This window comes from Phalangium opilio, unplaced genomic scaffold (genome assembly GCF_054372755.1).
Source record: "Phalangium opilio isolate 3A_F unplaced genomic scaffold, DU_Popi_V2 ptg000054l_1, whole genome shotgun sequence".
Taxonomy (NCBI): Eukaryota; Metazoa; Arthropoda; class Arachnida; order Opiliones; family Phalangiidae; genus Phalangium; species Phalangium opilio.
Window position 1 is genome coordinate 6,191,835 of NW_028324173.1, and position 66,057 is coordinate 6,257,891.

The following is a 66,057-nucleotide window of genomic DNA, read 5'->3' on the forward strand; positions in this document are numbered from 1 at the left end:
CACATGAATATTGAATAAAATACTGGCATTTATATAATACTACCTTAAAAAAAACACCAATTTTATCATGCACAAGTGGCTTATTATAAACTAATACTGAATTTCATACGAATAATACTAGATTACACGTGATTTATATAAAATACATGCAAAGGTTATAGCTGACTATTACTAAAGTACACATGAATATCGACTAAAATACAAACATTGTTATGATGCAAAGTGAAACATACCCTTTTTTATGAAGCAAAAGTTGATTTGTATTAACTATGATGCTTCCAAAATTCTATTTCATCTCAAAAGTCACTGCCGTACCTGATTTAAATCTCTGGTGAATCATCTGTCCATTTGTAACACGGGCACAAGTCCTTAATCCGGTATTTAAACTCACCGCACAGAGTACAAAAGTTTCGCTCGTCAAGAAGATGTCTTCGCTCTTTATGGGTCGACATACGGATAAGGTTTTTAGATTGAACTAAAACACAACGTCTGAAGTGCGCACAGTCACGTGATGTGCAGAAATAATTTAATTGGCCGCAGTCAGGCACGTCTTTTAAAGTCCCAGCACAATGAGGGCAATGTAGATGACCCGTACGTGGCATGGGGGCATACCCTAGTTTTTTGAGGTTTTCATGAACATTTTCGGCCATACCGAAAGAGATGTGGTCAGATGAATGAAATATACCGGAATATTACTTATTATGCTAAAACTTTTACCGATCTTAACATTTCCGAGTAAAGTATACACGAATATGGCTAGACTGTCTCTTATGTTTTCTATTTAGCACACTTTTTAAGGTTCATTTTTACCAAAACCAGAATTACATATTACGTAAGGTGCATCGGAGGAAACACGTGATTTCTTACTAGCCTTGTCACCAACCTTTCTCTCCAGAGTTCGGAAGTGAAATGACTCTCTATAGTTTACAAAATCCCCTTTTGGCCACCCAGGTGTGTGTTATATGACATTAAGGGGGAGAAGGGGGTCGAACATGGTTCATAACAAAAGAATTTATCCCAATCTGTTTTTTTTTACTTATAGGTAAACACGTTCAGACGTGTCGTTATGGCTTTTGGGGGGCGTGGTCGAACCAGTTGTATTGTTATCAATGGAATTTATTTTGTCCTTTCTTTAATTGGAACACCCACCAGGTTTTATGACATTACAAGGGGAGCGAGGGTAAACCTTTATCCCCCTCTGTTTTTTTTATTTATAAGTTAACACGTTCAGACGTATCTTAAGGGCTTTGGGGTGGGGGTCGTACCATTTGTATTGCTATGAATGGAATTTGTATTTAGAGTGATTTATTGCTTTGTTAATTGGTGGCCCATCCTACCACCAAACATTTAATTGATTCCAGGTGGTTGCCCCGAGGGCATTATCCGGACAAGTCTCAACAAGTTATGTTTTTGTAGCGTTAGCAGAGATACAACATATCATTAAACCAAAGCATTAACCTAATACGTACTATATTTATCAAAATTATCAACCTCGTAATCAAAAATTTGTGGAAAACATAAAACGGTATTGAAAGAAGCATCATTCACAACGCATTTCGTGTTAGAAGTAAAAAACAATCGAAACGTTTTTGATCAACTACGTTACATTTTTTCGAAACGAAATTGAGCATTTAAAATTCCTAAAATCCCATAGGAATACATGGGAAAATGAATAGACCACCGAAACGAAATCAGTCGTTTAGCATACATTCTGCCGACACGAAAAGCGTCATTTGAAAAACATTTCAAATTGTTAAAAACGTTTCGATAAATTTTAGCTAAATTTATTAAAATTACTCTATGTTTCACCAAAAAACTTTTAATTTAGCACCGATTAAGAATTTAGGATACATTTCTTAACGGTATATACTCCACCCAGGGGGGGGGTGGGAGGGGGGAAGGAGTTCAACAAAGATGTTAACGGCATGATTGTAAAAATAACTCACTCTGACACGCTGAAGGGTCCGTTACCATTAGGTGCGGGAGGTTGCTACGTTCTCCCCATCCCCATTGTATGTTTTGAGTTGTTATGGAGGCAAGTACACAAAGGTTGACAAGAATACGCCAGATCTTGGAGATCAACCCCCTAAAAACTACTTATTGTACTATTTATTTTATTGATCTTGGGAATGCTGGAATTCCTTAATCTCTGGTTTCAGAGTTTGGACGAGATTGTTTGAAGAATGACGTCATCTTACAAACATGTTGAAACGCGCCCGTAAAGAATAACTTAAACCTTTTGTTAAGAAATACTCTTTGTAATCTCTTTTGTATTTTTAAAAAATAAATGTGTCACCTTTTTAATACTGTTTTCTTTTATTTCATATATTAAGTAATGGAGGGGGGGGGTAAAAGAGAGGGGTAGGAACTGTTGGTGATAAATAAATCGAATATTTCTATCATCATATTCATTCATCATCATGAACTCGGAGCTGCAGAGATATCATACTTTCTGCTGTGCCCGCCCAAAAGGCCATAAATCACTTTGTGGAACTCTCATAGACCAAATTAGAAATAGGAATGGGTTGGGGGGATGGGGAGGGTTGATGATGTCACGTGATGTTGTTGGTGGGAAATTTGAATTGGTGGTGTGTTTCTGTGCGGCATATTTTAGCGTCCTTGGCGGTAAATGGATGCTTTGTCAACGCAAGGTTCCATTCTTAAATTAGGTTTACCTTTGATGTTTCGTCGATAGTGAGTTTCTTCAGCTCTTGCAACCCCTCCCCCTTTTTTTCAATTCGGAACTTATAGAAGATAATGCCTAGTTCTGTGCACCATCTGTGTGTAACAACATATTTTTGGAATCAATTGCTTTGCCACCGACCAAAGCGAAAATAATATTTTACATCTTCTGTAATTCCATAAATATGCATGGGAAACAAGATGCTCGGCCACTGTTAAGGCGTGGACCGGGTTTTACATACTCCCCTCTTTTTTTCTCAACCTGTCAATATTTGATTGATTGTGTAGGCTTATAGTTTTGTAAGCTTATAACAAAGGATGCTTCTGTAGGAATAAATTTATAAAGACTATGATATAAAGTAAAAAGTTATTTATTTTCTTTAAAAGTATAGGTTCTAACAATAAGGATATTTTTTCAATTTTCATTTTAAATTGCATTTGATTTAACCTATAGTAATTTCTTCTATCTTCGTAAGGAAGATGATAAATTTTAATATTATTTGTAAATCTTACGTAAGTCATTAAGTTTTTCTTTGATATACAAAGCGTTTAGTTGTTTTCTAACGTAAAGTTCCAAGACTAATCTTTCGAGATCTGTAGTTTTAACTTTAAAGGTATGATAAATTTCTTCCTTGTTTTCTTTGGGTTTTTCAGGTGTTTTTTCCTCGGTCTTGATTTTGTTATTTATTGACTTGGTGTACGTCTCTGTTTCATCTATGCTAAAGGGTATGTTTTTTGTGTGCCTACCTCTGATAAAGTTGCACTTAGGGAAATGTTTCAAATGTTCTTCGTAAGGATTATCGGTGGGTTTCCAGGCTAATAAAATGCCGTTGCATTCGAAGCACTGTACTAGATCATCGGTATGTAACGAATAAAACCCCGCTCTACTTAAAGCTTTTTTATAGTTTCCATCTTGTGGCCAGGAGTAAAAAGTATGATATCTCTGCAGCTCCGAGTTCATGATGATGAATGAATATGATGATAGAAATATTCGATTTATTTATCACCAACAGTTCCTACCCCTCTCTTTTACCCCCCCCCCTCCATTACTTAATATATGAAATAAAAGAAAACAGTATTAAAAAGGTGACACATTTATTTTTTAAAAATACAAAAGAGATTACAAAGAGTATTTCTTAACAAAAGGTTTAAGTTATTCTTTACGGGCGCGTTTCAACATGTTTGTAAGATGACGTCATTCTTCAAACAATCTCGTCCAAACTCTGAAACCAGAGATTAAGGAATTCCAGCATTCCCAAGATCAATAAAATAAATAGTACAATAAGTAGTTTTTAGGGGGTTGATCTCCAAGATCTGGCGTATTCTTGTCAACCTTTGTGTACTTGCCTCCATAACAACTCAAAACATACAATGGGGATGGGGAGAACGTAGCAACCTCCCGCACCTAATGGTAACGGACCCTTCAGCGTGTCAGAGTGAGTTATTTTTACAATCATGCCGTTAACATCTTTGTTGAACTCCTTCCCCCCTCCCACCCCCCCCTGGGTGGAGTATATACCGTTAAGAAATGTATCCTAAATTCTTAATCGGTGCTAAATTAAAAGTTTTTTGGTGAAACATAGAGTAATTTTAATAAATTTAGCTAAAATTTATCGAAACGTTTTTAACAATTTGAAATGTTTTTCAAATGACGCTTTTCGTGTCGGCAGAATGTATGCTAAACGACTGATTTCGTTTCGGTGGTCTATTCATTTTCCCATGTATTCCTATGGGATTTTAGGAATTTTAAATGCTCAATTTCGTTTCGAAAAAATGTAACGTAGTTGATCAAAAACGTTTCGATTGTTTTTTACTTCTAACACGAAATGCGTTGTGAATGATGCTTCTTTCAATACCGTTTTATGTTTTCCACAAATTTTTGATTACGAGGTTGATAATTTTGATAAATATAGTACGTATTAGGTTAATGCTTTGGTTTAATGATATGTTGTATCTCTGCTAACGCTACAAAAACATAACTTGTTGAGACTTGTCCGGATAATGCCCTCGGGGCAACCACCTGGAATCAATTAAATGTTTGGTGGTAGGATGGGCCACCAATTAACAAAGCAATAAATCACTCTAAATACAAATTCCATTCATAGCAATACAAATGGTACGACCCCCACCCCAAAGCCCTTAAGATACGTCTGAACGTGTTTACTTATAAATAAAAAAAACAGATGGGGATAAAGGTTTACCCTCGCTCCCCTTGTAATGTCATAAAACCTGGTGGGTGTTCCAATTAAAGAAAGGACAAAATAAATTCCATTGATAACAATACAACTGGTTCGACCACGCCCCCCAAAAGCCATAACGACACGTCTGAACGTGTTTACCTATAAGTAAAAAAAAACAGATTGGGATAAATTCTTTTGTTATGAACCATGTTCGACCCCCTTCTCCCCCTTAATGTCATATAACACACACCTGGGTGGCCAAAAGGGGATTTTGTAAACTATAGAGAGTCATTTCACTTCCGAACTCTGGAGAGAAAGGTTGGTGACAAGGCTAGTAAGAAATCACGTGTTTCCTCCGATGCACCTTACGTAATATGTAATTCTGGTTTTGGTAAAAATGAACCTTAAAAAGTGTGCTAAATAGAAAACATAAGAGACAGTCTAGCCATATTCGTGTATACTTTACTCGGAAATGTTAAGATCGGTAAAAGTTTTAGCATAATAAGTAATATTCCGGTATATTTCATTCATCTGACCACATCTCTTTCGGTATGGCCGAAAATGTTCATGAAAACCTCAAAAAACTAGGGTATGCCCCCATGCCACGTACGGGTCATCTACATTGCCCTCATTGTGCTGGGACTTTAAAAGACGTGCCTGACTGCGGCCAATTAAATTATTTCTGCACATCACGTGACTGTGCGCACTTCAGACGTTGTGTTTTAGTTCAATCTAAAAACCTTATCCGTATGTCGACCCATAAAGAGCGAAGACATCTTCTTGACGAGCGAAACTTTTGTACTCTGTGCGGTGAGTTTAAATACCGGATTAAGGACTTGTGCCCGTGTTACAAATGGACAGATGATTCACCAGAGATTTAAATCAGGTACGGCAGTGACTTTTGAGATGAAATAGAATTTTGGAAGCATCATAGTTAATACAAATCAACTTTTGCTTCATAAAAAAGGGTATGTTTCACTTTGCATCATAACAATGTTTGTATTTTAGTCGATATTCATGTGTACTTTAGTAATAGTCAGCTATAACCTTTGCATGTATTTTATATAAATCACGTGTAATCTAGTATTATTCGTATGAAATTCAGTATTAGTTTACAATAAGCCACTTGTGCATGATAAAATTGGTGTTTTTTTTAAGGTAGTATTATATAAATGCCAGTATTTTATTCAATATTCATGTGTATTTTAGTAGTAGTCAGCTATAACGTTTGCATGTATTTTATATAAATCACGTGTAATTTAGTATTATTCGTATGAAATTCAGTATTAGTTTCCAATAAGTCACTCGTGCAGGATAAAATTGGTGATTTTTTAGGTAGTATTATATAAATGCCAGTATTTTAATCAATATTCATGGGTATTTTAGTAGTAGTAGTCAGTTATAACCTTTGCATGTATTTTATATAAATCACGTGTAATTTAGTATTATTCGTATGAAATTCAGTATTAGTTTCTAATAAGCTACTTGTGCATGGTAGAATTGGTGTTTTTTAAGGTAGTATTATATAAATGCCAGTATTTTATTCAATATTAATGGGTATTTTAGTAGTAGTCAGCTATAACCTTTGCATGTATTTTATATAAATCCCATGTAGTTTAGTATTATTATTCGTATAGAAAATCGGTATTAGTGTCTAATAAGCCACTTGTGCATGGTAAAATTGGTGTTTTTTAAGGTAGTATTATATAAATGCCAGTATTTTAATCAATATTCATGTGTATTTTAGTAGTATTCGTATGAAAAAACGGTAGTAATTTTTCTATGAAAAATCAGATTTTCGTGCTCATTAAATGTTCTAAACCTAATACAAACTCTGATTCTTCCGCCTATACAACTAGAATAACCTAACATAAGCCATTGTTTCAGGATCTATCATAGAATAACTTAGCATAAGCCTATGGTTCAAGAACTAGTATAGTATAAACCTACCAGGATCTACAATAGAATAACCTAGCATAAGACTATATTTTTCAGCATTTACCAAGAATAAACCTAGCAAAAGTCCATGTTTCAAGCTCTAATATAGTATAAACCTACTAGGATCTACCATAGAATAACCTAGCATAAGCATATCTTTAATGATCTACCATAGAATAAACCAAGAATAAGCATATCTTTCACGATCTACCATAGAATAAGCCTAGCATAAGCCTATCTTTTCAGGATCTACCATAACATAAGCCTAGCATAAGCCTACCCCTACAGTTATCAGCCACGTGACGTCATCAAAAATTAGTGCTGACGCCATCAAGAAAACCACCACCAGGTTATTCTACCTATAAATAAAAAGCCGACGGGGATAAATTCCATTCGTTACGCTTTAGCCACGCCCCCTTTTAAGGTCCTAAACCATCGGGTGGGTTGCCAAGAAAGGACAATAAAAAAGATAAGAATCAGTCAATATACCCTCAGGTTAAATATCAACCCGTACTCTCGAGAAAACCGCGCAAATGCACTCGTTAGACTATGGGCATGAATGTTATGCCGTTTTCGGGGTGATTGGTTAAGAGTCAAGTCTACTTTTGACAGAAAAGGATAGATTCATTGTTAGCATCTCGGAAGACGTTTTGAAGGAATTTATGGAGGAGTGGACGGAGATCTATTCAGCGACTGGGGTAATTATCGTTACTTAAACTTGAAAATAAAAGTAACCGTTATGGAGGGGAGTATAGTATTCGACGATGATAGCGTATTCACTCTAACAAAGGCCGAAGCAGGGAAACTGAACGATAAATTTAGTTTTATGAAATTTCACTACAACCTTTTGAATGATCAAGTTATAAAATGCATGTACGAAGCTATTTTAAATCGCCTAGGATCTACCATAGAATAACCTAGCATAAGAGTATATTTTTGCAGCATTTACCAAAGAAGATAATACAGCATAAGCCTACCAGGATCTACCATAGAATAAGTCTAAAATACCAAAAGCCTATCTTTTTCAGCATTTACAAAAGAATAAACCTTGCATAAGCCTATCTTTCACGATCCAATATAGCATAAACCTACCAGGATCTGCCATAAAATAAGCCTACAATAGCATAAACCTATCTTTTTCGGCATTTACCATAAAATAAGCCTACAATAGCATAAACCTATCTTTTTCGGCATTTACCATAGACTAAGCCTATCATAAACCTATCTTTCATGATCTAATATAGCATAAACCTACCAGGATCTGCCATAGAATAAGCCTGCAATAGCATAAACCTATCTAATATAGCATAAACCTACCAGGATCTACCATAAAATAAAATAAGCCTACAATAGCATAAACCTATCTTTTCAGGATCTAATATAGCATAAACCAACCAGGATCTACCATAGAAAAAAACCTATCTTTTTGAGGATACACAATAGCATAAGCCTAAGAGGATCTACCATAAATTAAGCCTACAATAGCATAAGCCTATCTTTTCAGGATCTACCATAGCATAAGCCTATTTTTTTCAAGATCTACCATAGAAAAAGCCTAAAATTAGACACATCATAAAATAAAATTAAAAACCCCACCCCCAGGTGGCGCAACAATCGACAACAAGCATCACCAAAGACGCTAAAATATACCCCCAAAACATCCACCAACAAGGAAGATCTACCATACAATAAGCCTAAAATTAGCCACATCATAAAATAAAAAAAAACCCACCACCAGGTGGCGCAACAATCGGCAACAAGCATCACCAAAGACGCTAAAATATACCCCTAAAACATCCACCAACAAGGACGCACCAATTCAAATTTCCCGCCAACAACATCACGTGACGTCGTCAATTCCCCCCCCTCTCCTCCCCCCGCAACACCATCACGTGACGTCATCAATTCCCCCCCCCATCCCCCCTAAAGGGTGAAGGTATAGAACCAAAAATTTTTACCCCCCCCCCTGAAAGGGGGGGAAAGAAGGGGGGTAAAATTTTTGGTTCTATACCGTCACCCCTACTCTCTTTCTTGTGTTTCATTATTATTTCTCCAACAGTTCCATTGGACATTTACCAACTACATATTTACATACATTGCTGGAGAATATCCGAATTCGAGTATAAGCTAACAATTTACGGCATACTGACAAATGTCAAGTTCAAAACTAGGAATAAAGGTACATTTTAGGAGTTCATGGACGTAACTTTTTCGGCCTCCAGTTTTACCGCTCTCCATTGTCGAAGCAGTCTTCTTTCATATATCGCCTTTCAAGATGCTCAACATCTTCTTGATCTCTTCCAACCAACAATCTTCCTTGTTGACATCATTTAACCTATCTGTGATCCCTGATGTTTTATCCAGTTATCTTTCCTCTTCTGTGTGGTGTTTTGACAGTGAATGAAGTTATTAAAGTACATTGTCCCTGTATTGCTATCTTTAATTTGCTAAAATAAACCTGTTAGTAACAGAAGAAAATGAAGAGAAATTCCTACTATAGAGGTCAAAAATAGTTCCTATTCGGGTTCATGTCAAACACGTCATTACCACAAATCTATAATAAAAGAAAAGCATATGAATATTTCTACTTGTTAGACATGTGTGCAACATTATTTACCAGTTGAACATTAATGCAATAGTTGCTTAATAAAAGGTAGAAGTATTTCTTTCGCTGTTGGTGCTTTGATTATAAAATAGGTACAGTTCATGGTGCCAAGTGCCAGGGAAGATGGCTGTGACAGTCATGGAATATATATTATAAGCATATCGAATCAGGCTTTCATGACCCATAAGGATTAGGCAATCATATTTGTATCAAAACACAATTATCTTGGTCATGGCCAATGAATGACGAAATACCTTCGCTATGGGATGGTGCCTCATTTCATGTTCCAATCATTTACTAGCGTGCCTCTGTTGCTTGAAACTTATCTTACAGAACCAAACAATAAGTCAATAACAGAAACAATAAAATCTTTCTTTACTACTTACTACAGTCTACAGAGGACTTTCTTCGTCATAAGCCTCGGTGTAAATCCTTTTCGACTTCGGGCAGAGTTCGACTTCATTTTCCCACAAAACAAAGGCATATTTTTTAAACTACAACAACGCAAACCCTTATATTTTGTAAACTAACATTATTTAAAACAATAATTTAGTTGTCTTTCTTTCTAAAGTCAACAACACCAAGAACAATATAGTCCATTACCTGCCATTACCGCCATTAGCAACGACGAAGTGTAGTCTGCTAAGTTCCGGTGGAAAAAGAAAGCAAAAAAAAAACCGGTCAATTAATCGATTCATGATGCTGAACGGTTTGCCGAGTTCTAAAATTACTACTTTGAATTTGGTGTATATTTTGACACGTGTCAATGTCGTCTGCTCGAAAATTTCAACCTCTCACAAGTCGTAAGTGAGTTTTGCCCCAAAACCGCCACCGCCAATGAAAAGCCTCAAGTTTGATTTGGATTGACCAATGAGCGAGCTTAGGAGAGGTAGGAGGAGATTTCTTTGGCAGCTGAATTCGGCCGCTGAAGGGTTGAGGGAATTCATGGTTCTTTCCCCTTTTCTGGAGGAATGTTACATGTTACGCGGGTCTGCTAAGGATAATTTTACTACTACTACTACTAATACACGCAACGGACGGCTAGGAACAAACTAATATTTTCATCGTAAAAAAGACGTGACTAAAAATGCCCATGTGACTGTTTGGAAACTGCTAAAATTACAAAACTCAAAAGAGTCTGGCATTTGGTCGCTCGCGTTGAAAGTCAACGGTGGTTAAGAGATAGTCTCATTATTTTTTTCTTGGTTACGTTTCAAAGTCGAATTATGTCCTCCCAAGCTTCAATAAAAAGAGTTTTTAAGATACGAAAGCAAATGTTTCGGAAAAATATAACAGGGACACTATCCGATGAATGGACAGAAAACATTAAAGCACACGATCAACACGGAGATGTATCACACACTTGGATGTTTAAAATTGAGATCTCCAGGCATCTTATTGATTTCCGAGTGGAATCCTTCACTTTTACGGGTTCTGTATTGGATGCGAATGTGGCGTACGAAAAATGCGAAGTGGAAGTCCACATTAACGGTTTAGAGAGCTTTCCGACGCTCAGGAAAACCTTCAGTAGTCCAATGTTCGATAAATTCAACTTTTCCTCTATAAAACTACATTCTGGCAGTGGCAAAGAACAACTGGAAATCTTTATCACCTTTGCGTCGTGCGACGGAAAGTTTTTCGAAGGTCAAAAGACATTGTTGGATGAAGGAATTTTAACAGACACGATCATCAAAACCAAGGATCAGGAATTTCCTTGTCACAAGTTCGTTTTGGCGTCGCATTCCGAGTATTTCAAGAAAATGTTCCAAACGGAAATGAAGGAAAGTCAAACTAAGTGCGTCGACTGGACTGAGGTATTTGACGCCTCAGTGGTCAAGGATTTGTTGCATTTCCTGTACACTAGTGAAATGCCCCCCAACATTACCGACAACCATTTTGGATGGCTCGAAGCCGCCCAACTTTGTCTTTTACCCGATTTGAAAGAGATGTGTGTCAGAAGCATACTACAAGCTGTTTGCGTGATTAACGCCGCTGATGTACTTCAGTCGGCGGTAATGTACGAATCAAAAAGTCTGCAAAGAGCAGTCGTGGAATGCGTGGCTACAAATTGGGATAATGTTTTGGCTACAGATTTCTTCGAGAAATTGAAACCAGATATCTACATGACATTGCTCAAAAGGGTTTTCGAAATGTTCAGGGAAAAGATGCTTAACGATGAAAAATGAAATTACTGCATGCATTTTATAACTGGATATATCTACTTTTAAATATGAATAACAAGGTTATGATTTTAAACGTGTTTTTGGTATCGAAGGCGTAATTCTATTACTGTTTAATGAATGATTTAATTTTGTGGTTTTGGTAACAGTATAAAAATATATTTCATTTGTCATTATAGTTTAGAAATAATAATGGCAAATATTTGAAAAGATTATTTTCTGTCGAAGTTTTCAATGTATTTTATAAATTTTGATTTGTGTTTAAATATAAATGATCTGCGGTGTTGGTTTGAAAAGATTTAATAACTACAGTTTTGTTATCTAAAAATTATCTTAAAACATTTGTATACAGATTCTATAATAGTAATAAACATATGTTCCTCAATCTGTATTTGGGTAATTGCGAGTTATAAGTTGTGCAGAACTGATATACATTATATGGCAAATATAATTTAAAATGCAATTTTGAAATGGAATTTACTGGGGTAGGGGCTTTTTTAGCCACATCGTTTGATGTGTACATCTAAACTATGGGGTATCAGTTTCACTTCGTCTGAAGATGTCGCAGTATTCGTTCGTCTTTTCAAAGGGAGAACGAAAAGAGGGACTGGTGATTTTGAAAGGGAGAGAATTATGATTTTTTTATAACAGTGCATTGCGAATGCACTATGCACATATTAGTGAACGCGTTTAGAGTGAAAGGAGAGAATTTGTGGTAAAGTCAAATTTTTCATTCATTAGTTATTTTGAAGGGGATGGAATTGTGTGATTTATCTATAACCAGGGATAGATTTAATTTTAGATTCAGGAATGGAGAACAGTGTAATGTGGGTGCGCATCAAAGTCCCGGACCCCCTTCCACGAGACGGAGGGGGGGGGGTATGAAAGAAGAGGCGCGTCATAGCGACAGAGATAAAAAGGAATTACGTATTTTTCGCCATCCCCGTCAGCAACGTCATCGAAACGTAGTTTTAATGAGCTAATAAGATAATTTAAACTTTTCGTTACGTGTTGGAGGGAAGGGCTCTATACTGGGCTATGAGTCGGACTGAAGTAAATACTAACCGTTCTCCACTCCTGCTTCTAAAATTAAATCTATCCCTGCTATAACAGTAGAATGCGGATCCACTGTGAAAATATTAATGAACAAACACTAGTATCTATACGTCTTTTATAAACAAACAAATCTCTCATAATGTCTTACATAAAATGGGAAATTTCTCACATTTTAGGCCCGAACAACTTTCTATAGGAAAAAAACTTCGGAATTTATGCAGGGTAAGAAATGGGTGTTTTACCGAATTCCTTCTCTTTCAAACGCTTCTGAGCATAAGTTCATGTTAGAAATTTATAAGATGCGATAAGTATGCGTCGTCACAGTCATAAGAAAATTGGACCAAATATCACGTGTCCTAGACGTGAAAATAAATTGTAGAATATATTCAAACTTTAGCACATGTTCATAACAGCTGAAATAACGTTAATATATTGCCACCAATCAAAAATTTCCAATTACTTATTAAGCCTGTATTACGTTCGTAATTATAAAGTCTCGAAATTTAAATTCCGCCTAAATTGAGCGCTGCCATCTTTAAAAAATAAACGATTTATTTTGCCTAGAGATGGCGCTATATCTACATCTGTTTAGGTCCAATAAATTTGGGGAATAAAGAGGGGAATCAAGGAATGGTACCAATACATGGAAAACGCGGTTAGTGAACTTATAATGAACCTTCAACTGGTGTTACTTGTATCAACCATTCAGTTTGTTCAAATTCGGTAAATACTTAAGACCATAAAGGAAAAACAAATAATCCACTTTCTGAAATATATATACAAGATGTTGAATAAGTGACGTCACAAAAACCGTGCCCTCCACCACTTTACGATTCATATCTCCAAAAAACCGTTTGATGTAGTTTTATGAACGGCCCCTTCTTTATATTGTTATCATAGTAACGCTACTGAAATTGCTATGTTGAAATCTGCCAAACAAGATGTTAACATTGGCCCATAATACGGCCACACTTATATCGAGTGAATGCACTTTCCTTCTTGTGGAAGATAAATCGTACTTGAAACTAATGTTGTTTTAAATAACTTTACTTTCATATACTTCACAGTAAATTTTTGAGTTCTTTTTGATGACATAATGTTTTAAATTAGTAAATTCTAATCACAATAAACTTTCAAATTTCCTTTCGATTTTTTTCGACAACAACATGTTGTAACTTCTAAACAAACCCAATTCAATTTTAATGAAAAACAACCACACTTAAAAGGGATTTACATTTTTAAAACAACTATTTCTACGTCAACTGTATTACATCTGGTCAAAACTAAACCTAATTGTTTCATTAAGTTTCTGAATTTTTTCCCATGACCTCAAAAATAAGGGTCAAAAAGACGATACTGCGCCCCCCCCCATTTTGAAATGGTCTATCTATTGAAGCCTCGAAATTAGGCTATTTTCCGCCCTCAGGGTAAGCGACATGACAAAACATTTGCTATCTTAGTACTTCAAACGACTGACGGCTCGGTTGAATCTAATAACCCCAACTTAATATAGGATGGAGCTAAAAGTATTTCAAAAAACCAGTCATGGTAGTCACTTCATTGGCCGAACGAAAGAGGGATCTTAGAATACTTGGGAGTGAGATAGTTAGTTGTCCTGAACTGTTGATAAAATTTAGACGCGTTATTTGTGCACTGAAAAATTGTTTCAAGTTATGCTTTAAGGAGGAATTATGACCGAAAGAATTTTTAAGATTAGAAAGCAAACGTTTGAGCGAAATCTATTACTGGATCATGAGGAATGGACTGTAAATATCGCTGCGCACGATCAACAAGGAGATGATTATCACAAGTGGAAAATGAAGTATACGTATAAGTATGAAAAAAATGGCATTTGTTTCCTGGATTTAACAGTTTCCTCAACGGATAAAAATATACGCTACGAAAGATGCTATTGTGAAGTGGAAACACAAGGCGGGTATATATTTAAAATGGAAGCCCTGCAGTATCACCTAAAATACAATGGCCTCCACTTTCCTAACATAAACCTCGGTGGTCAAACATTATATAATCAAATCACAAAAATATTTGTCACCATTGCTTCATGCGACGAGAACAAGTTTCTCGAAGGTCAAAAGTCATTGTTTGATGAAGGAACCTTAACAGACACGATTATCAAAACCAAGCATCAGGAATTTCCTTGTCACAAGTTCGTCTTGGCATCACGTTCCGAGTATTTCAAAAAAATGTTCCAAACAGATATGAAAGAAAGTCAAACGAATTCCGTCGATTGGAGTGGCGTATTTGACGCCCCAGTGGTCAAGGACTTGTTGCATTACTTCTACACTGGTCAGAAACCACCCAACATTAAAGACAACCATTTTGGATTGCTGGAAGCCGCCCACCTCTGTCTTTTACCAAATTTGAAGGGTATGTGTGTCGAGAGCATAGTGCCAGCTATTTCCGTGGAGAACGCCGCATATGTACTTCAGTCCGCGGTTTTATATGAATCAAACTGTCTGAAAAGTGCAGCTGTGAAATTCGTGGCCTCCAATGAGAATGCTGTTTTACCTACAGATTCATACGAGCAGTTGGAACCAGAAATTTGCAAGAGATTACTCAAAAGTGTTTTCAAAATGTTCAGTAAAAACCTTGTGGACGAAAAATAAAACACGCAAGTTTTGACTTACTCCCAAAAAGTATTGGCACTTTTTTTTATTCTGTTTTGTTTTTCTCGCAATTTCTAATTAACATTGTTAAATATTTGAAATAATATCTCAAGAAGAAGGCTTGGATAAATGTTTAAGTAAAGATAAATGAACGATTTAAATACATTGATTCCGATTATTCGGTACTCAGAAAAGAAATATCCTAACTTGTCGGTGTTGAAAATGTTACTTTTGTCTTGGAACATGTATGCTGTTTTAGAAAACATTAAAGGCATATTTTTGAATAAAGGGTTTAATCAAGAAGAAATTTACTATAAGAAGGCCTAAAAAGGCGTCCGGTGCACGGGTGATAGTCGACAATCCGCCTCATGGGTGGGGGGAGGCTGGAAACCAAGGCGGGACTTAATATTTTATCTTACTCTATGTTTTCCACCATCTATCTCTTTTACCATTTCGTTAAGCCTTGGTTTGGTTTTTGGAACTCACAAAATCATAAGTATAGTACACCTGATTCGGTTTAGAAACAATTATAGAACTAACGATTTCACATAGAGACGCGTATTCAAAATCCATTAAGTTAGGTTCAAAACCTTTAACTAACTTGTTGTTAATGGCAATTAAAAACCATTCCCTAACCGTTTGAGCACCGCTGGCAGCCTCCATTTTCTGTTAATTTGCTCGAGGTTTTTTCTCTATTCGGAAAACGTCAATCGCGTCTGTATGACCTATCCCCACGGGATCCAATAGGAAAGCGCGGAGCAATGGCGGACATGATAGGGGTGGGGCTTACTTGTCCACTAACACCGGCGTAAGAGTAGAAGCGTAAAATCTAGTGGCTTAGGTATTCTTATAGTAAATTAGTTCTTGGTTTAATTATATCCAGTCAGGGATAGATTTAATTTTAGAAGTGGGAATGGAGAACGGTTTGTATTTACTTCAGTATAGAGCCCCTCCCTCCAACACGTAACGAAAATTTTTAGTTATCTTACTGGCTCACTTAAACTACGTTTTGATGACTTTGCTGACGGGAACGGCGAAAAATACGTAATTTTCCATTTTACATCTGTTGCTATGTTCTTTCATACACCCCAGGGGGGGGGACTTTGACGCGCGCCCACATTACTCTGTTCTCCATTCCTACTTCTAAAATTAAATCTATCCCTGGTACTGTTAATCTTGCATTCAGGTTCCAATCCCTTGTGTTACAATAGGGTTAGCGAAAGAGTATGAACAGGCCAATGTTAAATATCACAAATCGGCTGACAAGTGACAACTCCATTCAATGCATAAAGCATTCGTTATCTTTGGTTTTCAAGGACACCAGGGAAATGCAAAGGAAAGAATGCTTATTTCCCCTTCACTTAAACCATGGAGAAAGGGGGGAGGAGTCGAATTCAGTAGCGTTTCTCGGTCACTATGCGTAGTAAGTTTCACCCCCAAGTGGGAGAAAACTGTGGGGGATGGAATGGGGAAAGATTCTTGCACACCGTGGTAAAACCACCATGATGCTTTTTTGGTTACATTTATCACGCCCTCTCTCGACCATGTCTCGACTTAGCAAATTCAAAATATAGCGGCAGTATGGTTCCAGGCTTCCATCGTTTTAGATAATGACTTTGGCCGGTTTAACTACATTATAGTAGGATCATGGAGAATTATGTGATTCAAAAGGACCATAATTATTGTAAGATCACTATTTTAAAAAAACCCACAAAGGCGCAACAAAGAAAGATTGATTCAGGTAAGAATTCTCTTAAGCTTTGGTTAATATGATCTTGGAGAAAGAGGGCTGATGTGTCACTTGTGTTTATACTTTTGCAGGTATTAAGTTTGATAAAAAATTCTTGAAAGAAAACTTAGCAAGTATTCTTTCTAATGCTTCGAACTTAAATAAGGTTACATATATTGGGAGATCAAAATCTGTTATCGTAAGTATTAACAAAAGTAATATAAGAACCTCCCTACGGGAGGTTTCTTATATTACTTCTGGTATTAATGGTAAAGGAAATGGCTGAGGCACCGAGCTACATTAGTTGAGCTACGCGGCTACGCTAAGTGATACCAACTATCAACATAAATATGAGTTGATTCATTTCAATACTTTATAGTATTTAATGTCTAATAGTCATTCAATTGCAGGATGCATTGGAAGAAATACGAAAAACTAAAATTAGAGAGTTATCAGAAGAAGCATTTGATAAGTTGTCCATTTTCGCCGATTGTAAAACTGGGTTGCTCGATAAAAACCGGTTTACAGCCAAAAGGCACGAGCTTTTGACCTCTGATGAGTTTAAAGATGATTTAAGACAGTCGTTTTATCCAATGGAATCATTCAGGAATCTTAGTCACAAAGATAAAGACCTAGTGACAACAATTTTTTCCCAACGCCTATTTAATGAAATACACTCCAGTTCTTTGGAAAAAGAGAAATCTCTGTCCAGTGTGGATCAGCACTGTGTAGTAAAGCAACCACAAAGGAAGATTTTAAAGCTTGATGAAGCAAGAAGTAGAGAAATGAAAACAATTCATCAGATAGCTGGATACGCAGTAAATCAATTAATTGGTTTATACGAGTGCCCGAAGTTTTGGGCAAATTGTTTGTTAAGAAAAGCGAGGCTAAAGAAATATACCACGACTGGACTACCAAGCAGGATAGAGGGGGCCTATTATACCTTTCAGCACCAGCATTTCAGTTTTTTAAGCACGTATGCGGTCTGATTGCCCATACCGTTAAAACTGAGGCGCCTTTAAAGGACAATGAAACAAAAAAATCTAAGATTACTGACTATTTGGAAAATGATAATTACATAATGCAGACTTGGGAACAGTTATAGGCCGATGGAAAAGAATATTCGAAAGCTGCCAGGAAAAAGTGTTTCTCAATTGTCATTAATTGTTATTTGAAAGGCTTGACAAGAATGGTTAAGAACGCAGTCCAGATGTCGAAAAAGGATTGCTTAACCAGCAGTGGCATTCGGAAAGAACTGAAAGTTTTATGTTCCCAGAAAAAAAAACCAATAGTTAAAAATATGTTTATTTCATATTATTTTAATTCTCGAAAAGCATCTCGAGCCATTAACCTTCTATTAATTCTTTCTTTTTTTTTTGGTCGCTGTGCAATTTCCATTTTTGGCTCTTGGAATTAAAGATTTCATTAGTTTAAGCCTTTTCGATCCTTGTCCATATTGACTTATTGTTGGGTTTTCACCAGATCCGCATGACCCTCTCTGCCGGCTAAAGTAATTTTCCACCAATTCTTGGTTTAGTTTCGCCGTTAAAACGTAAGGTGCTCCTTTTTGGAGCAAAAACTTTACAACATCAATAGTTGCGTATACTGAAATGGTCGATTTAAAATTGAAATATATTAATAGTAAAGTTTGTGGTAGTATTAAATATTTTAAACACAAACCAGTTATTCGAATACCCTCCAGAGTTTCCCTGCTAAGGAGCATTTTTGATCGGTCAAAATCTTCATCGACATCTATTTGATTTACCTCGGCTTCCCACTCATCTAAATATCCAAGAAATTCCTCTTGTAGCCACTAAAAATTAATGAACGTCAGAATGAATGGATGTTTAATTTTTCACTGATAATTGCAGCAAAGAGAATGGATAAATAATTCTTAAGTAATGGCGTGTTCAAGGGATTGGGTAGCTTAAAACCTTTTCTCTTGGAATCACCCTTATTCAGGCACACAGGTACCTTTCTCTCATTCTCTTTGATAATAGCATTTAGTACTTTTTACCTTAAAACGCCAATCATCTAATCTCTTGAATGGTTCCAAAGCTGGCTTTTTCTTTCTAAAGTATGTATGAGTGTTCGATACATTTAGGATGTCAAAGAAAGTATCGAACAGTCGTAAAAATTTTACAGTTTCTATTGCCTCTTCACCAATCAGTTCTTCCACGGCGTTGGCAGTGGTGGTGCTCAGAACTTGGGTTGCAAGTTTTACCCTCATGCAACTGTGCGGATTTGGATGAACATGATTATAAGTTAATTTAGGTGCTAATCGTAGTAGAGAATTTGAATCTATTTCGTATGTATCGGCTATGTGCTTCCATAGGAGAAGCCTGCCATTCTTTTTTAAAAGACTAATTGGCTGAAAAGTACCATCCTTGTGTTTTTTCATTTTTCCGCTGTTGTTAAGGGCATTTTTTGCGGTTTTTATATTGTGACATACGTCTGAAACGAAGTAAAGTGGTTCTCCGTTGTTGAATGGATTTTTGGCTTGATACCCTACTCTATGATTCTTCAGTTTTTGAACACCTTCTGTGCAAAGTTTTATTAATTTCATATTGGTTGAAGCTTTATCGCATACCACTGTGAGAATTCTAAATCCAGCTGCCTGTAGGTTTTCAATAGCTTCCCAAAGTATCGAGTACAGATCGTCTGCGTGTAAATTTCCACAAGGAAAACAGGCGTACGGGTATTTAAAATTTGTCGTCAAACCTCGCACCATCAACTGAAGCACGTGATTTGCCAAGGGTATATTTCCATCATCTGTGGTATCTTTTAAGCGATTTTCTAACTCCGATTATTCATTTCTAAATTGGTTGAGCTTGATACCTCCAATTAATTCACCCGTGCTACTGTTGAACACTAAATCTTGTTTGATTTGAATTTCATCCAGCACTAGCGAAAAATACTTTTGGTGTTCCTCTAAATTGACTATATCTATTTTTTCCATCATTTCCAAAAGAACAGCGTCATTAAAGCCACTTTTAGTTGTTAGGTCTACAGTGTAATTGTATAGCGTTCTTTGCGAAGGCAGGGAAAATGCTTGACGAATAGCTTCATAGGCACTAGGTGATTTTGCTTTTATGGAAATGCACCATTGGATGATTGCTGGATGCCATTTTCTTGGTCTGGATTTTTTGTTTCGAATTAATTTTAATTGCTCACGCAATAGCTTTTGAAAAACTGATTTGCTTTCAAATGGATTTTTTGCAATAATTTCTTCGAAATCCCGACTCTCTTCTTCAGACATAAAAAATCCATCCTTTTTGATGCTTTTCTTCACTTTTAAATCCAGCGCTTTAACTTTCTTCTTTAAAGCTTTGTTTCTTGTATTTACAATCAGGAAACGATTTTTGATATTATCTGTGGTCATATAACGTATATTAGTATTTTTCAAACTATGTACCTTTTCTCTGTGCTTTCGATTATGCAAAACAGTCTTTGTAATTCGACATGATGGGCAAATTCTTGTACGTTGGCTAAGAAATAATTTTTGACATTTTTCCGATCTAATCGATTGACTAGTGGAGCAAACATATGCGGGTTTTAAGGATTTCTCCTTGAAACCTGCAAACAATTCACCTTGTATACCTTGACAAGTTTGCCAATTTTCAATTTCATATAATAAGATGTTTAACTCCTTGATACATGAAACAGAGCCACCAAAGTCAACTGAGCTTGACGAAAATAATATATGAGCAGGTGATACTAATGTGTTGCAAAAATACACACTAGGGATTTGAGAATGCGGTATTTCGACCGTAACAAAGCCCTTATTCTCACTTCTTCTAAACTTCAAGCATTTTATACTAAGTATATGGCTCTCTGATTCTTTTAGAATATCCATAGACCAGTCACGAGTATCTAAATTTTCTAGCCGATGACATAAAAACTCCTGTGCAAGTTTCTTCAGAGGATGTAATTCCACCGATGTGTAACACAGCGATGTTGAATTGATAGCTAGGTGTGGTGCCATACCTTTTGGTGTGGTAACCAATGGCATTGTTGATGTATCCAGTGTAGCTGGGGGAGGTTTTAGAGTTTCCAATGTCGTAGCTGGGTAAGGTAATAACGATTCCTGGGTAGAAGCAGAAGATGTTATCATTTCTGACGTGGTAGTCGTGGTAGTCGTTGGCAATATTACAATATCCAAAGTAGATGCAGGAGATGTTTCCATTTCTCGAGTAGCAACCAATGGCGGTATCACAATATCCAAGGTAACTGAGGGAGATGTTATTATATCTGGAGTGGTAACCGGTGGATGTATCACACTATCTAACATAGCTGCGGAAGGATTTACAGTTGCCAAACTGATAGCTAGGGGTGAAATATAAAGGTTTAAAACTTAAAACTGTTGATCAAATATGTGTAAAAAACTCACCTTTGCCCAGTGGTCTTTTACAATAAGTGTGATCCAACGCAACAGGGTTCTGTTTATAATGTGGATAAAGAGTAAAATTAGGATAAAATGATTTTGGGTTGCATTAATATTTAAATTGATCGTGACCTTGTGGGCGGATTTAATCGGGCCATGATATTCCTCAATGGGTTCATCTTCACCTTCGACGTATTAAAAATCCAAACCAACTGAGATCTGTTTATTTTGTAACCTTATGCATGTGATTCAGTCCAAACATTTTGGATTTACGTAGTTGAAAATATTACCTGCTGGGTGTCTTTAGTTGGATCAGGAAATTCTTCCGTTGGTCCGTTCCCACCGATAAAATGTTTGGAACACACATAATGATGTGTTTTAACATCATCATGGGTCTTTATATCCGCACGATTAATTGTATTAACCCATCTTATACACTTATCGAAGTTTCTCATCGGTTTCGGTACAGGATAATATTTTATTCCCTGACTACGCGAATGCTCAGTTGTATTGTAGTTTTTGCAGCTTTTATACACGCAATATATGCCCATATTCAAATAATACTCCGTTCCTCTGTTGAAATGTACGCGCCACGAAATAGCAGAAGGTAGTTAAATTAAACCCGCCACCATGTTGCCACAGACGGCGCCAGCTACCTAGGTCACGTGTTTTTACCACGATATGGATGATGCGACCCCCACTATTTCAACCACCCCATCCTCCCGTTTTTGTGGGAAATTATATCGCGGTACGTATAAGCCTTTTCTTTATGCTCTTTAAGATTTTATGGGGGTAAGGTGGAGTGTTCGATTCTTATTAGAGGGGTTAGAGTATAAGATAAACACCTACCTCTTTTCACTTATGATTCAACCTCGCTAACGCTAGACAAGATGTTAGAATGCAGTCAGTTGTGGAGAGTTAAGGCCTTTTAACGGGAACGAGGGGCTTATAAAATTTCTGAATCAAAAGTGACCGCGTTTGATGGTATGTGTCAATTGAGAGTCAAAATAGATTCTAATTCAAATTTTAATATTCAACATAATATTCAATCTTGTTCATAAATTTCCACACACTTTTTAAGGGTCAAAATACAAAATTAAACAAAATCAAAAGGGGGTTTTTCAATTTATAACGTCTATGGAATGTCTCATTTAAGTTTCAAATTTAAATTTTAGGGGTGGTTTAGGTTCAAATCGTGTAGTTATGCAATAAAAACAATAATGTTCAAAATATAAAAAGTTAAGATTTTAAAAAATGAATCAATCCGTCAACAATAATCTCAGTTCTTTAACCATAGTTTCAAGTCAGTTTATCAAAATAGTTTCAAGTTTTTAATTTCTTACGACAAGTTGCTCCTCTTTTCCATATTCTTCTTAAGGGTTCAGGATTTTTTTTCTTCTACTCGATTTAAGGGTTTTAATTCAGGATCTTTTTTCAGGTTTCACGATTTAAGGGTTAATTATTTTCTTTTTTCTTTTAATATCTCGCGCACTCGCGCTCCTTCTCTTCTTCAACTTAGGGGTTTTAAAAAAATGTTTCCGAGTTTCTCCAAAAAATCAAGGATTCAAATTGACGAAAAATAAAGGTATCAAATTGAATAAAAAATCTCTCCGATTCTCTTCCGAAAACTTGGGGATTCAAATTGATGAAAAATAAAGGTATCAAAATGAATAAAAAATATCTCCGATATAAAATAATACTCCGGATTTCTAAGGGTTTCTTAAGGATGAGCCGACAGGGTTTCATTAAGCAGTTCAGGAATCGACTGAGGGTGGGACAGGAGGGACTTCGTATATATAACTTCTAGTTTCTCGCAAGGATTTCTGGGACAATGACGTTTGTTGATTGACTTCGGTTTGGCGAATAGTGGACCATATTTATGACGTAGCCGGGCGGATTCATGTTATCAGCGAATAGGCAAAACTTTTTGTTTTGGGACCCAATACGGATTGGTCAGTTTAAGGGTTAAAAAAAAATGTTCTAGAAGTTTCTCGGGCCAGGTAGCAGGATAGTGACTCAAGGTCTTGTTGCTTGGGGTCTAAATCAGCGTGACATTTCTCTGGGTTCTTGGAAAAAGTTTTCGTTGCTAGGTATTTCGTTTTACACTATGGATATAGGGGTATAGGATAGTTCTAGAACGTTCTGTGTCAACATTGAGGGGCTAGTTCCTTTTCTTTTGTACGAACGAATTTCTTTTCAGTTTTTTAAAGGGATAGGTTTAAGTTTAAAGGGCTAGTAATATCTTTATAATGTTAATTTAAGGTATTTCATTATTAATTTAAAGATTAATCGAAAATTTAATTTGATTTCTGAGTTAAGATGGTTACATATCCCCACCTCTTCTGATAAGTTCGTCCCCGAACTTAACATATCCATCTTACTATCGCCATAATAAAAGTGTTTTTTTTTATATATATAGGGTTAAATGATTTAAAATATAGGGGTTAATGGGTTAAGAAATTTATCTCTTATATCTACTGGATGTGTTTTCTTTTAGGGCATAAAATTCCGGTTTCACCCTGCGTCTATGGGGAGTTTGATAATTGGGACTGGTAATATTAAAAGTTATTTCAATATCCTGGGTATCTACCGATTTCTCATTAGTGGTTAAGGGGATATTTTTAAGGCATTCATTTTCTCGATGTCCATCGGTATGACAAGTTTCACAATTAATGGTAGTTATAGGAAGTATTCCAGCGTCTATTCTCAATTCCATTTCTTCATATTTCTGGGGTGTAGCAGAACTTCTGTCTTTATGGTAAGGGTCATTGTTTCGTGGATATCCAGATGATGATTTTTTGGCGACATAAATATTGCGAGGGTAATTTAAATGGTTTCTTTGGTTTGTGTAGTAAGGTTTTAAAGTAAAGAAATGATTGTCATTCTCGTTGGGTTTTGTCTCATATGGACGTTGTCTTTGGGGGATAGGGGTATGTCTAATATTTTCAAAAACTTGCGTTTGATTATCATCTAAGGATGAGGGAGGGTTCGAGTAGTTTGCAGGCATTTGAGGGTCCATGAATGAATTACATCTTCTGTTGCGTCGACAACGTTGTAGTCTCTTCTCCTCTTCTTTAATCGTGGTTACACGTTGCGATTCCATATTAGGGGTTTGAGTACTTGAAGACTTCATCAACTTGTTTCTATTAGAAAACCAGTCGTAGGGGTAAAAGGTACGTGTTTTACGTTTCAATTCTTCTTTGTCTTCGTCTGTTTCATCCTCCGTAAGGGAATTTTCATTCATGCTCTTCACTTCGATAAAACGGATTTGCAAGTCTTGTTTTCTCTCTGCTTCTATATTTTCTGGCATACTTATTTCATTTGTCACGATCGTAGTAATAGGGGTTACGCTAGGGTTTTGAATAAATGGAAACACCCAGTATTGTCCATTTATTGTGCAAGTGATACTATCATCCTCGTAGTTCAGTTTTGCTCTTACATCTCTCATCCAATCCGATCCCAATATAATTGAAAATTTCGCTTTATCAATTATGTAAAATTCAATTTCCATAGGGGGTCCCATTTCATCATCTAATTGTATAGGAAGTTTAATTGGGCCTTCAGCTTTCAGAGGACTGTTAGGGGAAGCTGAAACGAATTCTCTCGTCGTTTTCAATAGATCAAAGTTCATTTCTGGGTAAGCTTTTTCAGCGACATTCTTGACCATAAATGATGTACATGCTCCCGTGTCTAAGATTGCAGCATAATTGCCATTGGGTAATTGTAAGGGTATACTTCCAGTTGCAGGGTCAAAATTATGTATCACGTGAATTACATTTTCGTGTTGGGGAATAGTCATCTCAACTGTTCTTTTAGGAGTGGTATTTTGTTCTTCATTTATTCTTTCTCTTGATTGATAATTTGGTTTTAGGGGACAATCCCTAGCCATATGATCCGTAGAATTACATACAAAGCATTTAGGTCTAGCTGATGGAAGATACGATTCAAGGGGTAAGGTTACTTCTTGTGTTCTACTTCTTTTATTTGGGCAGTTATAAACAAAATGTCCGTATTCCTTGCAATAGTTGCAAAATTTGTTGATTAAGGGGTTTCGGGGTTCGTTTGTTCCTTGATTTCGAGGGTGTAAAACTCCCATCACTGGTTGAAGTTGTTTTACTACCTCTAAAAGTTCATCAACTGTGGTACAAGTTTTCAGGTTTAATAGGGCTTCATATTCGGGCATTAATCCAAAAATTATATGGTCTAATCGATCTTGCTCAGAAGGGATAGAGGGTAATTCATCATAAATATTTATCATATCCTGAACATAATCTTCAGGGCTCTCATTGGGTCTTTGCCTTCTTGTTTGGATTTTTCTCTTGATTATTTTGGAATAAGCATCTCCCAAATATTTTTCTTTAAACTTATTTTCAAAGTCATTCCAAGTATGAAAATGATTTATATTCTTCCAATACCATTTCTTAGCTTGCCCTTCGAATGCTAGGGGTATATGGGTCAATAATTCTTGACGTGTCACACCTGTTATCATCCCATACTCGTACGCGCTATATAGGAAGTCTATAGGATTTGATTCTCCATTAAATCTTATCGTGAATTGAGGAATAGGTAAAGTTCGATTTTTAGGGGTCGAATATTGTAAGTTTTCTCCATGAGGGATTTGAGTAATATCAGGAATATTTGACGTCTCTTGTACTCTCTCGTATACAGGAAATATAGGGCTCTTCAACTTTTCTTGAAAAAAAGTAGTCTGATTTAGTACAGGTTCCTCTATAGGTTCGTTTCTTGGAAAAAGTTCCTCTCTATCTGGTCTCAAGGTATCGTTAGTAGGGGGGTTAAAAAATTCTTTTACTCGTGTCGCATAGGGGTCGTCCGAACGTTTTTCTTCGTAAATAGTGGAGGGGAGGGATACTTTCTTTCCTGTTCCTTTTTGGTTATAAGGGGTTGATGTAAACATAGGATTTAATCTATCTTCCTCTTTTCTAGTCTTTTCGACTCTTCTAAGGTTTCCATCTCTATCAATACCATTTTCTTCGGGTGATTTTTGCATATCTTTCATATGGGTACGTTTCTTATTAATTTGATGGGTCTCAGATTCCGAACTCGAACTCGCATTAGAACTCAAAGATTGGGGAGGGGAACCTCTATGGGCTTCTAAAGATTCTCTCATACTATCTCGTAAAGCAACAATAGTTTCAGTTAATACTTTTTGGGATTCAACATTTTGTTGAATTAATTGATATAAATCATGGGTATGGATAAATTTATCATTGTTTGTACGTCGAAATAACATACCGATATTCATAATAAGGCTTCTCAAAAAATGTAAGATCTTATCAAATAAGATCCTTACCAACAACGAAATTACGATAATGGAGATATATAATAATGGATCTGACGAGTTAAGGGTAATGTCCGTCATTTTGATTGCTCGATTTTTCTCAATATTTTCTCAAAATAATACAGGGGTTTTTAATAATTGAACCAACTTTGACTCTCTTCAAGACATGTCAAAATCCATCATATTGATAAGATTCCGAAAGATCGGATCCTGCCGACTGCGCCAATTTATAAGCCTTTTCTTTATGCTCTTTAAGATTTTATGGGGGTAAGGTGGAGTGTTCGATTCTTATTAGAGGGGTTAGCAGAGCTGTGCTAATTAGCTGACAACTAATTGAATTAGAATTAGCAATTAGGGAAATATTTATGAACTAATTAATTAGCCAATTAGCAATTAGACATAGAAACTAATTCAATTCAATTAGAAATTAGGCATTTATTTATCAAACTAATTAATTAGAATTACTAATTTCTAATTAATTACTTGTCTAATTAAGGTAAAAAAGAGACCATAAGTAAACATAAAAGTTTAAAAGTGCCCATGGATTTAGTACTTTGGTAATGCAAAGTTTAATGTTTTAATGTCATTGAAAAACGGGTACGGAAGCCATGAATTATTCTCGAAAAATGAGACAAGCCTCGAGCCTTCCGTCATGTTAAAATTTGTCTCATTTCTTCATTTTCTTCCCACAGTTCCTATAATGGACCCCTGAGTAGTAAATACATGCGCACTGCTATTAATTCGAGTAGGTAAAACAGTCGAAATTTCGAAATGGGGCAGTTGCGAACTACGAAATTTTCTACTAGTACTAGTATTCTCTCATGCTTGAGGAGCTGAAAAATTTAGAGTAGCACTAAGGTTTCCTCATCGATATAATAAGGCTTTTTCATATTCAAATAGATGAATCAAGAGTTAATTCCTCGATTTTTTACAACAAATTGGCGTAAAAGATTAATTGAAAATTCAATTAGCTAATTAGTTAATCCTAAATCTAATTAAATTTTAATTAGATAATTACCTTTCCGATTCATACTAATTAATTAGAATTACTTCTCAATTAGCACTAAGGTAATTAAAATACAATTACCATTTTCAATTAGTAAATTTTGCTAATTAATTAGGAATTCAATTAGCTAACTAATTAATTAGCACAGCTCTGGGTTAGAGTATAAGATAAACACCTACCTCTTTTCACTTATGATTCAACCTCGCTAACGCTAGACAAGATGTTAGAATGCAGTCAGTTGTGGAGAGTTAAGGCCTTTTAACGGGAACGAGGGGCTTATAAAATTTCTGAATCAAAAGTGACCGCGTTTGATGGTATGTGTCAATTGAGAGTCAAAATAGATTCTAATCCAAATTTTAATATTCAACATAATATTCAATCTTGTTCATAAATTTCCACACACTTTTTAAGGGTCAAAATACAAAATTAAACAAAATCAAAAGGGGGTTTTTCAATTTATAACGTCTATGGAATGTCTCATTTAAGTTTCAAATTTAAATTTTAGGGGTGGTTTAGGTTCAAATCGTGTAGTTATGCAATAAAAACAATAATGTTCAAAATATAAAAAGTTAAGATTTTAAAAAATGAATCAATCCGTCAACAATAATCTCAGTTCTTTAACCATAGTTTCAAGTCAGTTTATCAAAATAGTTTCAAGTTTTTAATTTCTTACGACAAGTTGCTCCTCTTTTCCATATTCTTCTTAAGGGTTCAGGATTTTTTTTCTTCTACTCGATTTAAGGGTTTTAATTCAGGATCTTTTTTCAGGTTTCACGATTTAAGGGTTAATTATTTTCTTTTTTCTTTTAATATCTCGCGCACTCGCGCTCCTTCTCTTCTTCAACTTAGGGGTTTTAAAAAAATGTTTCCGAGTTTCTCCAAAAAATCAAGGATTCAAATTGACGAAAAATAAAGGTATCAAATTGAATAAAAAATCTCTCCGATTCTCTTCCGAAAACTTGGGGATTCAAATTGATGAAAAATAAAGGTATCAAAATGAATAAAAAATATCTCCGATATAAAATAATACTCCGGATTTCTAAGGGTTTCTTAAGGATGAGCCGACAGGGTTTCATTAAGCAGTTCAGGAATCGACTGAGGGTGGGACAGGAGGGACTTCGTATATATAACTTCTAGTTTCTCGCAAGGATTTCTGGGACAATGACGTTTGTTGATTGACTTCGGTTTGGCGAATAGTGGACCATATTTATGACGTAGCCGGGCGGATTCATGTTATCAGCGAATAGGCAAAACTTTTTGTTTTGGGACCCAATACGGATTGGTCAGTTTAAGGGTTAAAAAAAAATGTTCTAGAAGTTTCTCGGGCCAGGTAGCAGGATAGTGACTCAAGGTCTTGTTGCTTGGGGTCTAAATCAGCGTGACATTTCTCTGGGTTCTTGGAAAAAGTTTTCGTTGCTAGGTATTTCGTTTTACACTATGGATATAGGGGTATAGGATAGTTCTAGAACGTTCTGTGTCAACATTGAGGGGCTAGTTCCTTTTCTTTTGTACGAACGAATTTCTTTTCAGTTTTTTAAAGGGATAGGTTTAAGTTTAAAGGGCTAGTAATATCTTTATAATGTTAATTTAAGGTATTTCATTATTAATTTAAAGATTAATCGAAAATTTAATTTGATTTCTGAGTTAAGATGGTTACATACGGGGCAGAGTTCGGCTCAAGATTTCGACTCCTCCCCCCTTTCTCCATGCTTAAACTTCTTCAAGAGCAGTTTGAAAATTACTGAACAGTGAGGACGAGGCTTATCGTAGTTGGACCGGACGGAATCTTACCTTGGAGGTTGGATACAATAGTTTTAAACTCCTCTTGGAGGAAACGTACTGGACTGAGTTTGGTATCGTGCTGAGACAAAGCAGTAAAATGTGGAATTTAAAAATAGGAACCACTCCCAGTAGATCAAAGAAAAAATATATACAGTGTGGAAACTTTTGCCGGCGACCAGTGTAGATACTTCAAATAAAATGTTGGTGTTATTGAAAATTTATCATGATTGAAATAAAAAGAATATAACTTCTGTCTGTATTATTTTGTTTTAAAACTGATGGATAAAGAACGTGTATCAATGTTGAAATTTTGAAGTAAAATAGTCAAGGTTCAATTGAAACTATCCTAAGCAAATATTTATATCTAACCGCTTGAAGTTTTGTTAAAGGAGGAGGGACGGTGAAAAGCTTCTGCTCATTCGAAATTGAAGTCACGTGGTTTTCATAAGTTGGAGAGCCTGATAAAAGCAGTATGAACAAGATGGGACATTCAGATTAAAATAAACCCACATCATTCCATAAAGACTGCTCATTTTATTATATGTAAATTAATTTACTTTAACTTCATGAAAAACTTTAACCAGGGATAGATTTAATTTTAAAAGTGGGAATGGAGAACAGAGTAATCTGGGCGCGCGTCAAAGTCCCGGACCCCCTTCCACGGGACGGAGGGGTATGAAAGAAGAGGCGCGTCTTAGGTGAAAAGGAATTACGTATTTTTCGCCGTCCCCGTCAGCAACGTCATCAAAACGTAGTTTAAGCGAGCCAATAACATAATTTAAACTTTTCGTTACGTGTTGGAGGGATGGGCTCTATACTGGGCTATGAATCGGACTGAAGTAAATACTAACGGTTCTCCATTCCTGCTTCTAGAATTAAATCTATCCCTGATTTAACTTCATTTACTAAGGCGAAAACCAATTTACTGGGGTACTTTTTGTAAATTTTACGTTCAACGCGTGAGAAAGAACCTATAGTGTTAGCGCAAAAGATTAATCAACTCCGGAATCAAAACTTGCCTTCTCCAAGCTTTTACTACAAAAACTTACTGCTCTCTTCAAACTAATACCCCCACAACTATGGGGGATGGGGCTAAAAATTATCCTAAAAACTGCCATGCGAGTCACATGATGGCTGAAGGAAAGAGAAATTCTACAATATCTGGTAGTTGGTACTCATGAATCTCAGACGGGTATTTACATCGAAGTTGAACGGTTGGCGAAAATTGTAGCCCTCGGTTTAAGACTGAAAGAGGACTGAAGTTGTTTCAAGTTACGTTTGGCCGCATGCATTATGTCCAACAAAACTTTTAAAATCAGAAAGCAAACGTTTCAACGCAACATATCGCGCTACGGTGATGAATGGACCGTAAATATTGCAGCGCACGATGAACATAGCGATGATTATCACGTGTGGAAAATGAAGTGTGTCTATACTCAATCGAACGGCCTTTTTTACGTGGACGGTTCATCAATGGATGAAAATGCGCGGTACGATAGACCTTATTGTGAATTGGTAATATTTGATTACGGAAAATCTTTATTAACAATTCAAAGGAATTCAACAATAAACCAAAGTTCAGTGCATTCAGCATTAGCTTCTTACACTCTCAAGAATTGAAACCAGTTCAAAATGAATCTGAACGTCATTTGTACAGGTACCCAGAATTCCAGATATATATCACTGTTACAACGTCCGAGGACAGTAAATTTTTCGAAGGTCAAAAGATATTGTTGGACGAAAAAGCTTTAACAGACACGATCATTAAAACCAAGGAACAGGAATTTCCATGTCACAAGTTCGTTTTGGCGTCGCAATCCGAGTATTTCAAGAAAATGTTCCAAACGGATATGATGGAAAGTCGAACGAACACCGTCAACTGGACTGGGGTTTATGACGCGCCAGTGGTCAAGGACTTGTTGCATTTCCTCTACACTGGTCAGAAACCACCCGACATTAAAGACCACCATTTTGGATTGCTAGAAGTCGCCCAATGCTGTCATTTACCCATTTTGAAGGGTATGTGCGTCGAAAGCATAGTTTCAGAAATTTCCACGGAGAACGCTGCTTACGTACTTCAGTTAGCGGTTATGTACGAGTCAAACTGCCTGAAAAGTGCGGCCTTGGCGTATGTGGTTGACCATCGGGAAGCTATATTACCCTACAGATTCCTACCAGCAATCGCAGCGATACATTTCCAAGATATTATTAAAAAGTATTTACCTAATGTTTAGTCGAAACATTCTTAATGACGGATAAACAACCACCGTATTATTAACATAATACCATAAAAGAGCGGCCTTTTACTGAATATAAAATAATGAAAATAGATTATATATTACTACAAAATAATTAGCATTTAATTAGTCTTAAAAACGACGACTTTTGTGACGGCATTGGTTAGTGGCAGTGGCGTCGCTAGGCCTTTTTTGGGGGGGCTATAGCCCCCCCAAATTCCAAAGTTAGCCCCCCAAAAAAATCCGTAAACCCTGCCAAAAAATTGCTGTTAGCATCCTAAAATTCTTTAGCAATATATAAAAATTATAATGATAGAATCGTTAAGTTTCGTCCCTGCAGAGATGAATTTCAATATCAAACAGTACAATTTTGAAGAAAAGAACAGATGGAGACAAGTAAAATGTTTCATGTTCTTTCGAAGGGAGTCCCAATAGTGTGGACTAAAAGCTAACCAAAACTAAAAATAAACTTAAGACGAGTGAAAATCCTTCATAATCGGTTCCGTTTTTATCAATAAAAGGCTGTATATCTTTAAAATACGAATAATTTCACGTTGACACAAAATTACGTAGTTTTAAAGGTCTACACATTATCCAATGAACCCATTATTAATTTTTTTTTATTAAGTTCTTATAATAACTAGTTTGCCCAGATTTAGCCCCCCCAAATTTCAAACCCTAGCGACGCTACTGGTTAGTGGCGTCTGCTAAACAGAACCCCCCTATGCGATTGGTTGAATTCTCACAGACTGAGAGAGGTAGGTGTAAGGGGTTCAGGTTAGCAGACGCTATTAGTTAGTGGCGTCTGCTAAACCGAACCTCTTATCCCTATGCGAATTACCGAATTCTAACACGCTTAGAGAGGTAAGGGTAAGGTAGGTTTAAAGGGTTCTGGTTAGCAGACGCTATTAGTTAGTGGCGTCTGCTAAACCGAACCTCTTATCCCTATGCGATTGACTGAATTCTCACACGCTTAGAGAGGTAAGGGTAAGGCAGGTGTAAGGGGTTCCGGTTAGCAGACGCTATTAGTTAGTGGCGTCTGCTAAACTGAACCTCTTATCCCTACACGATTGGTTGAATTCTCACAGGCTTAGAGAGGTAAGGGTAAGGTAGAGGTAAGAGCCTAGGAGGTTCAGTTTAGTAGACGCTACTAAACCAATGGCGGAAATTTGAGGACTAATTAAATCGAAATGGTAATTATTTTGTAGTAAGAGATAGTATTTTTATTATATTTTTCCTTTTTTATTTAGAAAAAGGCCGTTATTTTAAGGTTAATTTGTGGAAACTCTGGATCTTGGATTTTTAATCATAACAGTTTCGACGTCTTAAATCATTCCAACTAAGTATTTCATTGAACTAATTCTTCAATTACTAATTATCAATGCTAAACACTTTATGTCCTTTTTTCAAAAGCTTTGATGTAAAGTTGTAATAAATTTAAATGAACTAATTAAAATAATACATCAAGCCTCGCTTTTAAATTTTCGTAGGCCTAGCGTTCATTGTTATTTCTTGACGTCACGTTTTTGTTTTTTATAAAAATAATTACTTGAATTCAGTGCTAAAATCGTTATTATTGTATTTGAATATGTACACGGATTTAGCAAAGCATTAAAGATATTTTTTTGAATTAAGGTTTTTATTGTGTGCTGCTAATTTTATATTCAGTTTGAAAGCCCTCTTGATACAATAGTGTAAGCTAAGTTGTATCAAAGTTTATAAGATATGTTCCATAAGTATGACACTTCCTATTACGGCTTGAGCTAGTTCGAGAACGACAAGCGAGAATTGACTACACGTGGTTAGTTTTGCACTGTCCATCTTCCTGTTTATTCCGAGGGGCTAGTCACTTGAGTAATCAGGTGTACAAAACCGCCGAAATCGATTACTTGATTTCTAGAATTCTAAGAAAATCATAAGTAATCATAATCAATTTTGTGAGTAATCAGAAATCTCCGATAATCACTGGAAATCACATAGAATATTGAGAGAATCAGAAATAATCACATCATTTCCTAGTAATCTTTTGTAATCATCTCGGTAATCACATATTTCGTCAAATAATCACGCATAATCAATCGAGGAATTCGAAAATCCAAAATAAAAATCGTAATCAGTTGAAATGGAGTAATCAGTGGAATTCAAATAGTAATCACGAGTAATCAGTGGAATTCAAATAGTAATCACGAGTAATCAGTGGAATTCAAATAGTAATCACGAGTAATCAGTGGAATTCAAATAGTAATCACGAGTAATCAGTGGAATTCAAATAGTAATCACGAGTAATCAGTGGAATTCAAATAGTAATCACGAGTAATCAGTGGAATTCAAATAGTAATCACGAGTAATCAGTGGAATTCAAATAGTAATCACGAGTAATCAGTGGAATTCAAATAGTAATCACGAGTAATCAGTGGAATTCAAATAGTAATCACGAGTAATCAGTGGAATTCAAATAGTAATCACGAGTAATCAGTGGAATTCAAATAGTAATCACGAGTAATCAGTGGAATTCAAATAGTAATCACGAGTAATCAGTGGAATTCAAGTAGTAATCACGAGTAATCAGTGGAATTCAAGTAGTAATCTCGAGTAATCTGCGGCAATAACGGGAAATCATTGTAAAGATTATGGAAATCACCTAAAATAATCGTAATCACGGAAATCAAGAAATTCAGTCAGTAATCAACGGAATTCACATAAAAATTCAGAAATCAGAAATCAGGTGTACAAAATTTTGGAGAATGACTAACCCCTCGGTAAATGAAGCTATTATACGCATGTTTAAGCTTTTTTTAAAGTCATAACAGCTTCGGATTATTAACTTAGTAATGATTTTTTTGTTTTTCATATTCTTTACATTTCATATACTAATTGACTATGTCAAAAATTTTAAGTTTTCCGTGGAAAATTTTAGTCATTACTAAATAAAATAAAATTAATTAAGAAAGACTGTTGATGTTAAATTTTCGTAAATAATTAGCTGCGAAAAAAGAGTACTAATTTTGCCTAAAGATTCCTGTTATTTTTAGCCACAACGTATGATGGACATTTACGATGTACTATGTTAAAAATTTGTTCCATGGTTAAATATATCAATTAAAAACTTATTTGTAAAAAGAACTGCTATTTTATGGATTTTTATGTTTTACTTCAGTTTAAAGTAAATTTAAAATTTCGGGAGCTTTCGGACCATGGTCTTTCCTCGGCAGTTACAAAATTTAAAGTAAAATATAAAAATCCATGATGTAGCAATTCAGTTCTTTTTACAAACAATTTTTTAATAGTTTTTAGTTACATCACATGATGGACATCTACGATATGGGTATTATTTCCCACGGGATGAAAGTCTCAGTGGTGGGGGTGGTTGTGGTGTTTTGTTGTTAGATGGAATGTTTAAGGGTGGGACGGAACTGGTTTTCCTGTGTTGGTAATTTTTTCAGAGCATGCAAAGGAGGGAGCGAAGTGTAAACAAGAGTGGCGATTTGGTGTCCCTTTGGATCCTAAGAATTCTCTCCAGGTTTATGAATACATGTTTATTACCATCGTTAATAGCATGAGTTAATATAATATGTTAGCTCGATAGGGAGCTAACATATTATTAACTCGTGTTAGCTCGATAGGGAGCTAACATATTATTAACTCATGTTAATAGTTAAGTCTTTAGCCTACCTATTATTTGCCAAATTTGTCGCTATTGATGGCTACAATAGTTTGAAGCGCCACAACCTTTACTCTTAAAGCTATATGATTAGCCACGGTTGTATTTGAAAGAATTGCAACTCTATAGAAAACCATGGCTGCTAGAGTCTTGTCTATACATGTATGTAAACAGGGATAGATTTAATTTTAGAAGTAGGAATGGAGAAAGGTTAGTATTTACTTCAGTCCGACTCATAGCCCAGTATAGAGCCCCTCCCTCCAACACGTAACGAAAAGTTTAAATTATCTTATTGGCTCACGTAGACTACGTTTTGATGACGTTGCTGAGGGGACGGCGAAAAATACGCAATTCCTTTTACCTCTGTTGCTATGACCCGCCTCTTCTTTCATACCCCCCCCCCTTGTCCCGTGGAAGGGGGTTCGGGACTTTGACGCGCGCCCAGATTACTCTGCTCTCCGTTCTTACTTCTAAAATTAAATCGATCCCTGATGTAAAATTGGACCAAACATCACTTGTCCTATGACGTCAAAATCAAAATCCCGCCTAAAATGGGCGCCGCCATCTTTAAAATCCACAAAAACGATTTATTTTGACTAGAGATGGCGCTATATCTACATCCGTTTTTGTCCGAGGAATTTGGGGGAATGAAGAGGGGAATCAAGGAATAATTCGGAACATGTAGCTGGCGATAGCAATACATGGGAAACATAAAAAATTCACTAGCGTTAGTTAATCCATGCATTAACAAACACACTCACACCCCAAACAGTATAGCAATAATCTGTCTATTAACATAAGCTTATCATAACCATAGAGGCTAGCTAAAACCATCTACGTGCCCTAAGGTGATATTACCCATGTTTTAGCGTATTACAATCGAACGTAGATATGTTTTTTAATTTTGGCCTTGGAACAAAAAAATTAAAGCAGCATTCCGTTAAAATTGCAAAAGTGAAATGGAAGATTAATTAAGAGAAAAGTATAGGGATTCTATACCATAATCTATAATCTCGGAGAAACAAAACCCGTATCCGTCTAGATTTGTGTCAGTTTGTCGTTAACACCGAACTTGAACGGTTATTAAAAATACACGCGTTATTTCTTCATTGAAAAATTCGAGAAATAATTGTTTTAAGTTTCGCTGAATTATGTCAACCGAAGTCAAAGCCACCACAAGAGTTTTTAAGATAAGAAAGCAAACGTTTCGGCAAAAGATATCACTGAATGGCGAATGGACTGTAAACATCGAAGCGCATGATCAGCTAGGCGTTGAATTACACCCATGGAAAATAAAGAACCTGTATAATACTTTAAATGCCTACGTGTTCGTGAGTTTGAGCGGTTCCGTAATTGATGAAAATGTGCTGTACGAAAGATTCTATTGCGAACTGGACATCTATGTTAAAGGTAAAGACAAATTAACGATACGCAAGGACAACTTGAATGGCCCACTGTTCAATGGATTCGATCTTCCCTTCGTATATTACTTTGGTTATAATATCCCCATTATAGAAATGGATTTATTTATCACCATTGCATCGTGCAATGAACGCAAATCACAAGATATTGAACCGCAAAAAGATATGCTGGACCAAGCGATTCTAACGGACATTCTGATCAAAACTAAAGAACAAGAATTCCCGTGCCACAAAGTAATCTTAGCCACGGAATCAGAATATTTCCGGGCCATGTTTCAATCGGACATGAAAGAACAGCGAACCAGCGTCATCGAATGGAATGATGTATTTGAAGCAAGCGTGGTCAAAGATTTATTGCACTTTATCTACACCGGTCAAACACCACCCAATATTGAGAAAAATAAATTTGAGTTACTGGAAGCTGCTCATCTTTGCCAATTGTCCAGGTTGAAAGTCATCTGTGCACACACAATTGGGGAAGGTATTGATGTGGCCAACGCTGGTCGTGTACTTGAAACCTCAGAGGTTTACGAATTGGATGATTTGAAGACAGTCGCTTTGAAGTTCGTGGCTGCTAATAGCGAACAAGTACTTGAGTCCGAGTCCTACCAAGATATTGATAGCGATGTCAAAGCGGGATTGCTGGACAGTGTTTTGAAAGTGTTCAAGCACAAGTGAAAAATTATAGAGAAACACTTATGATCAAGAAAGACTTTCACTGTCAAGTATAGTATTTGTAATACTTTAGCATAAAGTTTGGTAACTTATAATTAATACTGTCTTGTTAAAATAGTTCTTCGTTAAAAAAGTAATTTGCACATCGAATATGTATACTGTTTCAGAAATAAAATGAAGGTATATTTTTACTTTTGCGCTCTTTAGAGCAGCGAAAGTATTGTTCCGACCTCTGTTGGCTGGACGGCTGGTCGGCTGGCTGGATTTGGTGTAACCGCATAATAACTTTCGTCATAAATAAACTTTTTGAATTTCAAATTTCCCGCGAATTTTCGACTCGAAATTCATCCGTAGTTCACGTTGCACCTCATAGGTAGCGTAACGTATTTAATTTCAATTGAAATTATTTTTCTGTCGGTGCCGGGCCTCGAACCTGCGAGGTCCTGGATCCATACGAGACGCCAGTGAAGGTGGCAGACACTCTACCAATCGACCTCAGGGTTCGACTTTTGAAAAGGTACTTTCCCCAATAGTAAAATGTACTGATCCAATGGGAAGCTTTTTTCAAAATGTACTTTTTCCCCCTGGGGTAGGAAAATTTCCGTCCCCCTCAACGAAAGGCTTTTGGCGCCACCTGGTGGCGAAATTTTCGTCCCATAGACGCTAATGTTAAAAATGAAATTTGAAAATGTACTTTAAACAGGCCAAATGTACTTTCGGTACTGAAGATCTTAAAATGTACCGAAAAGGTACAATTGTACCACTCAGAACAACCCTGATCGACCTACGGTCGCTTAGAGTATAAAGCGACTAAAGTTAGAGTCCAGAGAAGAGAGAGTAGCCGGATCTGGACCCCCCTCCCTCCCCGACGCCCGCGACTTTCTGCGTTTCTGTAGCGAGAGACGAGAGAGAGAGAGAACTGTCTGGCTTTAAGGCGGCGGCGCTTCGCGCGTCCCAATTTTTTTAATTTAGCAATATAATTTCAATCTATGAAACATACTCATTTAAAGTTAAATAATTATAATTAGCTAATATGATTATTATAATTAAAAAAAATCATATTATTTAAGTAGTAAATTTAAAGATAGTTGTTGAGAGATAATCAATAGAGGGCAACATGAAATGTCATAAATAGACTGCAAACTTCGTCTAGTTTGTTGTCTGCCTATTGCAAGGCAGTGATGATCGATGATTAGATATTTTAATCAGGTGTTTAAATGTAACTTTGTTCCGGCGATACCATTAATGAGTCTGACAAACGCAATCAACATACATGGTTTAATTAAAGTTAATTAAATTGAATTGCTCAATTATAATTATAAAATTAAATCAACAACTCAACGATAATTTGGCTAGTTTTTGTCAGTTTTGCTGTTTATTTAAACGTAATTAAACAATGGTTAAATACTGCTGCGTGTATGGGTGTAAAAATAATGCCACAATGAGTGGTGTCCGCTTTCACCAATTTCCACGCGACGTTAAACTGTCGAAACAATGGGATATAGCTTTAAAAATGGGTAAACCACACACCAAGTCCATGGTTGTCTGCTCCCTTCATTTTAAAGAAGAGGATTACCCGCCCTCAACCGAAATATGAACAGTCAGGTATGTTTTAAGCGTATAATATTAATTTAAAACCAATTATAATACGAGTTATTATTGTAGATAACTTAAGTTACCCTCCCAGACTTGGACCTTTGGCTGTTCCTTCCAAAAAACTCCCGTTATGGAAACATGATCAACAAAAGTTCAAGGCTAATGGGAGATTGGAAAGACTGAAAACCAGGAATCAGCTCTCACAATCTCCAACTTTGTATGCAAGTGAAACAGCTGAAATAAATGGACCAGCAGATCGGAGCCTCCGGGATGAACTAGGCCCATGCATGTCAAATTTTATGTGGGGAAATATCCAGTTTGTTAGGAAAAATATTTTCACCATAGATGACGCTAATTTTTCCGTTGTGACAGGGGTCTTCCTTAAATTATCGTTGATATTTTAGGGGTCAGTCATAAAAATTTTATGATAGAGAAAAGTTTCATCCTAAAATTAACGTAAATGTTTTTGAGGCTATTCACTTTTTACTGAATCTTTCGATTAGATGGTATTGATGACAACAAAATAAATTATTTCAATTAAAATAATTCAGTAAGAGTTATAAAAACGTATACTTACAATCCGCGACCTTGGCCCAAATACTTAAGCAGTCGACAGGGTCACAGGGTTGAACTTTGTTTATTTTTCGGTCGTATCAGCGCCCCCAAACGGGAAAACACGGCGAACTAAATTAGTTAAAAAAATATTCTCGCTTCGACACACGCATGGGCCTAGTTCATCCCGGAGGCTCCGAGCAGACGCAGAAATTCTAGCTGAAAGATTGGGGATTGACGCTGTTCAACAAACTACCGAGGAAACTACGACCGACAAATGCACCACTCCAAACCCAAATGATAAATCAGAGTTGCCACGGGTCAGGGAATTTGAAAATGGGCCATAAAGGTCAGGGAAAAGTCAGGGAATTTGAAAAAATTCAGCCAAGTCAGGGAAAATTTTATTTTAGTAGGTAAAATTTCTGGGGATAAGTCTTTATTGAAAGAGTAATGAAAGTTTCTTCTCATCCTCTCTTAACACAGAAAACTCTAGAGCAATCCATTAACCGGAATACAAAGTACTGGTCTATTTGATGCGATCATTAAAAATATTATCAGTAAATTCATACCCCTTATCATGGACAAATAAGGTAGAGAGGAAGCATGGGCCAAGAATGGGGGAAACTACGAGTCTCGAGATAGGGTATTTTTGAAACTAAAACTTGGCATTTCATTCACCGCTCTATCAGCTTTGTTTGAAATAAGTAAAGTTCAGACCTCAAATCATTTTAAATTAACTCTTACGCAGTTCCCAAGCTTGTTAAAACCCGTGAAAAAAAATGCAAATAAATAATGCACCCAAGACTCCTGAAATTTTGTAAAACAGTTTTATTTAATAAATTTGTAAGATTCTATCACATTTTAAGGAACTTAAAAATATCACTTCAGCCTTATTTGTGCCATTACATTCCGTCCTTTTTATTCCATTTCAAATAATTTGGAATGTAGTAATTAAAATAAGCAAAAAACCTTTTAAAATAAGTAATTTATAATCTTGGTAAAAGATTGTTAATAAATTTTTGGTCTTTAGGCACATCAATAACAAAACAGTCATCTTCCAGTTTAGAACAAATTACATAATGACAACTTTGAAGTCTTAAAAGGGCCAAACTAAGTTGCACTTGCCCATAATACATTTGTTAGGGTTTCAAAGAAAATGTTCCGTCCTTCTTGATTACGTAAGGAGTTTTCTTGAGGACTGTTTCTAAGTTTCCTTTTCCACCAATGACTGGACACTTCATTTCGACCAAATTATCGTTGACTAGACCGTCAGGGGAACACCCCAAGAATGGATAAGAAGGGTTGACTTCAAAACCAATCTTCGTTACTTTTAAATTAGACTCTTTTTTAAAGCAAAAAGAGTTTTTTTCGTTTATAATTCCATACTGTGTGAATTCATTTCCCTTAAAGTTAGACTTAAGAGCTTTTCGAATTTTTTCAGTAGGATCTTTTGGAAAATATGTGTAATACTCGTAGCAATTTTGACAAGAGAGAGAGCAACAGGTACTAAACAAAAAGAAAACAGTATTACCAATTTTTATACTCATGTTATGACCAAGGCTTAAGAGTTTACATAACTAATTTGGTTAATATTAGGGTGATTAGGTTTTCAACACTTACCATTTTTGAAAATATTCTCTTCTGAAAATTGTGGTTTATCCATTGCAAGAAATTTCGAGCACTAATTTTCATTTGGGACTGAATTATCAAACGTCACATACACTGCCGCTGATGCAGGTCTCAGCCTCTCAGGCCTGCCATTTTTGTTCCCCCTAGATCAAGCTTCGCGTTTTCTCCGCACGGTGGCACTAGTGAAACTTTTCGTTCTAGGCGCGGAATCTGGCAGCCCTGAACTAGGGAAATTTTGGTCCAAAAAGGGAAATTTTAAGGGTTAGAAAGGGAAATTGAATTTTTCCCACCTGGCATCACTGCTTTGAAGTTCCTTTCCTTTGTTCTCTTGCGAACATAGAGATACAAGAGGAACAGTTGAATTTTCAGCTTTGATTCGGGTTCAATGGAAGCGCCCCTTCGCGTGTGTGATAGGGTGAGTTGCTTGTATCGCCATATACATTGGGCGAGGTAAACTAAAATATTACTAACCCCATGTTAACACTCGAAGTTAAGCAGCTTTGAGCGCGGTAAGTACTTGGGAGGGAGACAACGCGGGTTCAAATCCCGCCGGGGACGTTTTATATTTTATTAATTTTTATTAATTTCCGTATTAATTAATGGCAGGAAAAGTGTTTGTAAAATAAAGAGATGTTTATTAACAGAGAATTAAAATATTTGCAAGATGAAACATTACGGTATTTATTTTTTGTTCAGATTGAATAGCTCCTTTGCTCGCCGATAGGGGCGCCACGTATCAAAAACCCTATCACACACGCGAAGGGGTGGGATGGAAATTTTGAACAGGTAGTTTTGTCATATATTACTATTTGTTAGGCCTATTTACGCGTAAACTAAGATTGTTTTTCAGGATATCTAACAAGTCATGAACTAAGTTAGGACATTTTCAACGGTCTGAAATCAAAATAGACTTTGTGCCTGTTTAACTCGGCTGTTTTACAAATACGAGAGAGTTCAGAAATGGCATCTAATATGAAAGAAACATCAGCGGAAAAGATGAGAAGGCTTCGTTTGAATCCAGAATACAGAGAAAGAGAAAAAGCTCGAATACGAGAGAGATATACAGCAAATAAGAAGCTAAAGAGGCAGTTGGTTTTAGAATCTCCAGCGAGTCAGGACCCATCAACTAGTCAGAGTACAAATATTAGGTTCCAGTTCACTCATAGAACAGATTTTGTTAATTACTTATTTAATTAAACTGTAAACCAAATTCTTACTAGATTGGTTTTATTCATAATCTGAATGCTATTTTATAAACAATGGAAAAAAACCGAAAATTTTAAATTTGCCGGGGCCAATGAATATAGTAATACTAATTCTAGTCACTAGATGGCGCGAAAAGTGTAATCTGGCCGGGGCCATCTTGTTGAATCATCATTTAGTGTTAAGTACGCTTGTATTTATCATGAGTTTATGTACTTCGAAATGTTTGAGAGTACGGAAAGCTAGTTCGAGAACGACGCGAGAATTGACTACACTTGGTTTTGCAGTCCATCTTCCTGTTTAGTCTATACTAAGCCTTTGACAGCGCCTCACCAGGCGTCGCTATACGAGAATCAATGACCTACGTCACTTCATGACAAGCTCCAGTTTCTAACCAGTGACAAACTTATGGAATATACCTTATGATTTTATCATTTATGTAAAATGAGCGAATAACATCAGTAAACTTTGAAAAATGATTTCATAAAAGATATTTTTTTGAATTAAGGTTTTTATTGTGTGCTGCTAATTTTATATTCAGTTTGAAAGCCCTCTTGATACAATAGTGTAAGCTAAGTTGTATCAAAGTTTATAAGATATGTTCCATAAGTATGACACTTCCTATTACGGCTTGAGCTAGTTCGAGAACGACAAGCGAGAATTGACTACACGTGGTTAGTTTTGCACTGTCCATCTTCCTGTTTATTCTGCACTAAGCCTTTGACAGCGCCTCACTAGGCGTCGCATTACGAAAATCTGATGTTTCACCTACGTCATTTAGCTCACAGTAACCAGGGACAAACTTATGGGACATATCTTATGAACTTATGGTTGTATATAAAATAATTCGTGTTATTTTACTCTGACTCTGTGATTGTGGTTCATATACTTTACTAGCTGTTACCCGCGGCGTCGCTCGCGTGTAATAAGAACTTCCATCAAAAAGTTATAAAGAAAGGGTAAATTTTACTGATGACTAATATTTTTGTAGCACCCTAGGAGCGAAGGCACTCGGCGTTGCCCGTCGGGACATTTTTTATTACTTTTCACGCGGACATTATTCCATAAAGAAGGTGTTTTTAGTTTTTGGCCGCCATTTAAAAAGATGGCAAAAATAGAGCCCGAAGGACCATTCAGCCCGTCTATAGGTTAAAGGAAACCAGTGTACTAAATATTTGGGAAATCGGTTGAAACGCGCGGACTTTGTTGCGTAGAGAAGATTTTTTACATTTCTGGGCGCCATTTTTTAAGATGGCGGCGGATTGGAAAAATCTTTCTTAGTACGCGCCTACTACGTATGAGTAACGTTCCTGCAAATTTTCAGCCTTCTAGGGCAAGCCGTTTGGGCTGGGCGTTGATTATCAGTCAGTCAGGACTTTGATTTATATAGATATAGATTAACTTGAGACTATTTATTTAGAAAAATTGAGTTTTATTCAATGGGTATGGAAGAATTTTACCGAATCTGGCCTGCAATTAGCAATTACCTTCGCGTCCTCTCTCTCTCTCTCGCGACGCTAGCCTCGCTGCTCAATTTCTAACTCTTTTTTATTTCGTTTCTTTAGGAGGGGCTTGACCCCACAACGCGACAAAGATTTAAGTGTTTAACCTTGAAAAGACTGGTTTTTGGGGTAGGACTCTAGAAGTTTTACCTAGTTTTAAGTTTAACCAGATTCGGCTGTACAGTTATTGATTTTTACAAGAAATAGGAATAATGTTAAACAGTTTGAGAAATTCCAACAGTATAAATACTCAAGCCTGTCCATATTATTATCTATACAGGGCGTTTCTGTTAGGTATGCCATTAATTAAGGGGGATGTTCTATACTCAATTTTGAGTGGAAAATGTTTTATGGCATTTTGCACTAAGGAACACTGTTTTTGAGTTATGATTTGAGTGTTTTACGCATGACCCCTTAATTAAACTAGAAATCATTGTCTTTTAGTGTCTTGATTAAATTTAGGGGTCATCCTTAAAATACTCAACTCATAAATCGAAAACAGTGTCCCTTAGGGCAAAATATCATAGAACATTTTCGACTCAAAATCGCCCAAAGAACATCCCCCTTAATTTATAGCAGAGTTATCAAAGCACCCTGTATAATAAAAAAGATCTTAGGACTGAAAAAATACCCTTCTTTTGTATAAACAACGTATAGCATTCGTTATTCCAAAGGTTACTCTATGGTTTGAAATAAAATATGGGTTTGAAACGCTTATTTCCCGTTGCATTCGAAGAGCACTTAACAAAATACAGTATACTGAGGACAAGCCTGATGCTTACACATATCTTTCTTGAATATGGACACGAAAACATTTTATATTTGAACTGCCCTTGAACCAAAAAGACTTAACTATTGCGAGTTTCATTTCGTGGTGAAATTACGAATAAATACAATGTGGAATTTGAACAAAAGTAATGTGCTTAAGGAACAGAAACCACACTCAACAAATGAATAACGAAAATCGTGTTTAGGTTTTGGAGCGATTAAAAAATTGCTGTTAGAGGTTACGATGCAAGGGATATTTCATGTTGCTTGAACGTATAATTTGGGAAAAGTGGTTAAAGGAAAGCTTCTCGTCTAAATAATTTTTAGAGCGTGTAAAATTTTGTATATTTCAAATTAAGATCATGTATCCTTCAATTAAGTTTCCTCACAAGGCTATTGTACGTTAGGCGTCAGGTGGTACATTTACTAGTCTCCAAATTGGGCTAGTTAAAGTCCTCTTTCTGATGTCCCTTTGATATTAGTCCTGGTTTACAAGGGCGCAAGTGCAATTCTCAAAACAGGGAAATTTAGGGAGTAAATATCTCATATGAAGAAAGTTTTTATGAAGTGCTTCTGAATTTGAGTATAGGTGAAATTTTAAACCAATCAAAACATGGAACGGAGAAACCCCCCGTTACATACGGCCTTCAAAGGAGAACGTTTTCATATAGAAAAAAGGTTAAGGAACATATAATATCTCCATAGAAAAACATTAAAGCTAAACATTAATTTTGGAATTACTAATGTTAGTTTAAATGACTTCATATTAAAAAACCCATCTTCAGGGACTTATTATCTAATATTATTATAGTTTTAATTTTCCAAGAAATTTAATAGGGTTTTTTTGAAGCGGAAGGCAGAGTTTCCATTCCGCAGTTGAAATTCTTTGCCAAAAAAAAAAGATTTTGTGAAATTGGTTTGACTGGCGTCATTTTTTTTCGTTATTCATCAAGTAGAACTTGAACCGAGCGGTTGTTAAAAAAAGGAGCGTTATTAGATCAGAGAAAGATTAAAATAAGGCTTCGCGTCACATATAAAGCCAAAATATGAGCGTATTCGGAGGGGTAACAAACAATATGTCCACCGTAGTGACGCCTAGTAGAGAAATGTTTAAGATAAGAAAGCAAACATTTCGGACAAAAATTAATGGGAATACTGAATGGACCGTAAATGTTGAAGCGCATAATCAACATGGCGAAGAATATCACCAGTGGAAAATAAAGAGTAGCTATAATGATATCAATAGCTATTGGTTCTTGACTTTGAACGGATCTGTACTGGATGCAAATGTTTGGTACAAAAAATGCTATTGCGAAGTGAACGTATACATAAACGAAAACGACAAATTAAGCATCCGCAAGGGATACATGAACCACCCGAAGTTTAATCAATTCAATTTTACCTACTTGTACCACATTGGTTACGAACGAGCGAGTAACTTCAACAAGGAAATAGAAATCTTTCTCACCATTGCTTCGAGCGACGAGAATGACTTTTTCGAAAACCTAAAGACTTCGTTGGACGATGGAACCTTAACAGACACGGTCATCAAAACCAAGGATCAGGAATTTCCTTGTCACAAGTTCGTCTTGGCCTCGCAATCCGAGTATTTCAAGAAAATGTTCCAAACGGATATGACCGAAAGTCGAACGAATTCCGTGGATTGGAGTGGCGTATTTGACACCCCGGTAGTCCAGGACTTACTTCATTTCTTCTACACCGGTCAGAAACCACCCAACATTGAAGACAATCATTTTGGATTGCTTCAAGCCTCCCACCTCTGTCTTTTACAAGATTTGAAGGGCATGTGTGCAGAAAGCATAGTGCCAATTATTTCCTTGAAGAACGTGGCTTACGTACTTCGTTCAGCGGACCTATACGAATCAGGCTGTTTGAAAAGAGAAGCCTTGAAGTTCGTGGCCGCCCATTCGGATGATCTACAAGCTACAGATTTCTACCAGCAATTGGAACCAGCTCTTTGTAAGAGATTATTCAAAAGCACTTACGAAATGTTCGGGAATAGCATTGTTAAAGATCAAAAATGAAGCTATTATACGCATGTTTAAGCTTTTTTTAAAGTCATAACAGCTTCGGATTATTAACTTAGTAATGATTTTTTTGTTTTTCATATTCTTTACATTTCATATACTAATTGACTATGTCAAAAATTTTAAGTTTTCCGTGGAAAATTTTAGTCATTACTAAATAAAATAAAATTAATTAAGAAAGACTGTTGATGTTAAATTTTCGTAAATAATTAGCTGCGAAAAAAGAGTACTAATTTTGCCTAAAGATTCCTGTTATTTTTAGCCACAACGTATGATGGACATTTACGATGTACTATGTTAAAAATTTGTTCCATGGTTAAATATATCAATTAAAAACTTATTTGTAAAAAGAACTGCTATTTTATGGATTTTTATGTTTTACTTCAGTTTAAAGTAAATTTAAAATTTCGGGAGCTTTCGGACCATGGTCTTTCCTCGGCAGTTACAAAATTTAAAGTAAAATATAAAAATCCATGATGTAGCAATTCAGTTCTTTTTACAAACAATTTTTTAATAGTTTTTAGTTACATCACATGATGGACATCTACGATATGGGTATTATTTCCCACGGGATGAAAGTCTCAGTGGTGGGGGTGGTTGTGGTGTTTTGTTGTTAGATGGAATGTTTAAGGGTGGGACGGAACTGGTTTTCCTGTGTTGGTAATTTTTTCAGAGCATGCAAAGGAGGGAGCGAAGTGTAAACAAGAGTGGCGATTTGGTGTCCCTTTGGATCCTAAGAATTCTCTCCAGGTTTATGAATACATGTTTATTACCATCGTTAATAGCATGAGTTAATATAATATGTTAGCTCGATAGGGAGCTAACATATTATTAACTCGTGTTAGCTCGATAGGGAGCTAACATATTATTAACTCATGTTAATAGTTAAGTCTTTAGCCTACCTATTATTTGCCAAATTTGTCGCTATTGATGGCTACAATAGTTTGAAGCGCCACAACCTTTACTCTTAAAGCTATATGATTAGCCACGGTTGTATTTGAAAGAATTGCAACTCTATAGAAAACCATGGCTGCTAGAGTCTTGTCTATACATGTATGTAAACAGGGATAGATTTAATTTTAGAAGTAGGAATGGAGAAAGGTTAGTATTTACTTCAGTCCGACTCATAGCCCAGTATAGAGCCCCTCCCTCCAACACGTAACGAAAAGTTTAAATTATCTTATTGGCTCACGTAGACTACGTTTTGATGACGTTGCTGAGGGGACGGCGAAAAATACGCAATTCCTTTTACCTCTGTTGCTATGACCCGCCTCTTCTTTCATACCCCCCCCCCTTGTCCCGTGGAAGGGGGTTCGGGACTTTGACGCGCGCCCAGATTACTCTGCTCTCCGTTCTTACTTCTAAAATTAAATCGATCCCTGATGTAAAATTGGACCAAACATCACTTGTCCTATGACGTCAAAATCAAAATCCCGCCTAAAATGGGCGCCGCCATCTTTAAAATCCACAAAAACGATTTATTTTGACTAGAGATGGCGCTATATCTACATCCGTTTTTGTCCGAGGAATTTGGGGGAATGAAGAGGGGAATCAAGGAATAATTCGGAACATGTAGCTGGCGATAGCAATACATGGGAAACATAAAAAATTCACTAGCGTTAGTTAATCCATGCATTAACAAACACACTCACACCCCAAACAGTATAGCAATAATCTGTCTATTAACATAAGCTTATCATAACCATAGAGGCTAGCTAAAACCATCTACGTGCCCTAAGGTGATATTACCCATGTTTTAGCGTATTACAATCGAACGTAGATATGTTTTTTAATTTTGGCCTTGGAACAAAAAAATTAAAGCAGCATTCCGTTAAAATTGCAAAAGTGAAATGGAAGATTAATTAAGAGAAAAGTATAGGGATTCTATACCATAATCTATAATCTCGGAGAAACAAAACCCGTATCCGTCTAGATTTGTGTCAGTTTGTCGTTAACACCGAACTTGAACGGTTATTAAAAATACACGCGTTATTTCTTCATTGAAAAATTCGAGAAATAATTGTTTTAAGTTTCGCTGAATTATGTCAACCGAAGTCAAAGCCACCACAAGAGTTTTTAAGATAAGAAAGCAAACGTTTCGGCAAAAGATATCACTGAATGGCGAATGGACTGTAAACATCGAAGCGCATGATCAGCTAGGCGTTGAATTACACCCATGGAAAATAAAGAACCTGTATAATACTTTAAATGCCTACGTGTTCGTGAGTTTGAGCGGTTCCGTAATTGATGAAAATGTGCTGTACGAAAGATTCTATTGCGAACTGGACATCTATGTTAAAGGTAAAGACAAATTAACGATACGCAAGGACAACTTGAATGGCCCACTGTTCAATGGATTCGATCTTCCCTTCGTATATTACTTTGGTTATAATATCCCCATTATAGAAATGGATTTATTTATCACCATTGCATCGTGCAATGAACGCAAATCACAAGATATTGAACCGCAAAAAGATATGCTGGACCAAGCGATTCTAACGGACATTCTGATCAAAACTAAAGAACAAGAATTCCCGTGCCACAAAGTAATCTTAGCCACGGAATCAGAATATTTCCGGGCCATGTTTCAATCGGACATGAAAGAACAGCGAACCAGCGTCATCGAATGGAATGATGTATTTGAAGCAAGCGTGGTCAAAGATTTATTGCACTTTATCTACACCGGTCAAACACCACCCAATATTGAGAAAAATAAATTTGAGTTACTGGAAGCTGCTCATCTTTGCCAATTGTCCAGGTTGAAAGTCATCTGTGCACACACAATTGGGGAAGGTATTGATGTGGCCAACGCTGGTCGTGTACTTGAAACCTCAGAGGTTTACGAATTGGATGATTTGAAGACAGTCGCTTTGAAGTTCGTGGCTGCTAATAGCGAACAAGTACTTGAGTCCGAGTCCTACCAAGATATTGATAGCGATGTCAAAGCGGGATTGCTGGACAGTGTTTTGAAAGTGTTCAAGCACAAGTGAAAAATTATAGAGAAACACTTATGATCAAGAAAGACTTTCACTGTCAAGTATAGTATTTGTAATACTTTAGCATAAAGTTTGGTAACTTATAATTAATACTGTCTTGTTAAAATAGTTCTTCGTTAAAAAAGTAATTTGCACATCGAATATGTATACTGTTTCAGAAATAAAATGAAGGTATATTTTTACTTTTGCGCTCTTTAGAGCAGCGAAAGTATTGTTCCGACCTCTGTTGGCTGGACGGCTGGTCGGCTGGCTGGATTTGGTGTAACCGCATAATAACTTTCGTCATAAATAAACTTTTTGAATTTCAAATTTCCCGCGAATTTTCGACTCGAAATTCATCCGTAGTTCACGTTGCACCTCATAGGTAGCGTAACGTATTTAATTTCAATTGAAATTATTTTTCTGTCGGTGCCGGGCCTCGAACCTGCGAGGTCCTGGATCCATACGAGACGCCAGTGAAGGTGGCAGACACTCTACCAATCGACCTCAGGGTTCGACTTTTGAAAAGGTACTTTCCCCAATAGTAAAATGTACTGATCCAATGGGAAGCTTTTTTCAAAATGTACTTTTTCCCCCTGGGGTAGGAAAATTTCCGTCCCCCTCAACGAAAGGCTTTTGGCGCCACCTGGTGGCGAAATTTTCGTCCCATAGACGCTAATGTTAAAAATGAAATTTGAAAATGTACTTTAAACAGGCCAAATGTACTTTCGGTACTGAAGATCTTAAAATGTACCGAAAAGGTACAATTGTACCACTCAGAACAACCCTGATCGACCTACGGTCGCTTAGAGTATAAAGCGACTAAAGTTAGAGTCCAGAGAAGAGAGAGTAGCCGGATCTGGACCCCCCTCCCTCCCCGACGCCCGCGACTTTCTGCGTTTCTGTAGCGAGAGACGAGAGAGAGAGAGAACTGTCTGGCTTTAAGGCGGCGGCGCTTCGCGCGTCCCAATTTTTTTAATTTAGCAATATAATTTCAATCTATGAAACATACTCATTTAAAGTTAAATAATTATAATTAGCTAATATGATTATTATAATTAAAAAAAATCATATTATTTAAGTAGTAAATTTAAAGATAGTTGTTGAGAGATAATCAATAGAGGGCAACATGAAATGTCATAAATAGACTGCAAACTTCGTCTAGTTTGTTGTCTGCCTATTGCAAGGCAGTGATGATCGATGATTAGATATTTTAATCAGGTGTTTAAATGTAACTTTGTTCCGGCGATACCATTAATGAGTCTGACAAACGCAATCAACATACATGGTTTAATTAAAGTTAATTAAATTGAATTGCTCAATTATAATTATAAAATTAAATCAACAACTCAACGATAATTTGGCTAGTTTTTGTCAGTTTTGCTGTTTATTTAAACGTAATTAAACAATGGTTAAATACTGCTGCGTGTATGGGTGTAAAAATAATGCCACAATGAGTGGTGTCCGCTTTCACCAATTTCCACGCGACGTTAAACTGTCGAAACAATGGGATATAGCTTTAAAAATGGGTAAACCACACACCAAGTCCATGGTTGTCTGCTCCCTTCATTTTAAAGAAGAGGATTACCCGCCCTCAACCGAAATATGAACAGTCAGGTATGTTTTAAGCGTATAATATTAATTTAAAACCAATTATAATACGAGTTATTATTGTAGATAACTTAAGTTACCCTCCCAGACTTGGACCTTTGGCTGTTCCTTCCAAAAAACTCCCGTTATGGAAACATGATCAACAAAAGTTCAAGGCTAATGGGAGATTGGAAAGACTGAAAACCAGGAATCAGCTCTCACAATCTCCAACTTTGTATGCAAGTGAAACAGCTGAAATAAATGGACCAGCAGATCGGAGCCTCCGGGATGAACTAGGCCCATGCATGTCAAATTTTATGTGGGGAAATATCCAGTTTGTTAGGAAAAATATTTTCACCATAGATGACGCTAATTTTTCCGTTGTGACAGGGGTCTTCCTTAAATTATCGTTGATATTTTAGGGGTCAGTCATAAAAATTTTATGATAGAGAAAAGTTTCATCCTAAAATTAACGTAAATGTTTTTGAGGCTATTCACTTTTTACTGAATCTTTCGATTAGATGGTATTGATGACAACAAAATAAATTATTTCAATTAAAATAATTCAGTAAGAGTTATAAAAACGTATACTTACAATCCGCGACCTTGGCCCAAATACTTAAGCAGTCGACAGGGTCACAGGGTTGAACTTTGTTTATTTTTCGGTCGTATCAGCGCCCCCAAACGGGAAAACACGGCGAACTAAATTAGTTAAAAAAATATTCTCGCTTCGACACACGCATGGGCCTAGTTCATCCCGGAGGCTCCGAGCAGACGCAGAAATTCTAGCTGAAAGATTGGGGATTGACGCTGTTCAACAAACTACCGAGGAAACTACGACCGACAAATGCACCACTCCAAACCCAAATGATAAATCAGAGTTGCCACGGGTCAGGGAATTTGAAAATGGGCCATAAAGGTCAGGGAAAAGTCAGGGAATTTGAAAAAATTCAGCCAAGTCAGGGAAAATTTTATTTTAGTAGGTAAAATTTCTGGGGATAAGTCTTTATTGAAAGAGTAATGAAAGTTTCTTCTCATCCTCTCTTAACACAGAAAACTCTAGAGCAATCCATTAACCGGAATACAAAGTACTGGTCTATTTGATGCGATCATTAAAAATATTATCAGTAAATTCATACCCCTTATCATGGACAAATAAGGTAGAGAGGAAGCATGGGCCAAGAATGGGGGAAACTACGAGTCTCGAGATAGGGTATTTTTGAAACTAAAACTTGGCATTTCATTCACCGCTCTATCAGCTTTGTTTGAAATAAGTAAAGTTCAGACCTCAAATCATTTTAAATTAACTCTTACGCAGTTCCCAAGCTTGTTAAAACCCGTGAAAAAAAATGCAAATAAATAATGCACCCAAGACTCCTGAAATTTTGTAAAACAGTTTTATTTAATAAATTTGTAAGATTCTATCACATTTTAAGGAACTTAAAAATATCACTTCAGCCTTATTTGTGCCATTACATTCCGTCCTTTTTATTCCATTTCAAATAATTTGGAATGTAGTAATTAAAATAAGCAAAAAACCTTTTAAAATAAGTAATTTATAATCTTGGTAAAAGATTGTTAATAAATTTTTGGTCTTTAGGCACATCAATAACAAAACAGTCATCTTCCAGTTTAGAACAAATTACATAATGACAACTTTGAAGTCTTAAAAGGGCCAAACTAAGTTGCACTTGCCCATAATACATTTGTTAGGGTTTCAAAGAAAATGTTCCGTCCTTCTTGATTACGTAAGGAGTTTTCTTGAGGACTGTTTCTAAGTTTCCTTTTCCACCAATGACTGGACACTTCATTTCGACCAAATTATCGTTGACTAGACCGTCAGGGGAACACCCCAAGAATGGATAAGAAGGGTTGACTTCAAAACCAATCTTCGTTACTTTTAAATTAGACTCTTTTTTAAAGCAAAAAGAGTTTTTTTCGTTTATAATTCCATACTGTGTGAATTCATTTCCCTTAAAGTTAGACTTAAGAGCTTTTCGAATTTTTTCAGTAGGATCTTTTGGAAAATATGTGTAATACTCGTAGCAATTTTGACAAGAGAGAGAGCAACAGGTACTAAACAAAAAGAAAACAGTATTACCAATTTTTATACTCATGTTATGACCAAGGCTTAAGAGTTTACATAACTAATTTGGTTAATATTAGGGTGATTAGGTTTTCAACACTTACCATTTTTGAAAATATTCTCTTCTGAAAATTGTGGTTTATCCATTGCAAGAAATTTCGAGCACTAATTTTCATTTGGGACTGAATTATCAAACGTCACATACACTGCCGCTGATGCAGGTCTCAGCCTCTCAGGCCTGCCATTTTTGTTCCCCCTAGATCAAGCTTCGCGTTTTCTCCGCACGGTGGCACTAGTGAAACTTTTCGTTCTAGGCGCGGAATCTGGCAGCCCTGAACTAGGGAAATTTTGGTCCAAAAAGGGAAATTTTAAGGGTTAGAAAGGGAAATTGAATTTTTCCCACCTGGCATCACTGCTTTGAAGTTCCTTTCCTTTGTTCTCTTGCGAACATAGAGATACAAGAGGAACAGTTGAATTTTCAGCTTTGATTCGGGTTCAATGGAAGCGCCCCTTCGCGTGTGTGATAGGGTGAGTTGCTTGTATCGCCATATACATTGGGCGAGGTAAACTAAAATATTACTAACCCCATGTTAACACTCGAAGTTAAGCAGCTTTGAGCGCGGTAAGTACTTGGGAGGGAGACAACGCGGGTTCAAATCCCGCCGGGGACGTTTTATATTTTATTAATTTTTATTAATTTCCGTATTAATTAATGGCAGGAAAAGTGTTTGTAAAATAAAGAGATGTTTATTAACAGAGAATTAAAATATTTGCAAGATGAAACATTACGGTATTTATTTTTTGTTCAGATTGAATAGCTCCTTTGCTCGCCGATAGGGGCGCCACGTATCAAAAACCCTATCACACACGCGAAGGGGTGGGATGGAAATTTTGAACAGGTAGTTTTGTCATATATTACTATTTGTTAGGCCTATTTACGCGTAAACTAAGATTGTTTTTCAGGATATCTAACAAGTCATGAACTAAGTTAGGACATTTTCAACGGTCTGAAATCAAAATAGACTTTGTGCCTGTTTAACTCGGCTGTTTTACAAATACGAGAGAGTTCAGAAATGGCATCTAATATGAAAGAAACATCAGCGGAAAAGATGAGAAGGCTTCGTTTGAATCCAGAATACAGAGAAAGAGAAAAAGCTCGAATACGAGAGAGATATACAGCAAATAAGAAGCTAAAGAGGCAGTTGGTTTTAGAATCTCCAGCGAGTCAGGACCCATCAACTAGTCAGAGTACAAATATTAGGTTCCAGTTCACTCATAGAACAGATTTTGTTAATTACTTATTTAATTAAACTGTAAACCAAATTCTTACTAGATTGGTTTTATTCATAATCTGAATGCTATTTTATAAACAATGGAAAAAAACCGAAAATTTTAAATTTGCCGGGGCCAATGAATATAGTAATACTAATTCTAGTCACTAGATGGCGCGAAAAGTGTAATCTGGCCGGGGCCATCTTGTTGAATCATCATTTAGTGTTAAGTACGCTTGTATTTATCATGAGTTTATGTACTTCGAAATGTTTGAGAGTACGGAAAGCTAGTTCGAGAACGACGCGAGAATTGACTACACTTGGTTTTGCAGTCCATCTTCCTGTTTAGTCTATACTAAGCCTTTGACAGCGCCTCACCAGGCGTCGCTATACGAGAATCAATGACCTACGTCACTTCATGACAAGCTCCAGTTTCTAACCAGTGACAAACTTATGGAATATACCTTATGATTTTATCATTTATGTAAAATGAGCGAATAACATCAGTAAACTTTGAAAAATGATTTCATACTGTTGTTCGAAAGCAGTTTGAAAAATATAAAATACCTAACAAAATACTAAGTTGAAGGGAATGAAAATATAATTGGCGCAAACAGGGATAGATTTAATTTTAGAAGTAGGAATGGAGAACAGAGTAATCTGGGCTCGCGTCAAAGTCCCGGACCCCCTTCCACGGGACAAAGGGGTATGAAAGAAGAGGCGGGTCATAGCGACAGAGGGAAAAAGGAATTACGTATTTTTCTCAGTCCCCGTCAGCAACGTCATCTAAACGTATTTTAAGTGAGCCAGTAAGACAATTTAAACTTTTCGTTACGTGTTGGAGGGAGAGGCTCTATACTGGGCCAGGGATAGATTTATTTTTTTAAGAAGGAATGGACCACGTTTGGCCTTTACTTCAGTCCGACTCATAGTCCAGTATAGAGCCCTTTCCTTCAACACGCAACCAAAAAATTTAATTTTCTTATTGGCTCACTAAAACTACGTATTGGTGACGTTGCTGACAAGGAGGGCCAAAAATACGTAATTCCTGTTTACCTCTGTCGCTACGACTACGACCCCTCTTGCGTTGTACCATAGCCCAGTCGATCCGAGCTCCCGGACGGTGCGCTGCTCGCGCTATATAGCGCGAGCAGCTTCCGTCGTGATGCGCGTGATCGAGTGGGCTATGGTTGTACAGATAAGCGTCTTCACAGGGGTTCAAAATGGAGCCGTCTAAAAAACTAATCAATACTCGTTGACGAAATAAACGTATTAGCCTCGATTAGATATGGTTTAAACCCGTCTCGGTAACGATCAGATTGTCGTTAACACCGAACTTGAACGGTTGGTAAAAATACGCGCGCTGTTTCTTCATCGAAAAAGGCGGATCAGAAATAATTGTTTTAGTTTCGTTTAAAGGCTGAATTATGTCCACTGAAGCCAAAGTCATCAAAAGGATTTTTAAAATAAGAAAGCAAACTTTTCGGCAAAAGATATCGGGGAATAGAGAATGGACTGTAAATGTTGAAGCACATGATCAACACGGGGTTGAGATACACCCTTGGAAAATGAAAATTGGGTTTAACAGTTTCAGTAGCTACTATTTCGAAAGTTTCAGCGGTTTTGTAATTAATTCAGATGTGGTATACGAAAGATTCTATTGCGAACTGGACATCTACGTTAAAGGTAAAGACAAAATAACGATCCGCAAGGAAAACGTGATTGACCCAATGTTCACGGGTTTCGATCTACCCTACGCGTACTTCTTCGGCACTAACCCTAGCACGACGGAAATGGATTTATTTATCACCATTGCATCGAGCAATGAACGCAAATCACAAGATATTGAACCGCAAAAAGAAATGCTGGACCAAGCGATTCTAACGGACATTGTGATCAAAACTAAAGAACTAGAATTCCCTTGCCACAAAGTAATCTTGGCAGCGGAATCCGAATATTTCCGGACCATGTTTCAATCGGACATGAAAGAACAGCGAACCAGCGTCATCGAATGGAATGATGTATTTGAAGCAAGCGTGGTCAAAGATTTATTGCACTTTATCTACACCGGTAAAACACCACCCAATATTGAGAAAAATAAATTTGAGTTACTGGAAGCCGCTCATCTTTGCCAATTGACCAGGTTGAAAGTCATCTGTGCACACACAATTGGGGAAGGTATTAATGTGGACAACGCTGGTCGTGTAGTTGAAACCTCAGAGGTTTACGAATTGGATGATTTGAAGACAGTCGCTTTGAAGTTCGTGGCTACTAATAGCGAGCAAGTACTTGAGTCAGGCGCTTACCAAGAAATTGATTGCGATGTCAAAGCAAGATTGCTAGACAGTGTTTTAAAAGTATTCAATCATAAGGAAACAACCACAGAAGTAAAGTAAATCAATCTTTTATGATTAAGTAGGATTGTCACCGTTAAGTAGTAAGGCATTAGCGGAAACTTTGATACTGTTTCTTGGCTTAATAGTTCATGTTAATTACTTAAATTGGACTTTGAAATATGTATATTGATTCAGAAAAATAAAAAAAATAAAGATTTATTGTTGAATTATTTCTAACTTTGTTAATTTCAATAAGAACTGTTACTTCATGGAATTTTTAAAATTATACGTTTATTTACAACTAAAAATTATTGTTAAGTATGTCACTGGTTAATGAGAGATTGTCATGAAGTGACGTAGGTGAAACGTCATAGATTCTCGTAAAGCGACGCCTGGTGAGGCGCTGTCAAAGGCTTAGTACCGACTAAATAGGAAGATGGACTGCTAAACCGCGTGTAGTCAATTCTCATGTCGTTCTCGAACTATCTCTCATTAAGTTTCTAGCATCACGAAGTATAGGTAATGTCATACTTATGGAACATATCTTGTAAACCTTTGGTAACACAAACTACTACCAATTTTAGACGCTCATATACCTTTGATTTAAAATTAATATTCAAAAATGGTTGTCCTTTCCTTTAACAGAATAACGAGGAGTAGAATTTCTACACAATAAATTTTCTTTGCTTTAATAAAGGCATTAAAATGTAAATTTTTCAAACTACATTTACTCCAGAATGATAAGATAACTTATCGTGGTGAAATTCAAAGTAAATACAAAGTGGAATCACAAGATATGTTTTATAAGCACGACACAGATCACCGAGAGCTATTCGTTCACTGACGTAATAGCCCCTTCCAAAAAGTTTGACTGCCTTGTGCATCTTGTTGTTTAAGTTCTTCGCGCATGCGCACTTGGAGCTAAAAAACGTCATATCTAGGTTGTGAACTAGACTATGCGGGGAAACTACTTCCTGTTTGTAGGAAGAACTGAACTGACTCAGACTAAGAACATTTTTTCAAAACTTTTTGGAAGGGGCTATTGAAAAGTTATTCACCTAAACTGACCCCTGCAGTGCTGCACTCAGAGGAACGACACTGTCAATAAATAGTGAGGTCTACAGCAAAAAAGTATCAAATTCTCGCGTCGTTCTCGACCTCAGACTGTAGTATTAATACTGTCATACTTATAGAATATATATTTTAAACTAATGGTGGAACTAATAAAAAAAAAACTTGTTAAGGTCGAGCTAAAGCCAACTTGGGAAGGGGGGAGGGGTTGTTCATATGCCTTTAGTTTCTGCTCATTTCCAAGCAAGTGTTTCAAATAAAAAATTTCAAGACTTTACAAACCGAAAGACAACATTTCAAAGATTACAACAAAATTGTGAAAAACTTTTATTTTTGAAATTACATTAAGTTAAATGACATTAAATTTAAAGTTACTAATTCCAATATATCTTGTCTTTCCGTCGTTTAAATTGCATAAAATTTTGCATACACGCGCATTTACACCTACGCTAGTGATTAATCGAGACAGTTTTGGAAATTGTCAATTATTTAACTAATTAAGTCACTAATTAAATTAATTTATTCGCTTAATTAGTTACATAATTGACATTTTGCAAAAGTGTCTCGATTAACCACTAGCGTAGGTGTAAATGCGCGTGTATGAAAAATTTTATGCAATTTAAACGACGGAAAGACAAGATATATTGGAATTAGTAACTTTAAATTTAATGTCATTTAACTTAATGTAATTTCAAAAATAAAAGTATTTCACAGTTTTGTTGTAATCTTTGAAATGTTGTATTTCGGTTTGTAAAGCCTTGAAATTTCTTATTTGAAACACTTGCTTGGAAATGAGCAGAAACTAAAGGCATATGAAAAACCCCTCCTCCCTTCCCAAGTTGGCTTTAGCTCGACCTTAAGGAATAGAAACCACACACAATAATTTAGTAGATTCTAACTTCAAGTTTCTTTGCAATGAACCATTTCGATGTAACTAAAAGGGAAAGACACGGCGTTAAACCTCGGTTTTCCGCGATTGCGCTGTAATCTTTTTGTATCATGACAGTGCGCAGAGACGGCTATGTATCAATCCCCTTATATGTCCCGTTACTGAGGGTTGTATACCATTTTTTACCTCGAAAAGGTCTATTAGGATAATACAATTGAACACATTGAACATTTGTATTTTGCATGAAGTTGTTCTATCGGAGTAATAATTATGTTTTATGGACCATTCCATTCATACTAGATGAGAAGAAAACACCACAGGGGCGGGGAGATCACTTTCTCGGGTTATTTCCCTCGCGTCAAGAATAACCGCTAGAGGCAACGCGAGTTTGCCAGCCTCCCACATGTAGTGAATTCTAGCTCCATCTGGCGTGAGAAAATATACCTTAGCCTGTGTGCTCTTTCTCTCTGCTAGCAACTAATGGAATGGTTTATTGTCGAATTGTCTTATTAAATGGTATGTTATCGATTGGGCGTGTTATCAAAACAGCATTGTCCAAAACGGCTTTTTCATAAGCGCGTTTGCCATTATAGCCATTTCTCGTTTTAGCGCATTTTGATTACAGCGTTTATATCTTGAGCGTACGAAAGTACGCCTTTTCCAAAATATTGTTTTTTATCTTCATTAACTTCCCAAAATAATATGCCTTTTCCAAAAAAATATATTTTATATTTACTTCCGATATAACATTACTCCTTTTAGCATAATATTGTTCTTTGTCCTATATACTTAATATAATAGATATTTCCCTCCCTATCAATCACAGTTTGGGCGGAAACAGCAACCGCTGTTTTGGGAAATAACGGAAACAGCATCCGCGGTTTTGCTTGTACGCGGTTTTGCAAACCGCTGTTTTAGGAACCGCTTTATTCCAAAACGCTCTTTTGAAAACCGCTCAACTACCCGTGAACCTTATTAAATAGGGACTCCTGGATGGTAGACATTAATGGAGCTGCTATTATTTCGAAAAACGTTATTACCTCTCCGAGTGACGATGACGTCATGGAGAGGTATTACACTGGACGTGTCTATGTGCGTGTGTTTGTGGATGTCACCGCGTTCGCAATGGCAAATTGGAGCAAACGTGTTCGCAGAAAGCAATTTTTGGCTTTTTCTCCGATCGTTAGGATTAAGAAGTATGCGGCGATCGGCTAGGGTTACGAGAAACGTCTAACCTCCCAATGGCAGGGCTTCCAAAGGTTCACGCAATTGCGGCTTCTTATCATTTAAAGTGAATTAATCGCCTTATATACCCTAAATTTCCAAAAATTGTTAAAACGTCAACAATAGCCATGTTTAAAATGATTTTAGGAATAAAGTTTCTTAAAACGATTCAACTAGAATTAATTAAATTAATGACGATTAAAATAATTAGCATCAATTAGGCCCCCTTTCCTACATTTAAATTTTACGGTTACAAATTATTTAAGAAAAACCTCTTAACAGAATAATGTGTCTCGACTCGGAGAGGTTTATTTTGGTTTCCCAACTTGTGTTTTGTCAAGTAGTAGTGATAAACAACAGTACTTGAAAAGCGCATTCGAGAGCTCATATTTCAAAAGACATGCACTAGAAGCCTTTTACAGTTTTAGAAACACAGCTTAGTTTTCGACAGAAAATGTCTAACGCAGTAAGAACTCAAATCCCTCCGAAAAACGAAGAATGAGTTTTTACAATCTCAAAACAATCATTCCTCAGTCCAAATAGTCCTACGTGGATTCAACCTGTGAAAGCAAAAGACAGATATGGCGAAGAAATCCACTATTGGGTATTAAAGACCGGCTTCACACGTAAAGGGTGTATGACGTTTTACACCTTTGACGGGTACAGCAAAGACAAGACAATCAGGTAAGAGTTGAAACCGTCCCCACTGGTGACAACTGCCTTATTTCTGTGGAGCAAATAATTAACAACAACGCGTTTTAATGAGTGTTTTGGCCCTAATTAGTTCCCTTGGGCGAATTTTATAATAAGTAGGCCGTTTACTCATCAAAATTTTTGAAAAGTTTAAAATTCATATAAAATATAACCATAACGGAATTGTTTTTGGTAGGACTCGTTAATGATAATGATATTTTATAAATCTAAATCGATTAGGAATTGGTTGCCTGGCCATTTCATTCTAACTTCAATATGTGATTCACAAATAGTACCGAAAGTACATGTACAACTCGAAGTCTAACAGGCATTTCAGCTTGCCTTTGCTAGCGACTGACGTGCATTTTGAGCGCAAGTCGTTTCCAAATAATTTTATCCAATCAGATTATCCATTGATAAGGTACTTAACAATTCTGTAAAGTCAGGCCTGCGCCTCCAAGTGGTCAAACAAGAAACTATTGTAGCGGTGTTACGGATGTCGCAGAAAGACCTACCTGTTAGCCTCTTTGTGATTTTTCTTTGTTCTTTTGATAGTACTTACATTCAAAAATGAGGTTTAAGTTTAACAAAACGTACTCCGAAATTGGTCAAATCTCAGACCACCTAACCATGGACGTGGACAGACAAAGTCATGTCAAACCCGCGTTAACAAATATCAATGCGTAGCATTCGCCCTCACGTGTTTACCCACTACAATTTAACGGTATTTCTCAATTTTACTAGGGTTTGAAGATACCCACCACTAGTGTCAGGCGTTCCTCTAAGCAAACCTAGCTAGCTCCCTTATCAGTTGACTGTCTATGGTTAGGTGGTCTGAGGTCAACATTGGTATCTAAATATTTGTCCAGGTACGACCAAGCCTCGTGTCAAATAGCAATAACGGACAAAAATACAGAGTTAGTAACGGTCCAACGCCATCCCATGACTGGTTCAAATTCAAATAGATTCAGATTTGATTTATGGATGAACACCAGTAATTCAACGCCAGAAATCATCAAGGGTTCTACCCTAACGTACACTATTGCCACAAAGGATGAATTCTTGATCAAATCATTATCACCTCTGAAATCAATGCTAGACAAGAACTTACTAACCGATATCGTTATCCAGACATCAGAAGGTCCGTTTCCATGTCACAAAGTAATTTTGGCAGCGGAATCGAAATATTTTCGGACCATGTTCCTAATCGACATGAAAGAGAAGACCACAAACACCGTCGATTGGACTGGCGTTTTCGAAGCATCCGTCGTAGAAGATTTGCTTCATTTCATTTACATGGGTTTAAAACCACCTAATATAATCCAGAACCATTTCGCTCTGTTAGAAGCCGCCAATCTCTGCTTATTGCCCAAATTGAAATCGATGTGTTTGAACAGTATCAGAAAGAATATCGACGTGGACAACGCCACTCAAGTACTTGAAGTCGCCGACAAGTATGACGTAAAGGATATTAAAGAAATTGCCCAGAAATTCTTGGTAAAATCAAAACCTTCGGATGAACACGATACTGAAATCAATTGTGACGATAATGCCGAGTCATTTTTAAAGAGATTTCTTAACGTTTTTGCAAAAAATTAACTCGAAATTCGTGGAAGGAAAGATGATCTACAAGCTTTATCTTCTTTCAGGATAGTGATTTATGTAATGTACCAAAGATTAGTCTGCCACTTAAGTGAATTCATTATAATTAACAGTTACGCGTCCGTGTTTCCGGTCCTAGCATTTGTTGTTACTTTTTCTAATATAATTAATTTCCATTAGATTATTGGTGGCGGACTGCATTTATTTTCGGGTATTTAAGTATCAAACCAGCGAGATCTTAGCAAAAAAAATATTAACTAATTATACCTTTATTGATATCAAAAAAAGTAACTTTCGTTAACAATTAGCTTCATGGAAGTAAAGAGAGAGGGAGATATTGATAGTAATCTTGATAGTAATATAAAGAAATATAAGTAACTATGTAAGTATAAGTATACCTTATTGATTAAGGAATGTTTTTATGAAGGAAACGTTACGCCTCCATATTATCTGTGTAAGCATTTCTGTGTAACTTTTTTTTAGTAAAAGACAACGTATACGTCCTGCCATCATAACTGAGTCAGCCGGTGTACTATGTGCTTATTTGGTTTTCAAATAATAAAACTATTTTATAACCTAGAAGTAGGCAAAAATCAAACACTATCCTACACTACAGATGTAAAACAATCTAATTATAACTTGGGGCAAAATGTGACAGAACATTTTCGATTTTAAATTGACCATGGAACCATCCCACTGTACTTGGTCCTACGTTGAGGGAGAGAAGGATGCAGTGAAAACCCCCATACCCATAACTTTCCCCCTGTACCTCCACCTACCACACCGAAGTCCTCCCAGCATCCTCAGCGGTAAGGTAGGGTTGTACAGTACGGAATCTTAATGGACGCCCCTCTGACTTTAAAATAGAACCTAGTTCTAATACAAATACAGCACTTCAAAATCGCCTACCGAAGGTTAGGGGCGTTGGCAAGGTACACCTCGAGAGTTTCAATGCCCAGGTCGCCCATCATCATTTCAACTCCATCTACCTTATTTCTCCCTGGTCCTACTGCTCTTTATAAAAAATAAGTCCTAAAATATTTTAATCTTCAAGAACTCGGTGGAATATTGCAACACCGTTTCAGTTCTATAATTTTTTCTGATAAGATCTCACTTTTCCAATACACAACATGGACACTAAAGTGGATCTATTTAAAGAAAAACTTGGGACAAAGATCAATATTTAAAATAAAAACCACTCAAAAGTCAAAATAAAAAATATTTTATACTAATTTTAAAACTTTTACAGGATAGTTACCATTCGCTATGTCAATGTCCACGAACGTCAAAACCCAAGCGCCTCCCCAAAACGCAGGAAGGTTATTCATTATCCCTAAACAATCATTCAGGGAACAAAGACAATTAATGAGTTTTAGTTGGTTGCAAAAAGTTATAGCAAAGGATCAACACGGCGAAGAGGTTCACGAATGGCAAATGCTCGTCTGGACCAGTTTTAGAGGTTACACGAGGTTCTTCAACTTTTGCGGAACGTCCAAAGACGCAAGCCTCAGGTATTTGTTTTTCCATTGACCGAAACTAAAAACAACAACTATAGATCAGGTATGAATGATCCACTTCAAGAAGATGGATCATGTGATCTCGACAACACAATAGACAAATGAGTCTGCCATAGATTTAAGGGCGTGTTCTTCGAGTCAAACCACGAGTTCATAAGATATGTCCAATAAGTAAGTAACTGATTACCGAGAGCGTGTCATGAAGTTACGTAGGTCATAGATTTGAGGTAAATCGACACCTGATGAGGCGCTGTCAAGGCTAAATAGCAAGATGGACTGCAAACCCTAGACTAGTCAATTCTCGCGTCGTTCTCAAACTAGCTCTCAGTAAGTCTCTAACATTACAAAGTATAGGGTAGTGTCACAGCTATGGAACATATCTTATATGGGCAAACTACTTGAAAGTGTCGAAGAACATGGGGTCTACAATATTTAGTTACATAGATGTGGGCTCCTTAGCGTTGAAGTCTAGTCACGTCCGTCTGCCGAGATGTTTTAAAAGTACCAGACAATTTCAATAGTCTTCAATCTAAGATGGTAATTTATCTTTATCAACCAGAAGTGTAAATGTTCAACTCAATGGGCTTACTATTAAGTGCGGCCACGTTTCACTCAGTTTGACCCTAAGAACACCCCCTTAAATTTATTGCAGACTTGTCAGAAACACCTTGTATAAAAAGCACAATTATTATGGCCAAGGAGAATCATTTTACTAAAAATTGTTCCTTTAAAGGCCGACTTCCAGCGAAAAGGGTTCTAGCGAACTGAAAAGCCGAGCATCGAGACTAACAATGAAGCGATCGTGCCGATTTTCGAAGTCCCGCTCAGTCAAAAGTTGGAAGGGCTCTCGCTAACTGAAAGCCGTGCAATGTGGTTCTAGCGAACTGAAGATGAACAATAGATATCCTTTTAAATTTATTTCCTCTCGATTTTTTGCTTTCCCCTGAAGGAAATTCTCTATTGTGTATCTTCAGTTCGCTAGAACCACATTGCACGGCTTTCAGTTAGCGAGAACACTTCCAACTTTTGACTCAGCGGGACTTCGAAAATCGGCACGGTCGCTTCATTGTTAGTCTCGATGCTCGGTTTTTCAGTTCGCTAGAACCCTTTTCGCTGGAAGTCGGCATTTAAATGATGATAATAGTAATTTATTTTTGGTATTTTTCTATTTAGGTATGAAAAAGGCTATTGCAAAGTAATAATATACGATGTAAAAAACAACGACTTTATAATGAGCCAAAGAAGAGCGACGACTGCAGTCAACAACAATTCGTTCTGTTTTGATCTATTGTACGATATCACGCAACAAGATATAAAATACCATCAGGGTTTGCCATTCACCTATGTTTTGGTCACCAACGACGAAGTCTCGCGAAAATCATTTGTATCCCAGAAATCACGGTCTCGCCGTTATGGTCTCGCCGATTTGGTCTCGCCGTTTTGGTCTCGCCGTTTTGGTCTCGGGACAAATGGGTCTCGGGACAATTGGGTCTCGGGACAATTGGGTCTCGGGACAAATGGGTCTCGGGACAAATGGGTCTCGGGACAATTGGGTCTCGGGACAAATGGGTCTCGGGACAATTGGGTCTCGGGACAATTGGGTCTCGGGACAATAGGGTCTCGGGACAAATGGGTCTCGGGACAATTGGGTCTCGGGACAAATGGGTCTCGGGACCTAACCCAACCCAACATTGTTTGGGGGTAAGAAGATTATTTATATGAGTATTAAAAGCCCGCCTCTTACCACGAACAATTTATTAGCAATAATAGAAACATTTTGGAAAATGTGTCAGATAATTAATAGGAGAATATTTTGGAAAAGGTGGCAGCTAATTAATTGGAGAATATTTTGAAAAAGGTGGCAGCTAACTATTAGAAGAATATTTTGGAAAAGGTGGGAGCTAATTGGTTGGAGAATATTTTGGAAAAGGTGGCAGCTAACTATTATGAGAATATTTTGGAAGAGGTGGCAGCTAACTATTAGGAGAATATTTTGGAAAAGGTGGCAGCTAATTAGTAGGAGAATGTTTTGAAAAAGGTGGT

At 36.6% G+C, this 66,057-nt stretch overlaps 3 protein-coding genes and 2 long non-coding RNA genes across 9 annotated transcripts in view; 3 read left to right on the forward strand and 2 right to left on the reverse strand.

Moving 5' to 3' along the window:
- Nucleotides 1–8,931: 8,931 nt before the first annotated feature.
- LOC149672194 (uncharacterized) lies at nucleotides 8,932–9,899 on the reverse strand. 3 transcript variants are annotated; one of them, XR_016367196.1, is made up of 5 exons: nucleotides 9,792–9,899; nucleotides 9,660–9,731; nucleotides 9,418–9,532; nucleotides 9,259–9,354; nucleotides 8,932–9,178 (listed from the first exon to the last, which is right to left on the reverse strand). It is a non-coding gene; the product is annotated as an uncharacterized LOC149672194 (long non-coding RNA). The 3 variants fall into 3 exon arrangements; XR_016367195.1 differs by lacking the exon at nucleotides 9,259–9,354 and having other exon boundaries at nucleotides 8,932–9,258; XR_016367194.1 differs by having other exon boundaries at nucleotides 8,932–9,354.
- An 11,321-nt stretch (nucleotides 9,900–21,220) lies between these two features.
- On the reverse strand, nucleotides 21,221–21,625 carry LOC149672195 (uncharacterized). The gene is made up of 3 exons (XR_016367197.1): nucleotides 21,514–21,625; nucleotides 21,388–21,436; nucleotides 21,221–21,323 (listed from the first exon to the last, which is right to left on the reverse strand). It is a non-coding gene; the product is annotated as an uncharacterized LOC149672195 (long non-coding RNA).
- A 9,015-nt stretch (nucleotides 21,626–30,640) lies between these two features.
- Nucleotides 30,641–33,322, forward strand: LOC149672196 (speckle-type POZ protein-like). Its single transcript, XM_089840403.1, has 3 exons — nucleotides 30,641–30,958; nucleotides 31,126–31,683; nucleotides 32,956–33,322. Exons 1-3 carry the CDS (start codon nucleotides 30,762–30,764, stop codon nucleotides 32,972–32,974), a joined length of 774 nt encoding a protein of 257 aa, XP_089696529.1. The 5' UTR covers nucleotides 30,641–30,761; the 3' UTR covers nucleotides 32,975–33,322.
- Nucleotides 33,323–60,600: 27,278 nt separating this feature from the next.
- On the forward strand, nucleotides 60,601–63,012 carry LOC149672197 (uncharacterized). Its single transcript, XM_089840407.1, has 2 exons — nucleotides 60,601–60,886; nucleotides 61,765–63,012. The coding sequence occupies exons 1-2, from the start codon at nucleotides 60,840–60,842 to the stop codon at nucleotides 62,492–62,494; spliced, it is 777 nt and encodes a 258-aa protein (XP_089696533.1). The 5' UTR covers nucleotides 60,601–60,839; the 3' UTR covers nucleotides 62,495–63,012.
- Nucleotides 62,832–66,057, forward strand: part of LOC149672198 (uncharacterized) — a 6,670-nt gene continuing 3,444 nt past the window's right edge. The window contains exons 1-4 of one of the 3 annotated variants that reach the window (XM_089840404.1): nucleotides 62,840–62,879; nucleotides 62,981–63,079; nucleotides 63,156–64,008; nucleotides 65,188–65,415. In XM_089840404.1, the coding sequence (XP_089696530.1) occupies nucleotides 63,764–64,008; nucleotides 65,188–65,415 (473 nt within the window). In that variant the 5' untranslated portion in view covers nucleotides 62,840–62,879; nucleotides 62,981–63,079; nucleotides 63,156–63,763. Of the gene's footprint in view, nucleotides 62,880–62,980; nucleotides 63,080–63,155; nucleotides 64,009–65,187; nucleotides 65,416–66,057 lie in introns of those variants that run through there. The other 2 variants (XM_089840405.1, XM_089840406.1) reach the window with 2 other exon arrangements.

What these genes read in the sequence shown, in the direction of transcription:
- LOC149672196 (XM_089840403.1), top strand. Translation starts at nt 30,762, where the DNA reads ATGTCCAACAAAACTTTTAAAATCAGAAAGCAAACGTTTCAACGCAAC. An exon ending in TCAATGGATGAAAATGCGCG is followed by an intron (nt 30,959 to 31,125) that starts GTACGATAGACC and finishes TCATTTGTACAG; the next exon opens with GTACCCAGAATTCCAGATAT.
- LOC149672197 (XM_089840407.1), top strand. Translation starts at nt 60,840, where the DNA reads ATGACGTTTTACACCTTTGACGGGTACAGCAAAGACAAGACAATCAG. An exon ending in AGCAAAGACAAGACAATCAG is followed by an intron (nt 60,887 to 61,764) that starts GTAAGAGTTGAA and finishes ATATTTGTCCAG; the next exon opens with GTACGACCAAGCCTCGTGTC.